This window comes from Quercus robur, chromosome 5 (genome assembly GCF_932294415.1).
Source record: "Quercus robur chromosome 5, dhQueRobu3.1, whole genome shotgun sequence".
NCBI classification, from domain to species: domain Eukaryota; kingdom Viridiplantae; phylum Streptophyta; class Magnoliopsida; order Fagales; family Fagaceae; genus Quercus; species Quercus robur.
In genome coordinates, this window is record NC_065538.1 from 49,064,537 (window position 1) to 49,136,625 (window position 72,089).

The 72,089-nt window shown below is 34.4% G+C and overlaps 6 protein-coding genes across 11 annotated transcripts in view; 1 reads left to right on the forward strand and 5 right to left on the reverse strand.

Annotated features, from left to right (window-relative positions):
- Window positions 1-19,731: 19,731 nt before the first annotated feature.
- Window positions 19,732-21,987, reverse strand: LOC126726206 (uncharacterized). The gene is made up of 4 exons (XM_050431403.1): window positions 21,806-21,987; window positions 20,594-20,695; window positions 19,959-20,502; window positions 19,732-19,869 (listed from the first exon to the last, which is right to left on the reverse strand). Exons 1-4 carry the CDS (start codon window positions 21,806-21,808, stop codon window positions 19,865-19,867), a joined length of 654 nt encoding a protein of 217 aa, XP_050287360.1. The 5' UTR covers window positions 21,809-21,987; the 3' UTR covers window positions 19,732-19,864.
- Window positions 21,802-44,060, reverse strand: LOC126726205 (uncharacterized). Of its 3 annotated transcripts, XM_050431402.1 has the most exons (8): window positions 43,735-44,058; window positions 42,414-42,512; window positions 38,043-38,114; window positions 26,887-27,019; window positions 26,647-26,811; window positions 22,316-22,626; window positions 22,001-22,203; window positions 21,802-21,898 (listed from the first exon to the last, which is right to left on the reverse strand). In XM_050431402.1, the coding sequence occupies exons 4-8, from the start codon at window positions 27,002-27,004 to the stop codon at window positions 21,892-21,894; spliced, it is 804 nt and encodes a 267-aa protein (XP_050287359.1). In that variant the 5' UTR covers window positions 27,005-27,019; window positions 38,043-38,114; window positions 42,414-42,512; window positions 43,735-44,058; the 3' UTR covers window positions 21,802-21,891. The 3 variants fall into 3 exon arrangements, with proteins under 3 accessions (XP_050287359.1, XP_050287357.1, XP_050287358.1); XM_050431400.1 differs by having other exon boundaries at window positions 21,802-22,203; window positions 43,735-44,060; XM_050431401.1 differs by lacking the exons at window positions 38,043-38,114; window positions 42,414-42,512; window positions 43,735-44,058 and adding exons at window positions 36,178-36,248; window positions 36,736-36,829 and having other exon boundaries at window positions 21,802-22,203.
- Window positions 28,698-31,302, reverse strand: LOC126726204 (uncharacterized). Its single transcript, XM_050431399.1, has 4 exons — window positions 30,149-31,302; window positions 29,798-30,055; window positions 29,600-29,714; window positions 28,698-29,500 (listed from the first exon to the last, which is right to left on the reverse strand). The coding sequence occupies exons 1-4, from the start codon at window positions 30,748-30,750 to the stop codon at window positions 28,763-28,765; spliced, it is 1,713 nt and encodes a 570-aa protein (XP_050287356.1). The 5' UTR covers window positions 30,751-31,302; the 3' UTR covers window positions 28,698-28,762.
- LOC126728302 (uncharacterized) lies at window positions 31,624-32,436 on the reverse strand. The gene has a single exon (XM_050434151.1). The coding sequence runs from the start codon at window positions 32,434-32,436 to the stop codon at window positions 31,624-31,626; it is 813 nt and encodes a 270-aa protein (XP_050290108.1).
- Window positions 44,061-47,318: 3,258 nt separating the features above from the next.
- On the forward strand, window positions 47,319-51,317 carry LOC126726207 (uncharacterized). 2 transcript variants are annotated; one of them, XM_050431405.1, is made up of 5 exons: window positions 47,319-47,506; window positions 47,648-47,696; window positions 48,349-49,498; window positions 49,595-50,695; window positions 50,792-51,317. In XM_050431405.1, exons 3-5 carry the CDS (start codon window positions 48,491-48,493, stop codon window positions 50,828-50,830), a joined length of 2,148 nt encoding a protein of 715 aa, XP_050287362.1. In that variant the 5' UTR covers window positions 47,319-47,506; window positions 47,648-47,696; window positions 48,349-48,490; the 3' UTR covers window positions 50,831-51,317. The 2 variants fall into 2 exon arrangements, with proteins under 2 accessions (XP_050287362.1, XP_050287361.1); XM_050431404.1 differs by lacking the exon at window positions 47,648-47,696.
- An 18,821-nt stretch (window positions 51,318-70,138) lies between these two features.
- Window positions 70,139-72,089, reverse strand: part of LOC126726209 (uncharacterized) — a 7,594-nt gene continuing 5,643 nt past the window's right edge. For all 3 annotated transcript variants that reach the window (XM_050431407.1, XM_050431406.1, XM_050431408.1), the window contains 2 exons: window positions 71,289-71,754; window positions 70,139-70,627 (listed from right to left, as the gene is read on the reverse strand). In XM_050431407.1, coding sequence (XP_050287364.1) covers window positions 70,484-70,627; window positions 71,289-71,754 — 610 coding nt within the window. In that variant the 3' untranslated portion in view covers window positions 70,139-70,483. The remainder of the gene's footprint in view (window positions 70,628-71,288; window positions 71,755-72,089) is intronic.

Below are 72,089 nucleotides of genomic sequence, written 5' to 3' on the forward strand. Positions count from 1 at the left end.
ATAGAGTTGTTGATGCTCTGGCTAAGTTAGGATATGAGATGCAAGAGCATTTTGTAATTTTGGAAAATCCCCCATCTGATGTAATTTTAGCTTTTGTATATTCTGATGCTATTGGGGAGAACTTTTGTAGGCTTACTGCCTCTAATTTAGCCATTTTGGCCTAGTTGAATAATATTTCCTCTTAACGCCCCCCCCAAAAAAAAAAAAAAAAAAATTCTCTTTTACAATTTTCACCCTTTGTCCTTTTTTCTTATTTTGTCTACCTTAAACATGTGAAGAGCTTATTTATCTCCACTAACCCATGTGAACAAAAGACGTAAATAGGTGTTTCTTTTCAAAATTTTGTTTTTTATGAGTTAAAAGTCCAATACCCATTAAGCCACTATAGTTAAACTTGCAACTTTTTACAATTTTTTTTTTTTTTTTTCATTATCTGGGTAGAAAGTAGACAAATGTATACATTATTAGTGGCTAGGAATTAATATGCTTCTAATAAAAGATTTTTTAACAATTATTTAAAGGTCCGATTATTGGATGTCCTTAGGGAATTTGTTAATAGATCATTTTAATAAAATTTTGATACCACTTTCATGAGAAATATAAAAAGCCGTCCAAAAAATCAATTTTTTTTTTCTTATAAAAAGTTTCTAAAAATATTTTCTAAATCAATTTCTTCAAGGCATTCATTAACTTTTATCTTATTTAAAAACATATAATATTTTTGTTATAAAAAAAGTTTATAAGTTTTGAAATATATCTCTCACACACACACACAAATATCCCTACTATACCCATGTCTTAATTTTTCAAAAATTATCATGTCGCCGTGTCATATTTGTACTCTTATACACGTATCAATGTCCGTGCTTCCTAGCTTGCGATAGATCTGTATATGTGGTCTAGCCCGATTTCAGTAGAAAGAGGCCGTGACACTGTTCCTTTGGGTCTCACAACAATAATGAACCCTTTAATAGCCAATCTCACGTTTGATTGCTCTTAACTGTTGATAAGCTCTTGAGAAAAGAGCGCATTCAAGCCCGCTACTCCCAATGTATACAAGCCCACTCAAAGATAGCCCATTACCATAAGCCTGCACAATTAAAATTACCTAACTACACGCACCTCCAGCTCCAAGAGGTCCCACGCATCGCTCATGCCATTTTTTCTTTTTCTTTTTTTGAGAAACATACCAAATAAGTTAAAGTCACATAAAAGAACATTTCATCAAGTCGGTTTTACAAGATAAATTATATTGATTATAATTAATATTCTTTACACATTTTAAATCAATATTTTTTTCTGGTTAAATATATTAAAGATTGCATATTAGAGTAGAATAAATATTTAAAAATAATAAAATGTATACAAATCAATTAATTTCATATACACTAAATGATAAATGTCACTTTTATATGCCTTAGCATATACAATGTAATATTAGAGAAATATAATATTAAAAAAAATTAAATATAAAAAACACTTTTGTCTATAAATGACAAAGTAAATATATCCTAACTTTTAATCATAAAAATCCATGTATTTTTGTATTCCTAACTCGCTAAATATCACCTATAAAAAATAATAAAAAACCCTCTTAAGTACTAAATAAAAAGGGTTTTTTTTTTAAATAAATATATTTTATTATAGTAATTTACTTATATATATATATATATATATATATCTTTGGAAACATATGCTTTAAATGTTCTTAAAATTAATGATTTATGGTATATAAAAAAAAAAAAAAAAGATAATAATACTTTAAATTAGTGTGTTTAGTTGGGGTGATTTGTGAGGGGATGGAAAATTTAGAGGAGAAAATAGAGGGAATTTCGAATAGTAGGGTTATTGAGTTGGGACTTAGGAGGAGGTGATTTTGGTGAGATCTAGGTGTTTTCTTTTCAGACAACCATTTTGAGGTGTTTACTTGTCTCCTCGAATTGAGGGGAAAATGGGAGAGATAAGAGGTGCTTAAATGAGAATTTACACATATGCTCCTTGTAGTGGGCCTCTTAGTGGTTAAAGTGGGCTAGGCTGCCTCCTGCAGTATTGGACCCGAGTATTCTGAGTAAGGGAGTTGAGACTGGTCCAACTGCAACTCGATTTGGTCTAGCTTGTGTGCAAACTATGTCTCGTCTGCTAGGAGCACGCTTACGGTGGGCAAAACATGGTGTTTATCCTCTGTTTCTACCGCAGAAGTAACTTTTCTCTAGTTTCTGCCGCAAAAGGAACTTTTCTCCAGTTTCTACCGCAAAAGGAATTTTTCTCCAGTTTTTGCCACAGGACTAACTTTTTTGCTATGTAGCAAAACTTTCTACTGTGTAATAAAGCTTCCTGCTGTGCAACAAAGCTTCCTGTTGTGCATTAAAGTTGTCTGCTGTGCTTTAAAGCTGTCTGTTGTGCTTTAAAGCCTTCTGCCGTGCAGTAAAACCTTTTGCAATGTGAATGACTACTCTTCGTTTTTACTACAAAAATACTTTTCTACTTCCTGCACATAAACAAATCTTAGGTGCAGGAACGGTGTTGGAGGAGGATGATGAAGATGGTGCAAAGATTGAGGAGGATGATGAAAATGGTGAATTGACTGAGGAGGAAGATGCAGTGTCTGCGAGCTCCATATAATGCCAACGCGGGGTGAAGGGAAATTAACCTTGATTTGAGATAAAGCTTGTGGGTTTGACAAAATCCCACAAATCTCAGTGAGGCTGTGCGAGTAAATTTGGTGGTTGGGGAGGTGATCAGGCCGTGCGGTGTGTGAGATTAATGGAGGGTGTGGGAGAGGTGAGGAGGGTGTGTGAGATGAATGGTGATGCGAAACTACCACCAAAAGGTAAAACAATTCCTGAAACTGGGTTGACTTGCTTTGCCTTAATTTCTTTGCAAATTGCATAGAAATGCTGTATCTAATTCCATATATATCTACTTATGAAAGAATTTAAAGAATTTATGAATCTAAAGAATTTATGAAAATTTATGAGAAAGCTGGGATGCATTTGTTAAGAGATCTGAAGTAGGATTTGAATCAGAAAGACTTCATTTATGCGAATAGGCCGTTGGTGGATAGAGGAGTAAATATGAATCTAAAGAATTTATGAAAATTTATGAGGTAGAGTCCAAATGAATCTGTTGTGAAAGAGGGAGAGAGATGAGTTTATTGATGCATGCCCCTATTCCTGCCGTATTTTCTCTCTTTGTTTTACCACTTTCTTTCTTTCTCTCCGTTCTTTCTTTATTCTTAGTTTTTTATTACTCTCATGCCGTGTGTTGTTCCTCATTTGTGGTCTTTTCTTTTCGTGGGTCCCTCTTTCTGGGCGCTTACTACTCTCTTACCATGGGTTTTCCTCCCTTAAGTGCTTCCCTCCATTGGGTCTCTCTCTTTCGGTGTTTTTCTCTCTTCCCCTGTTTTTCCTTTTCTTCCTCTGTTTTTCCTCCTCCATTCCGTCCCTTTTTTCTGCCTGGTTACCTTCCTTTTATAGCAAACTGATTCAATGAGATTTCTCCCTTTTACCCCTAGGGCTTCACCAACTGTTTTTGGTTTGTTGTGGGCATCCTTTCAAGATTACCCACTCACCCATTGGTTGCCCAGACCACTGCCATTGTTCAGTTCATGTTTGCTGCACCACTACCCATTTCACGACAAAATTTTCTTTTGTTTGTTCCTACTATATACCTCTACCTCATTACCTAGCTCTATGGCATGTATCAGATGGTCACAACCATTTATTACATCTTTTGGGTAAGATACCATCCTAGACCACTGCCATTGCTCAGTTCATGTCTGCTGCACCACTACCCATTTCACGACAAAATTTTCTTTTGTTTGTTCCTACTGTATACCTCTACCTCATTACCTAGCTCTATGGCATGCATCAGATGGTCTCAACCATTTATTACATCTTTTGGGTAAGATACCATCCCAGCAAGATATATTCCCCAAAAGAAGTCATGGTAGGAAACCAAATATAGACCCCCTTTTCCCCCCACCACCAAATCACACTCTCTGAATCCCTTTGACTGTGGGCCCACTTCCCTTGTATTGGCTGGGTATAGGTTGGTGGTGCCCTGGTCCTTCTGTGCTTGCTCTACTATCTTCTGTGTTTGCATCCCACACTGTTTCTGCCGTAGCAGATTAGCTTTGTTTTGGTCTGCTGCGTGTTTTGTCTTATTTCTTCACTCGTTTCCTACTACGTTTGTCATTTTCTTTTGGTTTGGCTTTTCTTTCCTTCACGTGATTCCTGTTGCTGACACTTCCTGCCGTTCCTTGTTTCTTTTTATCGTGCTTCTTCATATCAGTTTTCATGACTATCCTTTTATACAAAAGAATTTGGGCCTTTGTGGGCCGAATAATGTTGACTGGATCAAAAGGGTCTTGGGCCAAATTTGTCTTTGTCTGCCGAAACCATTCTGCCAGGGAACTGTATTATGTGGTAGATCTGTATTCTGCGACAGATTTGTATTCTGCGGCAGATTTGTGTTTTGCTGTAGATTGCTTTCACTTGCACTTATTTCTTTGGACCTTTCTTGCTCTTCGGTCTTCTTGGTGGGTCTTTGGGCCTTGCTTTTTCATTGGGTTTTCTTCCTCATGGGCCTTTGGGTATAGTTTTGCAAAAATGGGCATTAACACTCCTCTCTTACCCCTAGTGGAGACTCCAAAAAATTATTTTGGGGCGGGGGGTCAATTTTAACAACTTATTGGTCTTTGTAATTTTTCTAATGATTGGAAGGTCTATAGCATTACACTATTACGGATTCAACTCAACAATTCAATCAAAAATAATATGTTTTCACTCTTTACTGTATTATTCCCCATTGTCATTTGCCTTGTATCAAAAAAAAAAAATTTAACTTTCTCAAAATATAAATATTAATGCTTATATCTTTATTATTAAGCTATTATTTGCAAATTAAACTAATAAAATTAATGTAATTTTTTAAATAAAATTCATAATAATATAAAATGATTAAATTGGTTATACAAAAAAAGAAAAAATCAAATCTGGTATTTTTTGTAAATAAAAAAACATGTAGGGATATTTGTAAGTTATGAAACTTCAAGGAAGCTTCTTTTAAACCTTAAACTCTACTCCTAATTAGAAAAAAGAAAAAGGAAAAAAAGAAAAAACTCCACTCCCACCACCTACCCACCAAATATCACATTTATTACTACTGATTTTTATTTCCAAATCTCATAAGCTATCTCACTTTTCAGTTTCCCTTCTCAAAGTTTTAGGTGTAGGTGATGAAGAATAAAATTTCAAACTTAAGCTTCCTCTACCCCGCTTGTGAATTCTATTGTCTTTTACTTCCTCTTCTTGTTTTTCTCCTCTTATTGTGTAGCTATGCATCTTTTAATTTATTGTTGGATCTTCCCATCCCTTTTTTTTTTAGTTTTTAGTCTTAGGGTGGTAAAATTTTGATTTTAGGGGTTTCAAAAGAAATTTTAAAAAATATATATTATATTTAATTTTTTTTTCATTTTCTTCAGGTCAGGCGGTTCATTTGAACCCCTTACCTTCAACGTGGTGCCACCACTGCTTACCCCCAACGTTAGTTGCTTTTCTTTTCTTTTTTCCCTTTTTTTTTAATTTTTATTTTTAATATGATGCTATGTGCTTTTTTTTTTTTTTTTTTTTTTTCCTTTTTTGCTTATAAACTATTTTTTTATGCAATAGGTGTATAAGTGTAAATTTACATAAACATCATTTTCTATTCTTTCATTTTTCATTTCAACTAAACAAATTATTTTTATCCTTTTACTTTTACACTCTCCAACTAAACATATATGAGCTAAAATGAAAAAAAAAATTTATATTCGTTCACTTTGCTATCACCCCACCAACCATCTTTAGTGATTGTACAAAGTTTTTAAAATATTAAGGGAATATTAAGGAAAATTTATAACGAATTTAATAATTAAAAAATATATATATCAGGGAAGGTGGAAAATTTAAAAACTAGGGGGGCCATGCCTCCTCCCTCTGCCACTAGTTGTACTGTTGTAGTGCAAATTCTATGAACCTAGGGTTAGTTATTTTATTTATATATTATTGTAATATATTACAATAAATAATTGTAATATCTTACCTCTTTGAATTTATTGTAACATACTAGTATTTATATAATAATAAAGATATAATGGTCAAAAACTTTTAGTTTTAGATATGGATTACTAGACAAACCACATTAATTCTTGCCTTGGTTTCCTCTCTTTCTGTGTCTCGTTTTCAATCTCTGTCAAGTGTCAACATCTCTGACTGGATGGGCAATTGATTTCAAAGTGTCTGTCCTGTGTTTGACTAGGAGCTCCTTAGTTCAAATTCGGGTACCAATACTTTGAAAAAATTCTCTGAGACAGCGATTTACCCTGTTATGGGTCCACTCGTCGTGAACAATGATTAGCATCTGGTTGAAAGTTTTGATAAAACACTATGAGAAACCCCCCAAAAAAAAGTTCATTTATCTGTGCTAACCAAAAATATACCCAATTATGCTCACACATTCTATTAAGGCCTTGATAATATAAGTGGTATTATAAAAAAAAAAAACTTTTTTGTAGGTTAATGTTAGAGACATATAAAACTGTACAATTTTGTGTCATAATTAGCCATATGACAAGTTATGAGTGATGAAAATGTGTCTCCCATATGACCTACCATCACACTTCCATCACTCACAACCCATCACATGCTGTGCTATGACACTAACTTATACATTTTTGTGTCAATATCATTATTCTTTCACGTATCAATAAATAACTGCAATGTCGTTAAAGATCCATGCAGTCGGTGGTCACATCAATATATATTGTTCACTCCAAATTTCTAATATCTCAGGACGGTATGCAGATCGATTATAGATATAGAAGAGGTTTACAGTTTTATAGAGTGGACATGATGTGTTCGGTTGTCCACATTAAAAAGTCATGGGTGTGGGCACTGTACTTGCTGATGCATGGGTTATTATTCAAAGCAACCGCTTTTACTCCAATACTAAGGCGGCCAATCTGTTACAGTCAGCTCAAAACTGTCCATACCCGAACAATTGTCATCTGAAATCTGATTGGACATTCTGACCAGTTGAACCTAGCTTCCAATTTATTGAGCTACAAAATTTACTTAGTCCTCTAGGATTTGGACTCCGTGCAATAATTGCAAGGTACAATTACCATATATGTAGTTGTGAGAAATAAAAGTTAAAAAAAGTAAAAAAGTTTGATAAAAAAATAATAAAATAAAAAGTAAAATGTTGAAAAATTAAAAACAAAATTCTAATCTAAAGATCAAGATTACAAATGAATTTTTAACTTTCAATCTCACCTATTAATTTTATATTGCACAAGTTCTAAATCTCTTTACTAGGCTTATTTATACTTAGGCAACCAATATCGGTTTTCTTCTTTTTTAGAATCTTCCTCATCCCGTTTTATTTTGCACATGCACATCCTTGGACTCTTGGTTTAGGTTCATTGTGTGTGCACTTAAATATGGGATTAGAGATTTAAAAAAAAAAAAGAAAAAAAGGGCGTAAAAGGTTATGAGATAAGAAAATTGCAATTTGTGGACAAAAGGTATTTGAATACAACTAAATTCCATATATTTTTTTTCATTGAAGTGGTCAACTAAGAGCAACGGAATAAAAGCATTTACTTAACTTTGGAAGGACATCCATGACACAATGTTTACCCTAACTTGGACTCTAGATCTCCATGTTGCCAAAAAATAAGTCAGAACCACCCGAGCTTAATGCCCTAGTAGAAAGACCACAATGTAGGCAAACTGACAATATCCATCATGGTGGGCTCTACAGGCAATGCATGTGCCATGTTTCTATAGAAAGTGGTAGGGTAGAGTTTGCAAAAGGAAAAGAAAGATCGATGTCCGACTTCGAATTGCTTAAAAGTCTGTATTACCTAATATAATTTTATTGGACGGATCAGCAGCCCTACTTTCTTGACTAGCAGAACGTGCCAATGATGCCTTTGGTATCAAACAGCAAAGATTAGAGGAACACGCATGTCTATACCCACGACAAAAAGACTTATGCAGCAACATCACTCTCACATTTTTTTGTTACTGTCGTATGTTTATGAGATTCACATATTACATTTTTGGTTAGTATCGTATATTTATGAGACTCACGTATTGTAAGAGAGGGTATTGTATAAATTTGTCTCATTAAGATTTTTTTAACAAAACATGGGCGCGCGGAGCTACATCTCATAAGATAATAGAATTTCTTGGTTCTTTCTCCGCTGTTTTGTTTCTCGTTTTTTTCATTTTTGTTATTGAGAAATAAACACACATGTGCACACAGACAATCGAGAAGGAATGAATTCTAACTTCTAACATAAAAGCATATTATAAATTCTCCTCAAAAGTCATAATAATTTATAAGGGAGAGTGTAACAATTAAGTTATACTATATATAATATATTCTCTTGAGAAAAGTTCATTTTTTTTTAGTTAAGTTTCCTAGCCATCACTTTTATATCCTTCATACAATAATGTTAATATATGATGATGATGAAGAAAAAAGTAGAGGATTTTCTAATAGGTTTGGTAGGGGGAAAAGAAAATAAAACATAGACTGAAAGATTTGTGCAGAAAAAACAAGAAGCAATTATTGTCAGAGTAATAAAGATAAAATAGAAAGGAAAAATAATCAACTTAATAATTATTAAATTTATCAAAAGAGAAGGGGAAAAAAAAGAGAGATCTAGAGATTTGTGGAGAGAAAGTAGAGACAAAAAAAAAAAAATAATAATAATAATAATAATAATGTAAGAGTAATCCAAGATAAAAGATTAGGTGGAAAAAAAAAAAAAAAAACTCTATATCAAATTCTATATAATAAAATTATTGAGTCCTTAATGCCATGATTGCTCCAAGTTGCTCAACGATTTTATTAGGTATTGTATAATGGGCTTTGCAATATGGCTAATTAATTATAAATATAGTTTATTTTAGATGACACTGTATTATTAAATATTTGACTTATCAATTTTTTTTTTTTTTTGAGAAACACTTATCAATTTTTAAGATAGTTTACTCTAGAAAAAAAAAAAATTTCTATTATCCCATTTCAAGAAATTTTAAAATACGATTATAACTAAAAAATTATATTATCAAAAGGCTAAGAAATTGAGGTATAATTTATTTATAATTATGTTGAACATTTATCATAATTTTATATTTTAACATAATAAGTCACTTTTCATGATCGTTAAATTAATCAAATTATGCCTGTGGGGGAGGATTTTGTTCCACGCCCCCGCAAGCTGTTTGTCCTCTTTGGGGAGCCAAGCCCATAAGGTTTTGTTTTCAGTACCAAGTGTGGGTTTGGGATTTTTTGGGTGCTTTGACCCTGTGACACCCTAGTCCCATATCGGCAAGAGATGCGCCCCACTCATGGTTTATAAAACCTTACGGGTTTGGCTCCCCAAAGAGGACAAACAGCTTGTGGGTCGTGGAACAAAATCCTCCCCCACAATGCCCCTCAAAATAATAATAATAATCAAATTATGAAAACCCTTTTAGTTATGCAAAAATACAAATATTGTTCAATCAATTAAAGATGCAAGGAAATAATGAAAAACTCACAATATGGTAATCCAAGAAAACAAATGGAACAACTATCTCAAAATAAAAATACACACACACATATATAATAATAATAATTGTGGGGACACAATTTGTAACGACCCTAAAAAAGATATTGGGTTCGCACATTTAAAGACCCGAACAATATAATTTGTAGAGCGTGGGCTTGAAAGGCTAGGCCTGAGTCACCGAACAGCGGTTAGCCATGGTTTCTACGGAAATTTGCATGAAGGTGATCCTGACGTGTTTAATGAGACCTTCTTCTGATAGCGACATGAGTGGTTCCGGTCTTTAGACCTTGTTCGAGGAGCTTAGTGTTATTATTCTCCTTTTCTAAGACTTCATGGTCTCGGAACCCCCTTTCCATTAGTTCTTTTTCCCTTTTATACTAACATTTACCCTCCCTCTAGTGTCCACGTGTAAGTTCCACTTTCTGGGGTTAAGACTTGTCCTATCAGCCCATACCTAGAGTAGTTGGGGGTGGTTGTAAAGGTTGAATAGCATGGTGAAGAGCATAGACCTGTCAGATGCAGAGCTCTTTATTGCAGTATTGGCAGCTTTTTCATTTGGCCTATTCCTGCACTGAGCTCGTCCTTTCCTTTAGGGGCTCTATGGGGTGCCGAGCGTAAGTTTGTCCTCGGCCATATTCTTAGCCCTTTTTTGGACTTTCATTATGCGTCCTCGGCAATAGTTCTCCTCGGCTCAGGCTTTGGACCCTAATGTAAAGTGGGCCAGGGCCTTAGAGCAGCCTCTTCTCCTCCCCAGAGATATGGAGGGCCTCAGGTATACCAAGCAACCAGACCTTTTCATGTCATTGAAAAGGGACCTTGCAATGGTAAGTCAATCAACATCCTTTTTTGTTAAATACTAAGATGTACATTTATTCATATATGTATATATTTTTTATGACCCCTTTGCTACTTTTATGCAAGTTACCCAGTAAATTTATGTAGCTGAGGAGTGGGTCAAGAATGCCCATTGGCGAGGTTAAGGCAAAGGCCCACTCTTGTTTTGAGGTTGAGAAGGCTCTTGGAGCCCTGAAAGAAGAGCACAAAAAGCTAGGTAATAAGCTGACTGTTGTTGAAAGGGAACGTTCGAGTGCCCTGGCTAGTCTGAAAAATGCTGAGGCCCAAGCCGAGGACTAGCGTAAGCTACTCTACATAACGAAACTTGAGTTGGCCACCCAGAAACAGCTAATTCTAGATCTTAAGGCCAAGCTATAGAAGGTCAAGGATGCAGCTAAAGAGGCAGCTCGGGTGGCCAAAAAAGCTACTGAAGCTGTGAAGAGAACATCCTACGAACGTGGGGTGGAGGATACAAAGAACAGATTGGCTGAGGAGGTGGCCAGAGTGTGCAGGGATTACTGCACTGAGACCTGGATAGAGGCGTTTAACAGTGCAAGGGTCCCTGCTGACTCCGAGCTAAGGAAGGCTGAGAGCATATTCTTTCCTAAACATATCTGAGAAGCCCCAGCGGACCTCCCTTCCACTGCTCTGCCCCCCCTCCTTCTGAGCAGATCTCCAGTATCCAAGATCCTACTCTTGATGCTGAAGCCTCCACAAGGGCAAGTAAGGGTAAGGAGGCCCTGCCCTCAGCCAAAGGTACTCAATTCGAGGATGCCCTTACAATTAAGGATGTAGTCTCCCAAGCTAAAGAAGTTGAGTCTAAGTCCAAGGTTGGGGATGCTAAGCTTAAGGTAGTTGATTCCAAAGAGGGCCCTCAACTAACAAAGAAATAGTTGTAGGATTTTTCTTTATTATTTTTTTTTTTGTCATTTTCTTTTCTTGTGGCTTCTGCCACCACTTGTAATGTATCCTCCTTTTGATTAATGAATGGACTTTTCTTTCTACCTCTTGTGTCTTTACTTTATATGCTTTAAAGCTTACTGTTATTGCAAATAAACTTAAACTGTTGCCACTCTAGCTTTAATAAAAACTAACAACAATACCCTGCTACCAGTGTAAGTAATTTGACTAAGTACCAACAATAAAGAGATTTACCCCATATTTGTACTGTGAATTGCTCCTTCTACAATGAAGGCTAAATTTAATAAAGATAAGTAATAAACTTTGTAAAGAATAAAAGGTGGAGATGTTCTTCACTCTGCTTAACACTTAGAAAAATAATTAAGGAGTTTAACTTACTCAGAGCTACCAATCTGAGGAGTTAGTTATAATCTTGGATCTGTCTTGACACTTAGTGAGAAATAAATAGATATTATAGAATGTTAATTTCCCCAAAGTATGTGGTCTGAGGAGCCATGCATAACTAAGGTTCTATTTGACACTTAGAAGGATGCTAGTAAGTATTAATTTAGCTAAAGCATGTGGTTTAGGGAGCCCGACATAACTAAGGTTTTGTTTAATACTTAGAAAAAACGAATAGATGCCATTGAGTGTTAATTTTACCAAAGTATGTGGTCCGAAGGACCAGGCATAGCTAAGGTTCTGTTTAACACTTATAAAGATGTCATAGTGTGTTAATTTTACCAAAGTATGTGATCCGAGGGACCAGGCATAACCAAGGTTCTGTTTAACACTTATAAAGCTGTCATAGTGTGTTAATTTTACCAAAGTATGTGGTTCGAGGGTCCAGGCATGACTAAGGTTTTGTTTAACACTTATAAAAATGCCATAGTATGTTAATTTTACCAAAGTATGTGGTCCGAGGGACCAGGCATGACTAAGGTTCTGTTTAACACTTATAAAGATGCTAGTGAGTTGGAAGTACAATGCCTTTACACAATAAATGAACAGATTGCAAAGGAAACTTTCATTAATAGTAATACATTTTCAGGTTGTTTATATTCTAAGGGCGTGGTATTATATGTTCATCTAAATCTTCAAGAAAGTATGCTCCTATACCAGCCACCAAGGTGATGCGATATGACCCTTCTCAATTAGGTCCTAACTTTCCCCATGCTGGGTTCTTTGTAGTACCTAGAACTTTTCTCAACACCAAGTCACCAAGCACTAATGGCCTTAGTTTTACATTGGCATCATAACCTTACTTGAGTTTGTGTTGGTAGTATGCCAATTGAACTATTGCACTTTCTCTTCTTTCTTCAATAAAGTCTAAGCTCTTTCCTAGCAATTCATTGTTACTGCTCGGATTGAATGACCTAGTCCTTAGCGTTGGGAAGCCAGTTTCTAAAGGAATAACAGTCTCGGCTTCATAAGTCATTGAAAAGGGGGTCTCCCCAGTTGACCTACGAGGCGTGGTTCGATATGTCCAGAGGACGTGTGACAGCTCTTTTACCCACTTTCCCTTTGCATCATCCAACCTCTTCTTGAGTCCATTAACTATGACCTTGTTAACAGCCTCGGCTTGTCCATTCCCTTGGGGATAAGCTGGGGTAGAATATCTATTCATAATTCCCAAATCACAGCAATATCTCCTGAAAAGATTTGCTATCAAATTGAAGGCCATTGTCCGAGATGAGGGTACGAGGGACCCCGAACCGGGTGACAATGTTTTTTCAGACAAACTTCTTAGCGTCCACATCTCTGAGATTCGCCAAGGGCTCAGCTTCAACCCACTATGTGCAACTTTGTTGAATAAAAGACTAGCAATAAATATATGTGATTATTGAACTTTGTAAATGCTCTAATCATGTAAGGTTAACTAGTTTGAGGTACTCAAGCTTCTACTACTCCTAAATTCTGCTTCACTGTTACAAACAAAGTTGTATGTATTACTATAGGCAACTCAAGAATGTTGAGAATATGATCTTGTGCAAGGTTAGGGATGAATTGATTAGGAGAGAGAAAAAAAAGTAGAAAAGAAAATGATATAATATTCTATCAAATTAATTAGGTTAGCTAATATGGAAAGCAATTAATTTTAAAGATGACATTAATTATAGTGATTTCCTAACCATTAGATTTCTTAGAAATCTATGGTTTAAAAAATATGTAACTTGAACCCCTCTCTCTCTCTCTCTCTATATATATATATATATATAGAGAGAGAGAGAGAGAGAGACCTCATGCGGAAGAATATGAATTTCTGCCATGTGGCACTTTGTATAATCAGTAGTTGATCATTTATTCTTTCACCTCACCTCATCTTCTTATCAATGATCAATTTAAGCCATAAATGAGAAAGATTAAAAGATTTTGGTTCCACTCCTTTTTCCAATTTCTTGAACTTTTTCACTTCTAATTTTATAAATTTTGGAAATGAAAGGTTTTCTCTATTCAATGTTAGTTTTTCATGTTATAACACATGTATTTTATATATTCCCATTTCACAACAAGGCTATAATAAAAGTAGGAAAAGACTCCAAATACGTAGAGTGAGAAATCAATGTTGTGAAGAGTATAAGATTGGCTTTGGTTTTGGGTGCATGTGATCTAAACTTCTTAACAATATAACCAGAGCTTGATACAGTGCTTCAACAACATTTGGGGTTTCTAAAAAGTATATTTGGGAAATACATAGAGTCTTTATATATATTTTTGTGTTTATTTAGGGTTTGTTTGGAATCTGCTTATTTTGCTGAAATTGAAAACTTTTTATTAAAAGTACTGTAGATAAAGGTAAAAGTTAGCTAAAATAGTACAGTGAGAACCATGAATAATACCAAAAAGTGTAGTGGGGCCCATGAATAATAGCAAAAATAAGCTAAATAGTAAAATAAGCTGACTTTTTAAGCTTGAGCCAAACGCACACTTAGTATACTTTTAGGAAGTGCTTAATCTTTGTAAGTGATTGGGGTACTCAAATGTATGTAAAATTAAACTTGAGAAATGAAACAGTATAATTTTATATTTCTCTATTCAATTGTTGTTATATTTTTAAGTCTCTTGACATGTATATATAGTTTTACAAATTATAAATTATATACATTAAATCTTTGATTTTCAGCCTTCAAAAGTTCACTTGTTTTTTAATATAAAGAAATACTCCTAAGAAAAAGAGAAATAAATAATAAGATTTTTTATATTGAAAACATCAAATGTAAGAACCAAATATACATGTATGTCTGATAAAAAAGAATCAATAGGAATGTGATGACATTTTAGGGTTAATTAATTATGATTACTTATAGATATATTGGATTACAATTTTTTTTCTTCATTATTTTAGTGACATATAATACATAATCGAAATTAATTTTCCAAACATTATAACACATATAAGTATTATAAAATAACTAATAATGAACATGTGCATCATATGGGAATCAATAGTTCACTATAATAAGAGAAGCTTTACAATCTTAGGAAAAACATTTTTCTTTAATTCTACAACCCATAAAAAATTTACAGAGAAAATTGTTCGTTGCACTAGAACATTTGGACTCTTAAAGTACTATATGGAGTGCCACCACGGATGACACACTCGGGATTATGATTGGAACCTTCGATTAACTTCAAGAACCTCTTGAATTTTTATTCACATCAGAAAGTATGTGGTTGGAGTTATGACTTCAACTTCACTAACTAACCTTCAAATCTACTTGAATTCTCTGGTATGGTGAATTTGTGAGAATTTTTGTTACACAACCCTAGACGCACAAACAAAGCTTTTATCTCTCTTAAAAATCCTCTCTAGGGACAACTTATAATGTCCCTTTTATAACCCAACAAGTAGGACTTGAATTGGGTTTGAAATGGACAAGTTATTGGGTTTTTTGCATTGCTGAATTTTTGTAGTCTCACTGGTATCGATTAGAGTCGAGGAAACATAAAGTTCACTTTTGAGCGCTTGATTGATCAATTGGAATCGATGTTGGAGTTGAGTGAAATCGAGTTAGTGTCAAGGATGGAGTCAAAGTTGCAAAAACTCCACTTTTTTTGAGTTGTTATTGAGCAGTCTTTGTGTTCTCAAATAGATATTCAATTACCACTCTAACACACAACAATACTCCAAACTTGACAGTTGACACACGATTTGACTCGCTCTGAATTTGACACTGTTTGCCACCACTAAACATAAGGACCTAACATTCTTCATATTCTTTCATCAAAGGGAAAAAGAAGTAGGCATTTTTTTTAAGTCAATAATAATATTCAAGTACACTAGAAACAATAAAGAGAGGGACACAATAGAATTTCACAACATTTCCAAATTAGCCTATCACCTCACACATGAGACCACTACACTCTACAATTTTTTTTTTTAAATGCCTAGGTATGAGGTGATAGACCAATTTGAAAATTTTATGAATTTTTTGTTGTGTTTTTAAAAAATAATCCCACCAAAAATAGATAGGTTGAAATGATAATAATAAGATTGATGATAATTTGGTAGGGTCCATTATGAGATGAACAAGTCATTTGACCACTGGACCAACAGCTGCTTGTATTAAGGTCGTTGGAGATTAATTACATGTTTTCGTATTCCTCCTTGGTTCATGAATGAAACTTTAATATAACGAATTAAGAATTGAGTAGGAATATCATCAAACAATGAGTGAATATGTTCCAATCCATGTCCATATATTCAGGGGGGTAAAAAATTCATCCCCATATATATATGAGATGTTCGAATGAAGCCTCCATAACATTAAAATAGTAATACTTATCTCCGATGTCCCTTTTTTTTTTTTTGATACAAGATAGAATTTCTACTCTAACCAAATCTAAGTGTATATGTGTGTGAAGCTCCCTCCGGGAGACTTGAACCCCGGCCCTTACCTCCCACACCCCATAAGCATTTATACTTGTGGAGTGACCATCACACTAAGGGTGTGCGGTGGTATCTCCGATCTCCCTTAAATACTTAAGTAATAGATAAAAACAATATGATATTATTTTTAATAAGAAAAACAATATGATCTTGGTAATGGTATATGATAATTGATAAGAAAGATGCTAGATTTAGATTTAGATCCAAATGCTTTACCACATATATGTAATTAAATAGTAATACAGTTTTTTTAGTTAATTATAAGGCAAATCTTGACTCTTGTATGTGGAAGGGGATGACTTGGTTGTTTTGTTGTCAATATTAACTCTTATGGCATGGACAAGAATGGCAGACCCCTAGAATCACGAGAGGCAATCTCCAAAGGACAAATATAATAATGGCTTTATATAAATCAGACCGACCTCTAAATTAAATATGGTGATTTCCTTAATTTATGGGGAGCATTGAGAAGATTATTGAAAAATTAAAGCAGTTTATAGCTTATTATAGTTTAGTTGAATGGAATTCTGCCGGAAATGTACACATGGGGTCAATGGACTATGAATAATTAAACTATTTGTAAAAGCAACTCGGCCAAAATTTGACTATTGCATTATACACTTTTTCTTTTGTATAAACTATTATTTTTCTTTGGCCATTAGTATGAAAAAAAAAAAAAAAAAAAAACCCTTCTCACAATTTTTTTTTTCAACCTTTTAGATCTAATTGAGATTCAAAGGAACAATAAGAATGAAAGGGAGATTTCTTTCTTCCTTAGCTCTAGGCGTCTAGAGTTTTTCGAGCACTTAAGTAGTTGACTATTCTTTGAGTGTGCAATCAACTTCTATTCTTTTTTTTTTTTTTTTTAAATGTTAAATATGAATTAGTGATGACAAAAATTATTTCTCATGCTTGACTTATCATATCTCCCTTTGCTCCGCATAGGTTTTTTCTATCCGCATAGGTATTTGGGATCCCAAATACCTTATGGGTAAGGATGGATTTTACTTGTTCTGTCTTATCTTGCACTACCCCGAATAAGTGTGTGCGTGTGTGTGTATATATATATGTATATATATGCGCAAGTGTGCACGCGCACACACACACACATATATATATATATAAATTTTTTATTTTATTTATACATATCTTATTTATAATTTTTTTTTATTTTCACATATTTATTTATTATTTATCAAAATACTAGTTTTCTCTCTTTCTTAGCACTAATGCAACCAGTGGCGGAGGCAAAATTTTAGTCTAGAGGGGGCAAAATTAAAAGATGATATTAAAAGTGAAATTAATCTAAAAAATATTAACCAACAATAATAACAAAATAAATAAACAGTTGTAAGCAAATTTGAATATATTTCATATTATTAAAATAAATAAACAAAAATAACCAATTCATAGCTACTAAAAATTTATAAACTGATGAAGTAAGAATGTGATTAGTGTTACTTAAAAAACATAATGAATAAATGTTAGAAATTATTTTTTGTGATTGGTGACATGCCAATTTGTAAGATATAAGTAGTAAAATTTGTAATATCTCTAGCATCATTCAAGAATAAAATGCTGTGAAAAGTATAATAAATATTAAAAATGGTGTAAATAATGATATAAAATAAAAAAAATAAAAAATAGTGAAATAGGTGCAAGTTGCAATAGGACAAGACAAAAGCAATGGTTTGGTGACTTTCAACCAAGTAGAAGTCCTTTTTTTCAATTTTTTTTCCTCCATGTCAGAATGTAACTACTTTAGACTATTATTACTAAAAAATTTTAGGAGAAGTTAGGGGGGGCATGTGCCCCCCCTCGTCCCCCTCTGGCTCCGCCAATGAATGCAACTACCTAAGGTTGTCCAACTTGAATCCAAACCCAACGAATCCGTCTGACTCAAAGCCAATTGATATGAAACCCACTCAATTCGAGCAATGTGGTGGTCGACAACAAGTTTGTGTCAAGAACACTCTATATTGGTTGGTCGAGTGGTGGGTTTCTTTGTATGCAACTCGATTGGACCAATCTAACTGAAAACCCCGCCATTCTCCTCTTCCTCCCCTTGTCGTGAGCTACCTTCTTCACTTTTGCCACCTAATTTGTGCAAATCTGTCGAGATCTCCACTAGATCTGGTGGAGATCTCAACCGATCTTCATGAGTTCCACTATGTCATGACAATAACGACACATGCTATGCTAGAGGCGACTTTGACCAATCTGACTGGTGGAATTACAAAGTTATGGTAGTTAATTTTTACAGAATTGATGATCAATGGTAGGTCTAGAAGTTTAGCACCCGAAGTTGTTAGGTTGAGTGACAAGTGTACCTCAAACTCAATCTAACTTGACCCGTGGATGAGTAATTCTTAGATACTCTCGGAGTATAGAGAATGATATTTCCTTCTCTCATATTCATAATGAGGTTCATCATTAAATTCATGTTGGGATCATTCACCTTGAATGTGATAGGAGGAAGCACCATTTCTTCGTAATTCAGAAGTACTTAAGAATTTTCTCCCATGGACATCTCTACAACTACCCCTCCCATTTATCTTTCCTCTCTAATCATTAATGTCCAAATATCCTCATTATGAGGAAATTATTATATACTTCCGAAGTACCATAAATGCATACTCTCTCCTCTCACATGAATGGTGGGTCCCACACTACAAAAAAAAGGACCTCTGGCCGCGTTTTTAAAACGCGGCTACATGCCAAAAAAACGTGGCTATAGCCTATAGCCACGTTTTTTTAGGCCACGGTTCCTAATGTGGCCTAAAACCCGTGACTATAGGACTGATGGTCCTATGGCCGCACTTTTTAACCGCGGCCCAAGACCGGGTCCTATAGCCCCGTTTAAAACGCGGCCTAAGGGTACGGGCTTAGGCCGCGTTTTAAACGTGGCCTAAGCCTTTACCTTAGGCCGCGTTTTGAACGCAGCCTAAGGTTGAACCTTAGGCCACGTTTAAAATGCAGCCCAAGGTTCAACCTTAGGCCGCGTTTTAAACGCAGCCCAAGGGTGAACCTTAGGCCACGTTTAAAACGCAGCCCAAGGTTCAACCTTAGGCCGCGTTTAAAAAGTGCTGCCATACCTCCCATTGTGACGGCCTGTTACACTCATTTAAGCCGCGTTTTAACCGTGGCCTAAGGTCCAGGCTTAGGCCGCACTTAAAACGCGGCCTAAGGTTCTGCTCTTAGGCCGCGTTTTAAACGCGGCCCAAGATTACAACGTTAGGCCGCGTTTTAAGTGCGGCCTAAGCCCCCCGAATTCTTATTATGAATTTGGTCTATATCCACGTTTTTATCGTTTTAAAAACGTGGCTATAGTATTTTTTTTTTTTTCCTTTTTATTTGCTTTTTCTGGGCAGATTTTTACAAACCTGTCAAACATACAAAATTTCAACAAAATATCTCTAATAACAACCCAGAATTCCAACAAAATATCAAGTAAGAATTTTCTCAAGCATTAATTTTCTCTAAATAAATACATGAAGAGTCCAAACAATATTACAATTATGTTTACAATATTTTCAATATCCACGAAGTTACAATATTCCGAATATCCAAACAATTATACATGAAGAGTCCATGAAGAGTCCACGAAGATATTATACTATGATGTTGCGCTATCCTGAAAATATTATATACGCAAAATTAGTAGCACATAATATTGCAATAAACACGCAAGTTTCATTAACTAAAACGCAAAGTTTGTATTACCTGAATAATCGCTTAAACTGGTTGGCATGTTCTTTTGTAAGAAGGCTACTATTTCATCCATTCTCCGCTTTGTATCGGCCATTTCCCGCTTTGTTTCGTCCAGCTGCTGCTGATGCCGTGTTTCTGATTCGCGCATTGCTTCGGCCAGTTGCTGCTCATGTCGTGCATCTGACTTCCGCTTTGCTTCAGCCAGTGCTTCGGCTAGTTGCTGCTCATGCCGTGCATCTGACTCCCGCTTTGCTTCGGCCAGTGCTTCGGCCAGTTGCTGCTGATGCCTTTGCTCTGAGTCAGCAAGTTGGTCCCTCATCGAATTTTCCAATGCAGTCATTCGTTGGACCGTTTCAGTGGACGACGGCCCAGGCACACATGGAAGGTTGGACCCACTTCTTCCTGATGGGGTTGGTCCAAAACCGACCCCACGGACACGTCCAGAACGTTCTTTGCCCATCACTTGAGCGAACGCATCATCTTTTGCCCAGAGAATTCCATCACGATGGTCTCCTACTAGCTTGCCCCCGTTGTTTAAAATTTCTTTCATTTTATCCTGTTTTCATATAAGAACCAAATAACATATTATTTGCTATAAACATTTCACGCACAAATTAGAAAATAAATAGGTTATGATATAGGCTTACAATCTTGTCTCGCACTTCATTACTAATAGGAGTCCCATCTTTCGTGCAGTATGCTTTTATGAAAACATTTGCACGCTCCACTGCTTGGCCGTTTTCTTTTGCCTACATCATATTCAACAATCTCATTACAATAGTGAAAATTTATGTTGGTATGAAGCGACAACCAAACATAGCAAATGGAATTTGGAACATAACATGCAATATAACCATAAAACAGATTCCGTAAACATGTAGTTTATTACGTTCAAAAAGACGAGTTGTTTTCTTCATGTGAATGCTTTGTATCAAGCGGTTTTTGGTACCAACACTCTTATAATATTAGATTTAATAAAATAGTCATTTTATAAGAGGTAACGTTTGAAAAAGTGTGGCCATAACTATATGCCACAACTATAGCCACGTTTCTTAAATGTGGTTATATCTGTTACCTATAGCCACGTTTAAAACGCGGCTATAACCCCCTAACTATTTTTTGAATTTGTCTATAGCCACGTTTAAAACGCGGCTATAACCCCCTAACTATTTTTTGAATTTGTCTATAGCCACGTTTTAAACGCAGCTACAACCCCCTAAATATTTTTACAATTACTCCATAGCCACGTTTTAAACGCAGCTACAACCCCCTGCCTATATGCATCCCAATTGCTATATACCAAACCAAACTCTTGCTAACAAAGTGGCAAACATAAATATTTTTGAAATCACTAATCAAAAACAGGAAATATCACAAGAAATGTCTATTAACAGTCATAAACATGCAAAAAAGCCAAGTCTTCCTTACCCCAACACTGTGCATATGATCAGTAAACTAGTTTCTTCAAACTCTTCAGATTCATCACACATAATAATTTTAATTCAACCAAACAATATGTACGGAAACTCTTTTGTGATTTTTTAATATTGATTAATTCTAAACCAAGAAGTTTGTATTATTACAATAATGAAATTGTGGATTGCTTAGTTTGGACCCTACGACAACGTTGGCCATTGCCACCATTACTGTCATCTCCATGCAAGCCCTTCCTCAATGCTAAACTCACGCCGACAAAATCTATTTTAATTTCCATGAATTCGAATCGACCATGTTCTTTCAACAACAAAATAAATAAATAAATACAACTAGAATTTATTGATACCACCAATATGTCACAAGTTCAATTAAAATAGTAGAGCATTAAAACTTGGCTAGTTGTTGTATAATGCATTTCTTACCATATTGTCAGCAGTTTGTGCAAAACTTATAGGCCCTGTCCTCGCTATATCCGTCTGAAATGAACGACTTCTCTTGTTCGTATCCACTAATTCCTTTACACATTCCCGCCAACAAATTAAAACAAACAAATCAGTTAAAACACTGTACTCGGTATAGAGCAAGAAAATAGCGCAACCTTCGTTTTAGAATCAAACCAATAGTCAACTAGTGCGCGGTAGTCCTGCTCGTCAGCCCAAGATGGTTTGTTTTTATAAACATCTTCTTTTAACGCATCTTTTGGGTAGCATTTTTTTTTTAACTTACTTCTTCGGTTCCTTCTCAACTCTCCTAATAAGTGCATTGCCCAGTTCATTTGATTAGCTGGGCTAATAATCTCTGGGTCAATGATCCATTTTTTCTGAAATGCAAAAATTGAGTTAGCATAGTGCAATAATTCACCCTACTGAAAATGCCATTTAGCACATACACGACTATACATAACAATTAAAAGTATCTTAATTTGATACAACCTCTATCTCTACCCAAGCGTCTTCTTTGCATTTACGGTCGACATGCGTCCAAGTAGCAGGCATAAGTGGGCAATAGTTGCGGCAAATGCATAAGGTGCCCAACCACCTTTTGAATGTTTGCCCGCTTTCCCCAACCAGTTGCTTGCTCCCATTTAACCCACATACAAGTTTCTTGTTCGGTGGAAGAGCCCATATACGCTGCATTAGCGTTATTCCACGTTTTTTATTTATATTATTGGATATTGGGGATTCCCGAACTGAATCTTCTGCACGCCCATCATTGGATGGTGCGGTTTCTTGGACCAAATCGTCTGCATATAGTAAACCATTATTAGAGAGAATGAAATTTCAAAGTTCACAATTACAGAGAAGTCACTGTATATAGCTCAAGTGCTCAACTAACATGATATATGTGATCTTTGTAAATGTGGAGATTTTGATACTTAAAGAAACTGATAATAACAAATAAGTCGATGTCTCTATCTAAAAGCTGTTTTTATCCCTTTCAAAAATAAAAAAACTGTTTTTATCCAAAAAATATATGTAAGTTGCATATAATTCAACCATAATACCATTACTGCCAGTGTCATGTACATGCACAGCCAAGTTGAATATCATTTCCAAAGCTCGTAAATCACATGAATATCATTATTACAGCTTGGGTAAAATAACCTCAAACAAGAACATAATACCCATCAAAAGAAATTAGAACTTTTACCTCAAATAAAGTGATGAAGATGCTTTGGGGTTCCTAAGTATTTTTCTGGTGATCTTGTCGAAAAAATGATGGTGAGGATTGATTGCTTTGGAGTGGAGGCCGGTGGGTGAGTGTGGAAGTGAGTGTGTGTGTGTGTGTGTGTGTTTAAGTAATGATAAAAGAAAGAAAATGAAACACAGAAAAGAGACAGCCAGCCAAAAGAGAGAAGAGAGGTGGGTGAAAATGAGTGATGGGGAGTGGTGTTAGGTGGGGGGCACGTGCGAACTAAAAATCTGACTTGACCCCCTCTTTTCTTTTTGTTTTTTCTCTGATGACAAGGACGTTACACATCCACAGTGAACAAAATATGAGATAAAAGTAACTGTGCTAAATGGAGTTAGGAATAAAAATATCCTTTAGAGACCGAATTAGTTGTTTTTAAAAGTGTTGAACTTAGTTGATATGAACCCAAACTCCAAAGAAGTTTAGTAAAATTTACTTAAGGACACTCATTACCATTTCCCTTCTTAGTATTAATTGATTTTGCATGAAATGTGTGCCACTATATTTATTGAGTCCAATTTTATTGGAGTTTGTGTTCCTTAGAAATTCATTTACTTTTCCGAGGAACAAGTCCAATTCTATTAAATCGGGTCATCACCGTTTCTCAAAAAAAAAAAATTTCGGGTCATCACCATTTTAGGCTTTGCTTTTTATTAATTGCTTAAAGAAGTGCACATTTGAAATTGATTTGGTCCCTAATTATGTCAAGTGGTGGTACTTAATTGGATCATTTCCCTAAATCTCACTTCTTCTAGAACCCATCTAGGAGAAGATGTAACAAATTTTGTCCTTACCCCCAAGTTTGCACAGCCAATTTGGTTCCATGCACAACCAAATATTTTCCATACCCTCAACAAATTGCAAGCTGGCCAAATGCCAAAGAAAAAGCGATCTCCCATCCCACGCGACCTCACCATCTTTTACTAAAAAATAAGTAAGGCCTCCCATGCAAATCAAGTTTCCTCAATATTTTTCACACACGTCTCTACCCTCTCCACAGAGAAACACCCAAACTCCCAGACACACTACAAAAACTATCAAAACCCAGAAAATACACAAAAAAACCTTCTCACAAACAAAACCTGCAAGAATCCCTCAATCATATAGAAATCCAACCAAAAACCCAGCTCTAAACCCCTACAAACTTTATAGAGAAACACCCAAATTCCCGGCCAAGAACACCACCAAAAATACCCAAAAACAATGCCCTTGCAAACCCAAATAGAACCATAAATATCCCTGTTTTAACCCATAAAATCAACCCCAAAATCGACAATCTCAACCCCCACTGAAAATAACCCAGCAAATCCTCCAAAACTCTCACTACAAATATCCTAGAATAAGCCAAGAAAAATCCCACTGGAACTACAGCCAAAACCCCACTGTCAAACCCTTAACAATTCTCAGGAAGACCCAAAAATAGCCACTGTAAACCCAACACTGAAAACTCCATCAGATACCAAGAAAAATCCCTTCATACAAACCAACCAGAAAACCCATTTGAAAACAGCATCAACAGAGCATAAAAAAAAAAAAAAATGAAAGATAAATGGAGCAGAAGCATAAGCTAAATACCAAGACATGAAAGCAGAATACAAAGAAGGAAATAAGAAATTCAAAAGCAGAGAACCATACAGAAAATTTTCTTGAATTTTAAGGTCAACAAATTTTCTACTTTCTTGTTGGGCTTTTTGCATTTAATGTTTAAAAATGCTAAGATATTGTCTAGATAATCATATTTAAGCTCATTTTATCTGTTGAATTTAAAAAGTTTGGGATCAGGAGTTCAAAATTTTATTTCAAAGGGTCAAAAAAATATTTTAAAAATATTATACATAATTCTTTTTTTTTTTTATTTAGCTCTTATACTTTTTTTCTTTTTTGGCCAGCTCAGATGGTTTATTTAAAGTTTTCAACCCCCTAATCTTCACTTGGTGCCGCCCCTGTGACCACCCCGTGACTTTACCATTACATAAGGTAATGTCCCCCCAACATTAATTGTGTTCTTTTGTTTAGATCTAAATATATCCATCATAAAATTAAAAACTGATTTCTATACTGTGCAAACTGCACATTTTTACAAGGGAAAAGTGTGTTTTTTTTTTTTTTTCTTAGAAACAGAAGGGAAAAGTTAATTAAAATGCAGTAAGAGCAGTAGTTTAAAATATATTTTCAGAAATTTTTAATGATAAAATGAAAAATAAAATTAAGAGTTTTCTCAAGCTTAGTGAGGGAAGAGGGAGATTTGTATTTGTATTTGGAGTTAATGAAACAAGAATTGTGTTAGGAGCTCTAAAATTTGCTACAACACATCAACTCATTTACATATGCTTATAGGTTTTATTAGCTTGTTGAAAAATATTATAATGAACATAATTATGGAATAGTTTTTTAAGCGTATGACTTAGATTTCTGATGTGCACTCTGCACAAATATTGTAGTTTAATTTTTGATAATCAGCACAAGTCTTAATGCCTCCAATGTACAGTTGTTTGTAATAATTAATGAATTTCTATTTTATATATATATATATATATATATATATATATTTATAGTTGACCCTATATCTTCTTCTTGTGGAGATGTACAACTGAGCTAAGCTATCTTAGTTGTCTGCTTCTTTGCTTTGAGTCTCCTCAATTAAAAATGAAAGGTTCAATTGTCTTCATTTTCATGGGAGAGTATTGGCAGGTGTTTAAGGCTATAAGGTAGGTTCTCTTCTCATGCCAATATAAGTTTGTGGTTGCTGCCAGAAACTATGCTTTAGGTTGTTTGGAATACTAATGTTATAATCCAAGAATTGAATAGTTGGGTCATGAAATCCCAACTACATTTGTTAATGTGGAACTTAAAAATAGTAGTTCCAGCATAGATGTCTTTAATCTGTATTTGAACACTTAATGAATTAAATTTGACAGTGATCCTTTGTTAGGCAATAGAACTCATGGTTGTTGATGCTCTGTTAAAAGCAATTGATTTTCTTCAAATTGCATCACCAATTCATCAACCAGCAGAATTTTGGACGGTTTGAACTTTACACATTATCATCAAACTTCTAGGTTTTACTTTACAGCACTGACATAGTTTCTCTGAAAGTGCAATTAGATGACTCAATCTTAAAAATCATTGAAATTTCTAATGCACAAGAGCGCAAGGAAGCATGAGACATCATTTAACGCATTCGAAGAAGGGAGCTATATCATGTATCTTATTACAATTGCAAGATGGGGAAGAGGTAGTAATGTTTGAAATTCTTCATGTCTCAAAACCTTTAACTTCTCCTATTGAATTTTTTTTTATTACAAAAAAAAAAAGGAACTTTAGTGAACCAAAAGAGATAAAAAATTGTTAATCTTATTTATACATTTTAAATTTTTGGATCATTGTGTGAATTTTAATTCATTCAATTAGTAAATTTCATTTTACTTGAATAATTAAAGTATGTATCAAGTCAAAACTACTAAAAAATTGAAACCATATAAACATAAGGTTAAAGATATAGGTGTTTAGTCATTAACAGCAAACATAAAAGTGTTACCCTAAGAATAATTTACACTGTACGAATAACTACCTGCAGAAGGCGGCTGTGTCTCATCATCATCATAATCATCTCCTTCCTCCCATCTTGCGTGCTCAGCATCATAGGCGGCCCTTAACTCCTCCTGCATGATGTCTCGTGAGCGTGATGAACCTTGGCCAACTTGCACAATTGTCAATGGATGGTCCCTCTCCTTTCCTGCAGCAAACGACCGAAAAATTAGTTACAACAGTAATAAATATCAAACGTTACATTTCAAGATATGTAAACTACCTGTGGGTTGTGACCCAGCATCACTAGTATGGGCGGCTTGCAGCTCCTCCCCTCTCTGTCGTGAACTCGAGGGTCCTTCGCCGACTTCTACAACTGGCAATCGGCGTTTCTTACCCATTCCTGCGTCTAACAACTTTACAAAACAAAAAAAGTGTTAACTATAGACAACAATCAATTGCATAAAATGTAAGTTAAACATTTTTGGGTTCTGACACCCTTTACAATAATTCAACCATATACACGTTTCGTGCACCAAGATGGCCAGAAGAAAACTTTATATTAAATGTCGCAATTTTTGTTAGAATTGAGCTGGGTTAGGACCTACGGTAATTAAGATCATGAAGGTAAGATATTAAAGATGATTTTAAAACCCCCATAAATGAACCAATAAAAAGCTAGACTTTGGTATATTTACAATCTGCTACAACTCATGTAAATAAATACAATAAGAAAAAGAAAAAGAAAAATTTTAATTTGCTTTTGACGTCTATGTTTTTAATGACACCTTTTTTGTGTTGGTGGGTTTAGACAGTTAGCTTGTACTACATGTTATAAGCAACTGAGGTACAAAAAATCAAGTGTTTTGACATATGATAAATGGGTTTTCAATTTTAATGATGTTTGGGAAGAAAGAAAGGTTTCTCTCTTCTTCTCTAGTCTCCACCCACTGTGGTTCCATCTTTTTTGTGTAGGGTCTGTCTGTCTTCTGTCTGTATGTATGCAGCTTATGTCTTTGGTTAGAATGTCCCTTTCTATAGGGGTTTCAACGTTCAAAAATATCTAATAATAAGATATTCAGGACTCGTTCAGCTATAGGATGAGTACTATCCACCATCAGACTTGGAGAAAGGGTGGAATGTTTCATGCAACATAATTGGGGTAATGACTTAATGAAGGACACAATAAAATGGGCCCATAAATATCAAAGAACAAGTTAAGGATGGTGATGTAATCAACTTACCTCATGCCATTATTACATTAAAATTATATAAGCTTTTCTTCTCAAAAAAAAATAAAAAAAATTTATATAAGCTTTTGTCATATGGTCCTAGCTAGCAGTGAGTACTGGTGTCCCTAGATACAGCTAATTACTTAATGAACGGGTGAGGTTTTGGTTGTTGATTTTTCTTTATTAAGGTTTTCAATTGGTAAACTGAAAAAAATAAAAAATAAAAAAAAAATCCTCCATTTATAGCAAAACAATGTAGCTCCCCATACTCTAAGCTCAAACAATGTATTGCATTGGTGAACAAAACGAAGGTGATTTGAGTGTGTATATTTGGAGGGGTAGGTATATTCACTTGTACAGGTGTTCCTTTTTGAACTAGGACTAGGCTCGAGTGGATTAGCTCCCCATACTTACTTCTTATCGTGATAGTTGATTCAAATCAATATGGTATGACCTAAGCCTAGTTTTGGAATACTAGTTTCGAACGCAACCATACCTATTTATTAACATGATAGTTGGTTCGAATCTATATGGTATGATATAAACCTAGTTTCGGAATAATGGTTTCAGTCCTAGCCATATCAATATTTGGGTAAAATAACTTATTTTAATATCTAACAATATATAAACTACCCTATCCAAGTTTAAGAGCTTCTCTTTGCCAAACACTACAACCACAACGAAAAGAAACCCTAACACCACACGATCATATATCCAAGTTCATAAGAAATGAATTTCAAATCCAATAGCGAAGAGGGGAAGGAATTGGATACATCATAAGTAAAAATTAAAGGAATTAACAATATGAAGAGGAATTAACAAATTCAACAAATATTACACAAAGGCATTCCAACTAATTCATGAATGAATACGTTTTCATTAACAACTGTAACATCCAAACACATAATACACTACTAAATTATTACACTACTCATCCTCGGTGTACTCATCCTTGTTGTCGTCTTCATTGTCAAACTCATCGTCAATAAACTCATCTTCATTGTTTACTCCATGAAGATCTCTTTCAGCAATGATGGAGGCATCAATTGTCATTCCCTCTAGATCATCCCGAGCCCAACGAAGGTTGTCACTCACAACCTCATTACTACTTATATTGTAGGGAACATTTTCAGAAAAACTATATATGTCATCCTCCTCACGTTGGGAACCAACACCAGCATCAAACACGTCCCTAGCTTTAGTTTTGACAACAGCATACCAATCCTTGTGTCTTTTATCTTCCACATAAAAAACTTGTGTAGCTTGAGATGCCAAGACGTATGGTTCATCTATCATTTTATCCCCACCATGTATGAAGTGTGTAAAGTTTACCATAGGAAACCCAAATTCATCAGTCCTATATCCTCTCCTATGTTGGTCATGAACCCATTTACACTTGAATAACACATGTTTGATATTGTCAGAATAATTCAACTCAATTATATCACTTAAAATACCATAGTAAGTATTGCCCCCATCAGTAGCCACACTAACTCCACTATTCTGCGTTTTCCTATTTGCCTCATCATTTACACTCCTAAATTTTAAGCCATTTATTACATAATGCTTGAACCGCTTTACATAAATATACGACCATTTGGACAATGCAACAAGGGTATCACTAACTCCCTCCATTTCCTTATCAGCACCAGTGAGGGACATCACCTAACATCAGTTGGCCAAAATAAAATAATTCATATCAGTACAGTTAATCATGGTTGAGACAGTGTTACAAGTTTAATAAGTTGAAAATGTCATACGTACGTGACCCCCAAACCAAGTACAAAACTTCTCCATGTGGTGCTTATATATAATGGCATCGGAAACGTTACGATTGTGGCCTTTTCGAAGTTCATCCTCTATCAATCTTTTGTGCATCCTGTGCAGGCAATTGTATTAGGGTTAATAGACTTTACGTACATTGGATTGACGTGCAATTATATTTGTATATGTAATACTTACTCACGAAAGCGGTTGATGTTTTCAGAATTGAATAAAACGTAGCGATGGGCTTGGGTCCACTCTTTATTGTTTAATGTCATGATCGAAACCACCCCCGTTGACTCCTCAATCATCCTGGTGGGTCGATTGAATATAGTTTCCACTCCTTCCATATACCGTGAACAGAATGTTAAGCACTCCTCTACTATGTATCCTTCAGCAATAGACCCTTTCGGAGCAGCTCTATTTCGTACGTAAGACTTAAGACGTGAGAGGTACCTATAAAGGAATGATAAGATTAATGATTGGCAATGGTAATTCGAACACGCACATGAAACTGGAAGTTGATCAATAATATTACACACATCTTACCTCTCAATGGGATACATCCAACGGTAGTGCACTGGACCACCAATCTTAGCTTCAGCAGCTAAGTGCATGACCAAATGTACCATCACTGTAAAGAAGGATGGAGGAAATATCTTTTCCAATTCACACAATGTCACTGCAATCTCTGCCTCACTAGTCACAATATCTGAAACCGTAAGGGTTTTGGAACAAATTTCTCTAAAGAAGCAAGCTAACTTTATCAAAGGCCTACTAACATGAAATGGCAAAGACCCACGTAATGCTATGGGAAAAAGTTGCTGCATCAATATGTGATTATCATGACTCTTCAAACCAGAAATCTTGCGTTCTTTCATATTCACACGCCGTGAGATATTGGAAGCGTACCCATCGGGCACTGTTACATCCTTCAAAACTTGCAAGAAACCATCTATCTCCGATGAAGTCATATGAAAACATGCAGCCGGTATGGTATACTGGTCATCACTTTTTCGTTGTAGGTGGAGTTCACTCCTTATCCCCATGTCCGCCAAGTCAAGGCGTGCCTTGTAATTATCCTTCGTTTTATCCTTCAAGTTCAACAGTGTGCTTAGTATATTGTCCATCACATTCTTCTCTATATGCATCACATCAAGATTGTGTCGCAACTTGTGATCCTCCCAATAAGGCAAGGTAAAAAATATACTCCTTTTCTTCCAACCACTCTGGTCTGCCTCCCTTCTCTTCCTTTTTTTGTAAGCAAGCTGACATTTCGTACCCAGACAACGTCCAAGTAAATGTTCAGTTTCCACAATAATGTCAGATGTGACTGGTGGTTCAGGAGCCAATCAAGTATCAATAGATCCATCAAATGACATACCATCTTTGCGGAAATCGTGGTCAACATCCAACCATCGCCGATGTCCCATGTAACAGAATTTGCGACCATTTCTCAAATATCGAGACTCGGTCTTCACGGCATAAGAAGGACACGCCAACTCACCTTTGGTACTCCAACCCGACAAATCTGCGTATGCAGGAAAATCATTTATGGTCCACATCAATGCTGCACGCAATTGGAATACTTCTTTTGAAGATGCATCGTATGCTTGTACTCCAACATCCCATAACTCCCTTAGTTCTTCTACTAACGGTTCCAAGTACACATCTATAGCAATCCCTGGCGAGGTAGGACCAGGAATAACTAATGATATAATCAAAGATGACCGTTTCATGCACAGCCAAGGTGGGAGATTGTACGGGACCAACATGACAGGCCACGTACTGTGACTAGTACTCATAATTTCGAAGGGGTTGAACCCATCCGCAGCTAATCCAAGTCTGACATTACGAGGGTCAGATGAGAAGTGTAAATGCTTACTGTCAAACATTTTCCATGCATCTGAGTCAGCAGGATGCCGCATTACCCCATCATCAGTACGACCATTAACATGCCATTTCATAGAACTAGCCAGATCGAGTGACAGAAATAGTCGCTGCAATCTTGGCTTTAAGGGGAATCACCGTAGGATCTTCGCAGCTTTCTTCTTCCCCTTACTGGATGAAGCATGCTTACTAGCAACAGATGCCTCATTTGTTTTCCACCTTGAAGCTTTACAACAAGGACACGCCTCGAGGTTAACATTTTGCTTCCAAAACAGCATACAATCATTGGGACAAGCATGGATCTTCTCATAACCCAAACCCAAATCTCGAACTATCTTCTTAGCCTCATAATGGTCCTTTGGCAACTTAGCGTCTAAAGGAAGCATATCCATCAGGACTTGAAGCAACAGAGTAAATGACTTATTTGTCCAACCACACAGAGTCTTCAACTGGAACAACACGACAATGGCTGAGAAAATGCTAAATTTTGTACAACCTTCATATAAAGGTTTGTCTACATCATCTACCATCTTGTAAAACTTCTTGGCATCATCATTCGGACCTTCACCCGGACATTGCGCAGTTGGACCTTCTTCCATTGGTTCGGGTGGGATTTCATGCGGGGGGCACAAATCGTGCAACATCCCATGGAAATCACCATATGGATTTTGGGTTTCTTGCACATGAGAGCTCCCACATTCGGTAGCTGGCGTAGCAGCCGCCGATTCACCATGAAATTTCCAAACTTTGTAATTTTTAAGCATCCCCGAAGCCCAACAGTGCTCACGTACCACATTTAACGGTTGTATAAGCAAATTCACACATTTCACACAAGGACATAAGATGTTCCCATTGCACGCGGATGGAGCAGCAAATTCCACGAATTGGTTTACACCTTCAAAATATTCCCTTGTACCCCTCCGCTTCTCCATCCAACTTTTGTCCATTGCGATACAATATTTACGGAATTTTACCTACACCAAGATTTGTTACTACAAAGATACTAATTATTATAATTACATTCATTTGTCATTTGTTAAGAACAGACATACCCAAGTATGCGGCTATTTTCTTAGAACATATAACACTTGTCCTAGACTAACTCAATGTGATAAGTTGTAAAAGTAGTTAAGCATAAGTGTTTACAAAATATGAAAACAAATACCAAATTCATGTAATTGTAATAATTATTAAAAACTTAATAATTATTAAGTCTATAATACCATGATGCTCAATTACTTGGGTCATTGGTCAAAAGTGAGTTCAAAACATTTGTCAGATAGGTTTAAGATTTGGTGTGATTCAAGTTTATAGTTGTTTTGTTGAGGTTTTTATTTTTATTTTTTTTGTTTTTAGAAAAAAAATTACATTAGTTTTTCCATGTGTAGCAATTTAGCATATGGGACCCTCTATGATAGTGGGTTTTGTTTGCATTAATAATGATTGCAAACTTGCAACTGTTAAGACTTAATTTTACATGAATTAAATTTTTACTGTTGGGCGATTCCTTGAGTATGAAAGTCGATACATCATGATCATTTTGTGTTCATTATGTTTGGAAACATCATTATCATATATTTGTTTTAATTCATCATACAATCCTGGATTTGTTTGCAATTAGCCAATATAAGGAGTACCTATGCATTTCATTTTTATTCATCTATTGTGAAATTCTGTTTAGGTTATTCGAATGTTGTGGCCTATAGTTTTCTAATACTTACAATTCAGACCAGAAAAAGGGGGGTCCCATCTGTCGTGAAATTACCATTAGTTTATTAGAATGTTGTGGACTTTAGTTTACTAATGCTTTCTGTCATAGAAAAGCAAATGGGGGCTTAAGGGGTAATAACTTGGGCTTAATCACAAACATTAAGATCTTCTTGATTTCAACTTTAATATGTTCCTTCATACCCTCGCACGCAATTATGATACCTCAAATTAATGGTTTGCATTTAGGTATAATATCTGGAATGTAAATGGATATTGAACAATTTAGACAAAACTCACGAATTCTTTATCTTGTTTTTCTTTGTTTGTTGCTCTGCATTTTACTTTGGTGTAGAATTTTGTGAGACTATTTACTATTGTAGCTTGATGCATTTAATGGATTAATACTACAAGATTTGAATATCATAATATTATAATTATTAATTATTTTTTTGTCGAAGTCGCCTATATTTGCTTCTACGAAAAACAAAGACGCCTATAATCTCTCTTGGTCTGCCATAATTTTATTCTTTTGAAATTTCTATGAAGGACTCCATGAATGTAGGTTTTTTTTTTCTTGCAAGTCATTATTATTATTATTATTATTATTATAATTGATTTTGTATTGTCTTAGTATAAAATGTTTAAATTTTAAGTTTCCATGTGTCTTTTGTAACAACAAAAGAAGGTATATTCTTGATGATGATGAGTTGTTCTATTTAATGATCTTTTGTTGTATATTTGCTTCTCATAGTGCTTATTACAAGTGGCTGTCTTGGATATTGCATGATAGTGCTAATGCTTTTAGATTGATTTCATCCTTTTCAATTTTGGGCTTTTCTAGGTTTTGTATGTAATTATATTCTTAAAATCTTAGTTAATCTACTTGGGTGATGAGGGGGGAAAATCAAACGTCTTGACTTGAATTATTTGGAGTAGCAAGTATGGTCAAACTATATTTCCAGTGGTGTGCTCAAATAGAATTTTAATTTAAAACTATCTCGAAATGGAATTGATAGGTGAATTGATACCACCAAATTTTCACAGCGTTATCTGTTATAATGTTATGAAGATTAAATGATTAAAGATAGTCTCATATATGTGTATATATATATATATATATATATATATATATTGATTGTAGAGGTTGTAATTTAGTACTTAAGTTTTTTAATCATATTTATGATAAGTATTTTTGCGATATTGTGAACATCTAATTTCTTATCCATTTCTATTTCTATTTGCTCTCGTTCTCTCAAATTTTTCTCAGTGTACCTACAATGCAGAAGATGTATATATAAAAGAAAAAGGAGAGGCTGAAGCAGCTAAAAGGGGCAAGATCCCTTCAATTAGCTGCCTCTATTAGATGTGATGGATGCTCGTGAAAATAAATAGTACATAACAATTACAGACTTATGTTAAAACAGAAACGATACACCAATACTCAAGGTACTGCATAATTTAGAGCAAACTCAGGGGAATAATTTCAAACTCATGCTAAAGTAGAAAGTGGATTTTCATATTGTTTTTGTATTCATTTGTGGGCATTAAACAATGTTTATATTATTATGTAATTGCATTATGTTTAATAATAAAATGGCATTCCTGGATTTGCCTTCGTCAAATTTGTACAAAACTTTGTAAGACTTTGTAATGTTGCAGCTTTGAGTGCTACTAGTTAGTTCGTTTATATATGATCCCTAATACCCCAAAAAAAAAAAAAAAAATTGAACTATCATAGTCTTTTGTTTTCATGCTTGATAGTCCCATGAAAAAGCTAGAAGTTTTCATTGGAAAGTAATTGCAAATTGGGATGATCTAGTAGATTTGTGCGGTAAAGATAGGGCAACTAGTCTGTGAGGGTGCTGAAACAGGTGTAGAAGTTGTTGATTTGGATAGTGGAACTCGGGTCCAAAAGAATTGTTGGCTGATGATGATAATTTATCGCCAGACTTGGTTAATATTGAAAAGATAAGAGCTCAAGTACCAATTGTTCCTATTAGGGCATTCACATCTTGAATTCCTATTTTATTCTATTTTACCATCTCAAAAAGGTACTTTATTAATTACATCATACTATTTTACAACACCCTCAACATCTCAATTTTTATTTTCCTATTCCACTCATTAAATTAATATATACTATCTAATAAAATAATATAATTCAATCTCTCTCTCTCCCTTCTCCCCCATGCCAACATAAAAAAATATTATTATTTTTTTAGGATACTAGACGAATACAAGGCCAAATGCTGGGGCCTTTTTAGTACTTTAATGGTAAAATTTGCTTACATATGCCATTTGCATGGCCAATTGTGAATGCTCTAGAAAAGAATGGCAAATGCCAAATGCCAAATTTTTGGTATTTGGAAAACAAACACCAAAATCATTGTTCCATGGGTGTTTCAAATCTCAAATATTTTTCCAACACGCAACAATGTGGTTCTATAAATAAAACTACATTGTGGTGTGTTGGAAAAAATTTTATTATTTTTTTATTCACCTAGGTGGACCCTCTATTTTTCTATATATTGATTTATATGCCCTCACACTCTCTCTCTCTCTTCCCTCTGCTTCATGTCTCTACTCTCTACTCTCTTCCCTCTCCAATCTCCTCTCTTTGATGACCTCGCTCTCCCTTGCGTCAAAAAGTTGAAAAGGGTCCTATAGGTTGTCTGGGCGGGGCTGGCTAACAGGGGCCAAGGTTGTGGAAGGGAGGGGCCCAACTATTAATAACATAAAATATACGTACGAAAACAAAAAAAAATTTGGGCCGGGGGAGGGTCCGATCCCCCTACTAGGTCCATCCCTGACATAAAATCATGTACTTTAACAACAAAAGACAACTAAATATCCAGAGAAAATTCAGACCTCCCAAACAAAATAAAAATCATTCCATCAGCATACTATTTAGTGACATGAAGTTGCAAAATATTTCTCTTTGTACGGGAAATAAGCATAAATTATGGTTCAGCTTCAACCTGGTAGCGAATGTCAGTTTTTGATGCCCAGTCTGGATGAAATTTTCACACGGCTTGTTTACTGTTTGCACCTGAAATTAAGAAATAATTCATATTAAAGAACATGAAAAGTTTTATATAAGAAGTTGTAACTGTGGCATATATAATGACTTATATAACTGTAACTTGGTTTGCCTATGTTAGAAACTTATATGCGTATGCCACTATGAATCATGTCAAAGCATTTTCAGCAGCATCAACATCTGCTGAGATAGACTATTTGCATGACTCCATGATTGTGTGCTGCATAGAAACCTCTAAATTTATAAAATCATTTATTCAGACGCTTCCTTGCATATTTCAGAATTTCAATGATTAAGTCCTGCCACGATTATTATTATGTATATATTTGTACTCAAAAGAGTCAGAAAAAGTCAAAGAATGAACGTCTTTGATTTTAGATACATCACTACCAAAGATCAACTCCATCTACGTAGGTATTACCCAAATTACATGTCCAAAAGCTATCAGAATTCAACGAAGAATTACAAATAAAATAAAATATGGGCAGAAGCATACCTTTAGTATATCATAACAGCACCAGAAATGTGCTGAAAATTTATCTTCGCAGATGTCTACACTGAAGCAGCCAGCCGGAAATGATTATTAACCATAGCACCTATAGTTATGATGCAAATGAGTTTAGAAAATTGAAAATGAGAAAAGACAATAGGAGAAGAAAACCAAAAAATAAAATAAAAATAAAAGTAATATTTGTATTGGTAAGTCACATATGCAGCCAATGACTTTTGACTTAAGGCTCAATGCCAAGAGAGCACAATAATTACACTTTGAAAGCAGTGACTGTGTGAGCTTCATCTTCATCTATTAAAAACTAGGTGGAAATTAAATTATTGGAAAAACATATCCAAATCAAATTAATTTATGTTGATAAAAACGGATAAATCAGAACTTACTTGTGAATATCTTTTTGTTTTTGTCATACACAAATTTTTTTCTTTCCAATTGTGGTAGTTAGATAATTTATTTCAAATATTCATTTCAGTATAGTTAGGTTGGGATATTTTCATAAATGCATGAAATGTTTATAAATAGGAGAAAACATTAATGATACCATTCAAATATGAGTATATATAGCATTTATGCAAGATACCATTCAAATATGAATGTTAAAAAAATTTGTGATCAAGGGAAACACAAAATATGCCTAGAGAAGTTCCATTCACCACAACTGAATCTAAGGACAGTAGTATCAAATTAGCAAGTGCTCAAACTCCATATTTGTACTCACTGATTCTCCAAATTTGACATAACAAGAGGGTAACATCCAGAGCCTATAACTAATGACATGGCCTATCTATATACAATTCTAGTATATTTGAGACATTTACAAGACTCACAGAGTGAAAAACTTACAAACTCTCTTCAAGAACATGCATTGAATATGTGAATAGAGAGTTTACTAAATCACTCTGACAGAAGCACTCACACCTATTGTGGTTAAAACATAATGTAATTGTAAAAGGGAGGCCAAAAAACAAAATGTAAATAATAGCCTCCAACTCTGGCATTCCTTTTTCTTCAATTCTTATGTAATTAATGTTATTTCTACAAAACTTCAAGCTGTGTGAATGAAGATCATATTAATTTTATCACTGTGAGCATGACACAAATTATGAGTAGCCAAAGGGAAAAAAATCAATTATTCTACAAAGTCCATCAGTAAAATTCTATCAAACAGAACACAAAAATTCTACCCTCAATATACCTGTTAAAAACAAGTAATTGACAATAGAATACCCAACTCAATGATCAAGCTTAGGAATTGACGACTTTCGTAGATCTGAGTGGTAAAGAGTACTCACAATTCTTTCAAGAAAGGGTGTTTCTAGAAGTCTACGTCAATTCTCCCTGTCAACTGGTTGTGATCCAAGTACCTGAGATTGAATCAAAGAATCCTTTAGAGTATATACCAAGACAATTTCCTGCCCATGGACATGAACAATAATAACATAATCCAACGACGCATGTATCCAAAGATTTTTAAATGAAGAAAGAAAATGCATTCCATTAATTGCCAACTCAAAGATGCATGCCAGGACAGTAATGCAAGTTCTGCGTAGGTAAAACAAGCCATGGAAAGTCTTGAAAATGCATCTCTATTTTTGTCTATTACAAAGGCAAAAGATTAAAATCTTAAGTCATACTCTAAGAACTTCAAGAATTGGGCATGAAAGACAAAGCAATGGATTAATGAATCATCTAAACAATGCATGTAATGGTACTGAGGTGAAGGTTGCATATCCTAATGAAGGCAGCAACCAAGACACAAAGTTAGGAAGATTAGTGTGGATCAGTTTGAACAAACTGAAGTGTGGCAAAGCATCATTAAATTTAATTATTATCATTCTTGTCTGATAATACACTGCCTTGGTTGCCAATAGCAAGCAAGCAAAAACAACAACGAACTTAATATTACAAAACGTAAAACAGCATTTATATATATCATAAGAACATTATGTCAAAAGGTTAATTAGATCACGGCCTTAGTCCACATATATTGACATGGTTGGAGATAACTAACGCTATTAGATCACTTATTTGTAGAAGGTTGATGACATGGCCATTAGATTTGCATCACATCAATGACTTATAAAAGTTGTAACTCTTTCAAAGTTACACCAGATATAACTTGAACGCACTCATATATATATATATATATATATATATATATAAGTTAAGTAAAATGAAAATAAGATTAATATGTCTATGAAGTCAATTATGCATAAAAATTACATGACCTTCTCAAATCAAACAAAGTCTGTTGATGAACAGTATCTCTATAAGTGTATTGCGGTATTATTCATAAATTATTTTGGTCCATAGTTTGTTGAGTATAAAGTATTTCTGTCTTTGGGTCAGTTTAGCTATATTTAGTAAAAGCGGGGTTTATTGAGCCTAATGGGAATGCTCTTATGCCAAAAGAACTTATATAGAAATATGTAAAATAAGTTTGTGTTTTCCCTTATACATATTATCACGATCTATTTCAAGACTGTTTTTGTATTTTTTTTATTTTTTTAATTTTATTTTTTTGCCAATTTCAGATTGGTAAGAAAAAGAAAAATGAAATAAGAGAAATACAACAAATTTAGCTAGTTACAAAGGTTAGCAAATTGACTAATATCCCACTTCAATCAATTTAAGATCACCTATCGAAACTAATATATGTAAGGAGAGGATTACTTGTTAAAATAAAATATTTGAGGAAGTGGCCAAGATGAGATGAGGATATGTCTAACATGAAAATGACGGCAACAGAAATGAAATAAAGATATGTTATATGCAATTTGCTAACCTATTTTCTTTTGGCAAAACCAAACTGCCCAATGAGAAAGACATATGGGACTTTTCAAACCCATAATTAATATCGTATATGGAAGCAACATGCTTTTATTGACTTATACATATATATGAATAGTTCACATGCATATCGTATTTGAAACAACATAATAATTTCTTACTACTGTGAGTTTAAACTTGAAACCACCAATTATTTCCTTTCTCACACTTGAGAATTTAGGGTATGATAGCAACTTATCACTGAACCAATGAATCTCAGGCAGAGTAAACATAAACCTGAGTACGTAATTAAAACTGTGTTTTCAAAAGCAACTTCAAGAAGTAATGACTAATGACAGCTATAATGACCCCATCATCAGTACGATTGTCCTCTTCATTTTAATATGAAAGCTGTAAAGTAACGTTTAGACTTAGAAGGATTGCTATGGAATTTCAAGGATTACATATTATGATTGGGCTTGGAACTTAGAAACCACTTCTTGTTCCAAAATCCAAATAAAGGGGGTCAACTGTTCATAGCTTTGATGAGTTATAACAATGTAACATATTCGATAAACTGAGGACCTCTGTTATAGGTAAAACTATTTCACACGTAATACACTAGCAATACATTGTAGTTCAAAATTAGTAAACGACAGAACTAGCAATAGAATAAGTTCAGCTTAAGAATAAGTCCACTAGGCATGCAACCTGACTTATAACTCCTAATCTGTGAGACTTGAGCCTATATGTTTATTTGTGGTCAATTTACATTTCTTTTTTATATTTAAGTATCATGCATTTAGTAGATTTTTTAATAGTATTTGTCTCACATTCTAGGTGAAAAGTTGCTTTCACGCATAACCATATGTGTAGACATGTGAAGACTGACATAATTCCCTATCTCCTTTCTTATTGTTCCTTAGGTATGTCAGCCATTATACGACTGTGTTGTTCTTTTTTTACACGTTTTAAATGGTGACTATATAGCAATAAGCAAAAAAAGTCTTGAATCTAGCTATTACAGAAAAGATGTTTCAGATCACATAATGATGTGGAGTGGTCATATTTGTTCCTTTGGAGAAGTATTAATCATCTTCAACAGTTTTGGTAGAGAAATGAGGACAATTGAGTAGATAGTCATGTCAATCGGAATACTGAAATCACAATTCTCAACTTGTTGAATACTGTTGCCAACTAGACCATCAAGTATTCGTAATTCATGTCTTCCAATTTTATGATTTGGGAGGCCAACTTTGTGTGTGCTTTTAGTGGATCAACTTATTGGGTTCCTCTTGCAGTAACTAAGGTGCTCTTTGTACTTGTATACAATTTATGTTTGGAGGTTCTTTTTTATATTAATTTTCTTTTTCTTAAGGAGATGGAAAATTTGAAAAGGAATTTTACATATACTGAAACTTATTTGAATCTATGATGTTCCCTCAATGATAATGATAATAATAGAGTTTAAACTATTGAGCTAATTAAAACCCATAGATTACTCAAAAATTGTAAACTTTTATTTTTGGAAGATCTCTCATATTTAAAATTATATAATATTTTAAAAAGATCCTTGTAGTGTTTGTTTCTTACGAAAAAAATCCTACAATTTTAAAGTTGCAAACATAAAGTGACAGAAAGAAAGAATAACAGCTGCTTACTTAAACAACAGTGAAGTTCACAAGCACAACCAATCAGTGCAATTGGTCTCCTCAAATCACCACTCTTTCTTTCCAAGCCCACACAAAACAACATATAGATATAGTAGCCACCATTGCCCAAGAGTGGCCTATGCCTGTTTTCCAATTACTGAGACTATTATTAGGTTCATCAACTTTTTTTTTTTTTTTGGGAGAAAGATTAGGTTCATCAACTTAAAGCACAATCACTCACTCACTCACTCTCTCTCTCTCCCCCACCCCCCCCCCCCTCTCGGTAATTGTGAAAATTTTGACCATTCTGAGGTGGATGATGGACCAATTGTGAATCAAATGCACACATTAACTCAACTAACTCTCTTCGTCCAATATGTTGTTTTGAGTGTTAATACTAGAAGGACAATCTGTTATTATTATCATTTTATTCTATTAAGTATTTCAAATAGACAATTATAATAGATTTACAAAAAAAGGGAAAGAAGGACCAACATAACGGGACAGGAGGAGTAACAAATGAGGAAACACTCTCCAATCCAAATGGAAATACAAGAACCCAGTGCACCTATGGGAGTCTTGCTGAACCAAGTGTCTAATGTTTGCACCTCAAACTTGAAGTTTTGAGTGTAACTAACAAAATTCTACAACAGTGTATGACCACTAGAAATTCCTTTATGCAACTGAGTAAATTATAATTGTTGCACATATATTCACTCCATAAAAAGATGCCTACTTAAGTTATACATACACTTTCAACATATCACTATCTTTTCATAACCTTTATGTAACTTATGGTTCATAGTACTCATTAACATCATAGGTTTTGACCATATTGGGAATGCATCCCCCATTTTCTTAGCCACAAAAAAGCTCATGATAGTCCTCCAAAGATTTAAAAGTTGTCTTGTAAGAGAATAGACTCAGACCAACATAAGAACAAGAGTCCGCCGCCACAGGAGGGGAAGGGAAGGGGGGGAGGGGGAGGGACACTGACAACTACTCTATTTGGAAATTAGTTCCATTGACCAGAGTTTTCAACCTTGTACTGCATACCAAGCCTAACAACAAATACTTATGCCGAACTCTCAATTTTTTACTAAGAAAAAGAGAAATCTCAATAAAAAATGTCAAAACGCCAAATTATGCTAAAAGACTGTAATGGATGCAAAAGAACTAAATATAAATAAGATACAAAGGCCTGGCTTATGGATAATCCAGATGTTGAAATTATGCACTCACAGAATATGATGCAGTTAAGAAGCAATTAATAAGCTGCCATGTGTAGCCAACAGCATGAAAAGATAGATCAGTAATCCCTCCAGAAATTGCCGAAATGATCTGCACAAGCCACAGGTAAAGCCAATTTACTGCATAAAAATTTAGTCATTTGTATTTTCATGAAAATGTATGAAAGCAAATTTACTGCATAAAAATCTTCATAAAAGTGCAAATCCAGTAATAAAGGCCTTGAATTCCCAATAAGTTAAAAGTGAACAAGCTTAGTTGGTACCAATTTACATCAGCCAACACAGAATTAATCAGAGTTCATCTTGACAACCATTACGCGCATATATACATTCACACATTGGCACAAGCAATGCACCCTTTCAAACATGTGTCGCCCATGTAAAGCTATTAACATTTTAACCTCAGACGAATTCATGACTCATGAAGTATTGACTACTGACTTAGACAAAAAATAAAATGCAGCAACGTACTGAAGTTGCTCAATATATAAGTCAATATATATTTTAAAGTATAGCTTATGGGTGCATATCACCATTAATTGGGTGATATAGAATCCCAATAATGTGACCCAATTTGGCGAATAACAAAATGCCAAATCATTTAAGAAAAAAAAAATTATTGATATCATTATACAGTGGCCGCCAAAAGGTTTCTATAGTATACGAAAAAAAAAAAAAAAAGCCACTACAGGTCACATTCTTCTTAATACCCAGACACTCCTAAACTTTCATTGCCTTTCTTTACAACCAAATACCCTAAACATTCATGGCTGGCCAGATGTAATATTTGTGTCAAAGCTGACCAACGAAATTGATATGAGCTAATAAAGTGAGTCAATCCATCTATGGAGTATGGACTATACCGATTGATACAAATAATTTTTTATACTTTTTGGGTCTTGAAATATAAGGAAGTGACTATTTTTCTTGAAATAATGACGTACTTCAGCTTTTTTTCTTTTTCTTTTTCTCTAATGAATAATAAAGCTTTAGCTCTTATATCCTTAAAATATAGAATCAACAGATCAAAGAAAAAACCTCGAAAATAAGATTCTGACATATAGCAGACAATAAAGAAAAAACTTACCTCGAAAATAAACTACAACAGATCAAAGAATCAACAAAAGAACTTAAATAAAAAAATCAGAACAATTTCAAAACCCTAGAATTCAAATATAATAACCTCGAAACAAATAAGAAACGGAAAATAATCAGAACCTAAAGAACTTTGCCCTAAATTTCTATTCAAATCAAACACAGAACGTAAAACCCTAAATTCAAAAATTGAAAACAAAAAATAAAAACATAATTACCTCTCTTAGCTTCCCTCTCTTTCTCTTCGTTACCAAACCAATCGCTCTCTCTCTCCTTCTCTGCGAATGAACTGAAGATTTGAACGGTTAAGAGGTCCGAGATGAAAGGTTTGGAAGTGGAGGGTGAGGGCTAGCTTGAGATCAGAGAGATGGAGGGTGAGGGTTGAGATCGATTGGAGATGGAGGGTGAGGGTTGTGATCGATTGGAGATGGAGGGAGAGGGTTAAGATCGGGTTGAGAGATGGAGGCTGATATGAGATGGGTGGAAAAGTATTTTTAGGCTGATATCAGATCGGGTTGAAAGGTTTAGGCTGATACAAACCCTAAAGCCGCGGTATAGACCCGCAGCTATAGGAAAAACCTGGGGCTGCGTTCAAAAAATGCGGCCCCAAGGTTCTGTCTTAGGCCCCGTTTTTTAAAACGGGGCTTTAGGCTAACCTTGGGCCGCGTTTTTTTCTGTAAAAAACGCGGCCTCAGAACGGGCCTATGGCCCCGCGAGCAAAACGCGACCTTAAGGTTCTGTCTTGGGCCGCGTTTTTCAAAACAGGGCTTTAGGCTAACCTTGGGCCGCATTATAAAAATGCGGCCACAGTAAAAGAAAAAAAAAAAAAAAAGAGTTTGAGGAAAAGTAAAATGCGGAAGTCCTTAGGCCGCGTTTTTTTTCTCTAAAAAACGCGGCCTCAGAACCTGCCTATGGCCTCGCGAGCAAAACGCGACCTTAAGGTTCGGTCTTGGGCCGCATTTTTCAAAACGGGGCTTTAGGCTAACCTTGGGCCGCATTTTAAAAATGCGGCCACAGTAAAAGAAATCCAAAAAAAAAAAAAAAAAAAGAGTTTGAGGAAAAGTACAGTGAGGAAGTCCTTAGGCCGCGTTTTTTTCTCTAAAAAACGCGGCCTCAGAACCTGCCTATGGCCCCACGAGCAAAACGCGACCTTAAGGTTCTGCCTTGGGCCGCGTTTTTAAAAACGGGGCTTTAGGCTTACCTTGGGCCGCGTTTTTTATGGCCGCGGCTTAAAAAACGCGGCCCAAGGCCCCCGCGTTTTGTAGTGTCACTAATTAAATTCACAGTGAGACCCACTATTTATGTGAGAGGAGAGTACGCATTTATGGTATTTCGAGAATACCTAATAATTTTCCCTCGTTATGGATGACCGTACCTATAACTTGCTCCATTTGCATCCTGAGCGAATTTTTTCCAACCTGAAGAAAGGATGGGACGGGAAGTAACACCCTTGATCTGCCTCGCTTTGCTCTGGTGCCATCTATAAAAGATTTCTTGTTCAAACTACAATAATAGTATGAATGGCACGTAATATTCTCTTACCATAAAATCATTTCAGCTTCACAAATTAAAATTTTCGGCATATTTCATAGAAAAGGAAAATAAAACAAATCTCATACTTAGTAATATTTAAAAAAAAAAAAAAAATTAATCTCATACTTGTGTGTATAAAGTGTAATATTCTGTACCCCTATTAATTATTAATTATTTACTCCGTTTACTTATGTACGTTTTTTTTTTTTTTTTGGGTAAAAATTACTTACTTATTTACGTTGCTTTACGTAAAACCTGCCTCGAAAGGATAATCTGTGTCTGGTACCAACATAATTGGCAATGATTGATTAATGGTGCGTGGGACAAAGCCATTCCCATTCACAGAGCAGAATAATGTATGTCAATTAAAAAATGTCGGTTCAACTAATCCGCCAAAATTGTTGAAACTGCGATCGTTGGCTTTAGCAACCGACTCTGTTTCCCAACTGTATGTCCGTGACCACCCAACCCAAACCTCACTATCATTAAATTTGAGATATATCAGAAATGGGATTTGGAGGTGTTATGTTGTGTTATCTTTATTCCCACGGATGTGTCATGCATTTTATTTTTGACAACCACCTCAATCGTGTGGGTGTGCTCATCTATTAATATATAAATAAATGATAAACATCAATGCACAATTCAAACCTACTAAGATGAAAGTACATATGCTACTCAAATTTAGATATTATCAATCTTTTTAATTGTGCTTGAATCGAAAATTTATAATATAAATGGATCTGAATTTTGTTTGAAATAATTTTAACCAACCAAATTATCTAATATCTATCAAATAAGTTGGTATGTCATGGCTTCACATGTTTAAAACTCTAATTTTAGAAAAATAGATCACAGCAACCCCATGAGAGCACTCTCCTAATGACTTTTTTTTTTTTTTTTTAAATGATAATATTCTCTTGACAATATGTAATTAAATAAGCAGCATAATATTCTTTATGTATTTACTATGTCTCATGTATAGATTCAGTCCATCACAATAATTATATTTATTTACTGTTTCATTGTCAAGGAGTATGGAAATTGGGGTAAATTATTATTATTATTATTTTTTTTTTGAAAGAGGGTAAATGACATTTTTTTTATCATAATTAAATTACATTTTAATACCCTATATTTTAATGGTGGTTTCAAATTAAACTTTATAATTTTAATAAGCTTGTTACAAATTAAACTTTTACTTTCGCTAGTATCAAATCGAACTTTAATTTTTGGGTTTGAGGGGTAGGGGGTGTTATATTTTATTTGAAACTAATGAAATTATATGTGTTTATTTACATCAATCTTAAACCTCTTTCTCCTTTCCTTTTTTGTTTTCAATAAAAGGTTAGAAAAAAATTATAAAATTTAGGGTTTAATTTGAATCATTTTAACTAAAGGGTTCAATTTGAAACTTTTAAAATTAAGGAAAATTATACAAACTCCTGTGAAATCTCGTCCTTAAAATTTTGAGTGTAACACTTAACTTCTATATAAAATTTTTATTTTAATATATAAATTGAAAAACATTCATGAAAATAAATAATGAACTGCTAATATAATGACATGTGTTCATATTTTTATTATTTATTTTCACATAAATAATGCTGTCAAGGATTTTATGATACACATAAAATTCAGTTAACAATTTACATATAAAATGTACCGCACGAAATTAAATATTATACTTAAAACTTTAGGAGTTTTCTTACTTTACGAGAAAACTATAAGGTTTTTTATATTTCTAGTTGAGATTATATGGATCAATATGATACCATGCCTTACTTAGCAAATATAAGGGAAGGTGGGGGGAGCAGAGACTATGCCTAAAATATAATGTATAAACTTTGCAAAAAAAAAAAAAGAGAGTAAAATATAGTTAACACTCCTGAAGTTTGGGTTAATGTTAATTAAGTGTAAAATTTTTCAAAACTGATTAACTTAGTTCCTAATCATTATAAGAAAGTGAAGAAAATTTAGTAACAGCCTAGAGACAAAGTTAAATTTAGGGACCAAAATGATCTTGGACCTAAAACTAGAATAACTGTATTTTACCCCAAAAAAAAAAAAAAAATGGTATATAGAGTATAAACTATAGAGTATAAAAGGTAATTTGTCAAAAATTATACTACTAGCTAAAAGAAAAGGAAAAAAAAAAAAAACAAAACAAAACGCGCGTGAGCACAAACGCGACAGAAGCAGAGATAAGAGAATATCGAAGCGCGAAGGAAGGAAGTCTATCTATCTCTCCTCGAGTCACTTTATAAACTACTCAGTTACTGTACTGTCTCTGTCCGAGCGCATAGATCCACCCATATACGAAGAAAGTAAAAAGCAAGCACGCTCATATTTCTCTCTCTCTCTCTCTCTCTCTCTCTGCAGTCTCTTTCTTTGTTATCACACATTCCCCCAAAGCAACACGCCATCATTACAAAGATCAGCCATCTTTCACTCACTGTATGTTTACTATTTTCTTTGGTAATCTCTTTTTTTGATTGTGTCTGAGTAATTCTCTGTTCATTTTCTCTTTAGATGGTAAATTCTGAATTTTTTTTGGAACTTTCTTGTATTGTAATTGTTCCCCATTTTTCTTTTTAGTATGAAACTGTTGTTAAGTTTCACTCAGTTCCAGTGAATCTTCCATCAGGTAAATAAATCTCATTTTAAGGTTTTGTGCTGGCAAGATTATATCCAGAAATTCAAGTGTTTATAGTTGTTTTTGAGTAGTATTTTTTCTTCTTCTTTTTTGGGTGGTTTTACAATAAGAAATGGTAGTTCTTGTTAGTTATCTAATCAATGCTTCTTCTGTTTGGTTGTTAAGAATTAACTGTCAACATCTACTATCTTAAAAATTAGAAATTGAGCTTATCTGACAAGACTTTGTTGTCTGATTTATTGTTTCGTTTGCAGAATTAGTTTTTTAATTGCTGAGATCAACTTAATAAATAAATAAATAAAATGATATATTAAAATCTTTATTTCCATTAGTTTGCTTTAGTTTCCGATTGGCTTAGTAGTTAAATTAGGATTTTTTCTTTCTTTCTTTCTTTCTATTTCTTCACTGAGATATCAAATGATGAGAAAATTAGTATTCAAAACTTAATCTTTCACTTTGGCTACCATTAAACCGAGATAATTTTATGTATCGTTTGTTTTTTAATTATTTTTTCTGCTTTAATTTCTTAGTCACATACTCACAGCTGAGAATGATAAGTGCCTTTGGTGCTCCATTTTTGTTATCATTAGTGATTTGCTATATGGGTTAATTTTTTTTTTTTTCCTTTTTTGCTTATTTTTAGGATTTATGGAAAATTGGCATTTGGAGGGATTTATGATGATTTTGGCCGCATTATCTTGCCACTGTCTATGAATTGTTTACAATTGGTGACCTGTAAGTAAGAGGGACTGTACAGCACAGAATTCACTTGGTTGTTATTTAGGATGGGGGAAAGAAAATTGAATTTTAATGCACCACTTATGTCTGTGAGGCGATTTTCTTCACCATTAGCCTCTGAAGATAGAAGGAATAGGAAAGTAATTGAGAGTCCTATGCGCAGCAGGCGATTTACTCTTCCTATTTGTGGATCAGAAACGGATCAAGTGACAGAACCCGTTGCGGTTCCTTTTAATTGGGAGCAGATCCCAGGAAGAGCCAAGGATGGCAATAGACCTGAGCCTCACCCTCAGCCTCTTGAGGAGAAATCTGTTACTCCAAAACTTCCTCCTGTAAGGTTTTTTGATAGTATGAAAAAGCCTTTGGAAAAGGAATATGAAGATACAAATAGGCTTAGTTATCAAATTAAAGCACATTCTTCAAAGGACAAAGCGACCAAATCAGAGTTCTGCAATGAGGGAATAAATGAGAAAGGGAGCTCCGATTTGGAGGACGAAAATGATGATGTTTATTCTGATGCATTTGACAAGCTGTCTCCTACGGATTCATTCTCCATGAACTGTAGTTCAAATGGTCTGAGCGGGTCTGGTGGTCTGGAAATGAAACGTTCTGGAAACTTTTCGACAGATCCACAAACTCTAGACTTTATGATGAGACGCTTCCTACCTGCAGCCAGGGCAATGGCTTTAGAGCCACCTCAATATGCTTCAAGGAAGCCAAGTGTTACACATGAGCAACCTAGACAAGTTAATAGAGTGGTTAGTGGGGATAGGAAGCCTTTATGTAATCAAAACAAGTCTAACATGATAACAGTATATGGCCAAAATAAAGAGGAAGAGGAAAGCGAAGATGAAGACAGTGAATATGACAATTCTGGCAATATTTCAGCTAAAGGTTGTGGGTTATTCACACGATTACGCCTTAAGAATTCTTTGTGCCTCTTAAATCCACTGCCGGGGATGAAAGTTACCCAGGGTCCTGTGTCTTCCACCGGTGACATTGTAAGACAAGGAAAAACTGCTTATATTCGATCTCACAATGAAACTGCTCAAAAGGTGAGCATTTCCATTTCCATTTTCTCTTAACATTCAGTGTTCTTGCTATAACTAACACAATTCATATTCATTGATTGTGGTCTTGTCTCTTTTCAGCATGCTTGGGATAATGTTAGTAAGTCCAAATTAGCCAATGGATTTCGATCAGGTGAACTGCAGAAGGTTGAGAATAAGCTTGCCATTCATTCCCGTTGGGTTACTCGTTCTGGAGAACTGCAAAATACCGTTGAGAATAAGCAGACCAGTCAATCCCGACGGTTTACTCGTTCGGGGGAACTGCAAAAAACAGTTGGGAATAAGCAGACGGGTGAATCCCGTCGGTTTACTCGTTCGGGGGAACTGCATACAACAGCAGGTGGGTTATCTCCCTACAGGCGTTCATGGGGTGCTGGAGTATCTCCCTACCGGAATGAAGCATCTCAGTCTCCCTTTCGTGGAGTCAGGTTTCCTATCATTCCCAAAGGAATTCAAAATAGTAAAGCGAACAGATTCAATCTGAATATTGAAGGCAGTGACAAAGATAAACAAGCTTCAGGTTCAATGAGCCCTGAAGTTGAGAAGACATTGTATGTAGATACTGTAAATATTGCAAAAAAATCATTTTTAAACTCAAGTTCCTCAGATATCAAGGGATGTATGGACTCTGCTGGTGAGTATACGTCTTTAGTGAGCAGGCAGCCGGAAGAAACTACTACTGGAGAATTTGTTTTCCAACATTCAAAATGCCTAGATGTTTTGATGGAAGGAAGCATATTAGAACCCGATGGGTCTGGTGATGCTGATTTATCTTCCGAGTCTGAAATATCAAATTTGAAAGGCCAAGAGGTCAGGATGGAAGGCTCTGGACAGGATCAAGGACTTATTGAAAGATCTAGGTCTTTGGAATGCTCAAAAGTGACTACTGAAGGAAATCTAAATATTGAAAGTCATCAGATTCTTAAAGGAGATGATCAAGGAAATGCGGATGCTAGTTCTGTACAGTCCACTGTTCCCCCTCCTTTACCAAAATCACCTTCTGAGTCTTGGCTTTGGCGTACGCTGCCTTCCATTTCCTCTAGTAATCTGTTCTCACTTTCAAATCTTGGCAGTCAAGTGAATCCTAAAAAGCAGGATCCTAAGACATCCTCCACTAAAACCAAGTGGGAAACCATTGTAAAAACTTCTCATTTGCATCATGATCATGTTAGATTTTCTGAGGTAATGGTGTCACTCTTCATTGTCATGGTTTCTCCATAAAAGAAGGCATACTACTGGGATAAAAAGAAGTGCTAATTTTTTTCCCTTTCTTGACAGGAATTAATTGCTCACGTTTCTCAGCAACCGAAAACTTAGATTCAGAGGTCCTTAGGCTCATTGGCTTGTTTGTGAAGTTCTCTTTTGAAATGGTCAAAGAAAGTATATGTCTTCATATCAATTCACCTGGAGGTTTTCCAACACCATTGTTTCTCCCATGATATTTTAGGTAAGTGGAGATTTGTTTGCTCAATTCTTGTTTAAGTTCACTGGTTACTGTCATTTTTCCCTGTACTGCTATAAGGGCTGAGGCAAATAGTCACCAGGCAATATTTATTACTTGTAATGGCCACTAATCTTTTCACTGTCTACAGTTTTCTGTGAATTTTTTTATATAGAAATTAGTGGTCTTTTGTTTTTTTTTTTTTTTTTGGAGGTGCAGTATTACAGCTTTCTTGATAACTTAGATACTCTGTCATAGCAGCATTTCACAGCATCTCTTGGTCTGTAGACTTTCAAGCAGATTTAAATGCCTAAATGGCTATTTGAGTGGTTCAACTGTAATTCATTAGCCTTGTTTTCTTTATATGATTTTCTTGTTACTATGATTATTCAAGAGTTGCTGGCTTGCTGCAAAAACCTTCTCTCAGTCTTATAGTCTCAACCTTCAACGATGAATTAAGGTGATCTGATCATCCTTTTTCCTTTATTTATTTTTAATGAGAAGGTTTATTTGGTCATGTCACCACTTGGGAGAAAATTGAACTATATTTGTTATCAACTTATCATCAATTGGTACGGACTATAATTTCTGTTTTTCTGATACATGTATAGACTCACGTTAAATAAGCATTTTTAATGAGCATCAGCAGATCTGTCTTTTTTATTTTATTTTATTTTTTTAAACGTTTAATCTTTGTAATTTATTGCTAGTTGCATCTTATAATGATTATGCGCTGGTAGATAATGAATGATGGACAAGACTACAGAGTTTTGTGGTGCATGTAGTCATACTTCTTATGGATTGGGAACACACTATTTACCCATCACTAAGATAAATCCTGGGTCAGATCTTGTAGTGATGGCTGAGACACTGTATGAAACCTGGTTATTTAAGACAATCAGCAGCTGGTGAAACGGGATTCTAAGACATTGGCCTTTTTGGTTTTTGTTGTTTTATTAAGAATATGGGTAAGACCAATTCTAAGTTACTGCCAAGGTTTTCCACTTTTGGTGTGCCTACAATATATATATATATATATTTTTTTTTTAATTTCAACTTATGACATCTGTTCCTGATGGCGTTTGCGCAATTATTTTTTTTCCTCTATATAATTATTTATTTCTATTTATGCTAGTAACTTAGAGCGGTTGATGTTTCAACTGTTGAGTAAAAGTCTCACATGTAGTAAAAATAAAAAATAAAAACTTGAGGAATTAATATAACGTAATTTTTTCCATACCCTTAAGTTTAAATTTTTAGATTAAGTGGTGTTCATGCATGTTGTATTGAGGCTTCAATTATAACACGTACCCTGAAAATTCTATTTCCCTAACAAGTAATATCAAAGCAGTTGATAGTGTGCAAGAAGGTGACAACCTTATTAAGGTTCGTTCACAGTTAGAGTGGGATGGCGCAATTTCACCAATGAATATATCACTAGGTGCAATTTTTCTGATAAAATTAGCAATGCAGGTTTAGTCTGATTTAAACAATATAACTCAATTATTCTAATTTTCAAAGTTAGCAGCTTTTTGTTAAAAATTAAAATATGGTTTAACAGGAATTTTTCCTTGGTAAAAGAATGATATTGTTAAAAATGCGAAGTGGCCTTAGGACGACACATCTCCCTCATCTGCCAATTTAACAAACAGGTGGTGTAGAGGGGAGAGGGCAGTTATGGCTAGCAACTTACGTTAATGAGCAGAGCGGTCTCAAATCTCATTAGCCTTAGAATTGCAGCCCAAATTTTATATGGAACAAATTGTGGGCTGTAAGTGGGCCTTATAACCTGGTTATAGAAAGCCCATATGAAACTCAATCTCTAAAACTACGGAAGGAGTCATTAGACAAAACTTTTGATAGACGAATGATCTTTTATTTATAATACGCTTTTCGTTCATGTTTTTCTGGTTCATATTGTAAACTTATGAGAACTACCAAATTTAACTATGGTTATGGTTTAGACCCCAAACTTTACGGCTTTGTCAATTTTAGGCTAATCTATAAAATTAGATCTCACTGTTAGTGTGATTAACGGGTTTATATTAGCATTGAAAACAACATAATAGAAACAATCCCACACAATCAAAACATAGCCACAACATATTGAGGTGTTTACAAAGAAAAAAAAAAAACCCGATAACTGGGTGGGAAAACCTCTTTGGGGCATCACTACACCAAATTAACCACTAGAGAAAATAATTACAGTATATCTTATATACAAAGCCTTCAAAGCAATGAAGTAACAACAAACTCAAGCCCTCCAGCCTCCTACTATCAACTAGTTACTCAAATTCTTTCTATTCTCTAGTTACCAAATCTGCAAGTTGACCTGCCAATCGCATGGTCAAGTCTTCTTGATCACTCTAAGGCCTCTTGAAGATTTGGGATTGCTCTCCAATGATTCCCAAAACCCACAAACATTCAAGAACTTTAAAAGTTACTTTGTGTGTATAGGGGTTTAATCTCCCCTTCAATAATATTGTTATATTGCAATGTAGCACATACCTCATCAAATACCTTAAGGTGCAAATACATGCTTTGATAATCAAGCCCATGAAACTTAGGGAGTAATTTAATCACAGCCGATTTCATATCAAAGTTTCCCACAACATCAGGGAACATCATACACGAAGGTATATTGGTTCTGGTAGGTTGCAAATAATCCCTAAGGGATTTGATAGGCTGATCATTCTGCCATTTTGGTACTTATTGTTCCCTTGGTTACTCTAATCATCAGCCATGGAAGACAAATTATCGAAAATTTCTTTATAAGCTTAGGTAACTCAACAATTAATTGCTCCAATTCTATTCTATAAAGTCGTTTTGTATGGTCACGTTGCCAAATGCTCATACACAATTAAATGAGTAACTTTACACAAATTGGAACAAAAACTTAAGTTTATAATAGGTGTTCTGCAAATTGATCAATTCCCCCAATCTTTGCTCCTTGAGAAGAATAATTAAGTACCTAAAATAAAAAAATAAAAAATAAAATATTAAATAAAAACAACTAATCTAAACCAAAATCTAGCAAACTATTGAAAATAATATAAATTAAAACACAGTGTTCACTATTTAGAATGCACATTTACAGGCAACGGCACCAAAAACTTGTTGCAATGAAAATAATGCAAATCCAAGTGTAGATTTTTTGCAAGTAATAATATATCGATAAGTTCAAAGTTGATCTATTGGGAATGATTGATACTAATAAAAAAAACTCTATTATTAAGCAGAAAATAAAAATAGTTGTATGTTTTTTTTTCCCACCCAAAGATAAAACAAGATAATATTGAAACTACGATTAAAAATAGCAAAATCAATTTAAGAGAAATTAAAAGAAAAAAACACTAGGGATTCAAGGATCCACCTAATATTTTATCATATGAAGTTTACTTATTTTTAACTCAATTAGAGTAGAGAGCCAACTTGCCTAATTGAAAGATAAAATAATAAAGTACTCAAACAATGTGTAAAGTAGATTGAAAAACAATAAAGTACTCAAACAATGTGTAAAGTAGATTGAATATGAGTGATTGAACAAGTAATTCAACTAGCATGCTAGGGGAGATTAAGAATTCAACATATTCACAAATCATAACCTAGGTAGTAAGGACGCTTCGTATCTGTTTGGATACAGCGTTTCCAACGTTTGGCATTTTCAGTCCGTGGGACCCACGGCTATAACCGATTATGATATGCATATGAACTGTTTGTCGAAATGCCTCAATGAGTATAGAATTCCGTTGTAGCAAAAATGGGTAAGGGGAAATCGAAGGACGTTGATAATGATGTGAGAACTGGGTGGAAAGATCCAACGGAACTAAAAGTTTTTTGTGATTTGTGTGCTGCTCAAGTCCTAGATGGCAAGAGGAATGGAGGATATTTGAGAAGGGAACGGGTTGATGCAGTGATTAAGCAGTTGGATGAAATGAAAAAAGTAGTGACTCACACATAGTTTAAAAACAAATGAGATTATCTAAGAAAACAGTGGAAGACTTGGAAGGAGGTTTTTAAGCGTGAGACTAAGTTGGGTTATGATCTTGTAACTGGGAAAACCGAGGCCAGTGATGAGGGGTGGACCCGAAAGCTTGAGGTTAGTTCAATTTACATAATTGTAAAAAACTCAACTGTCTACAACTATATTGTGTACTAACTACTGGTTGTACACATGTAGGCATGTCCCAAGGTATCAACCTTTAAAAACAAAGGTTTGCCGAAATGAATAAGGAGAAAGGCTTGGCAAGCGGTGTTCACATTTTCAGGGAAATTTGCAAGAAACTAAGAAAAAAGCATTTAATTGTGCAAGAAATGTCCGACTCTTTAAAGAACATCTCAGATGTTATTGTTGAAAGTAGAAGTGTATGTACTCGTACACCATTTGCTTCCACAGCAATTGTTGAGGTTCAAGCAGTTATGGACATGGTGTTGACTCTTCTTGGGATGTAATCGGGTGATCGCCTTCATATGTTCAGCACTTGCTTCTTCATAGGAAACCAAGAGGCTAGGAACATGTTTGCAGCACAACATCATCAAAAGGAGGTCCAGTTGAAGTGGCTAGAGATACAGTACCAAATGAACCCTTAATTTCATTTCTGAAGGAAAGGGGATTGTCTCGATAGGGTTGCTTAGGCTTGGTGTTGTAGTAATCGGATTTTCTTTATGTACCTGTTGCACTTTTTTTTTTTTTTGTTATTTTTATTGGTAGAAACTATGCTTACTATGGGTGTGTATGTAACTGTTCAATACTTTTTCTATTGTAGTAGTAATTAACAATGGGCATTCATCCTCTTTTGTTTTGCTTTTTGGTTATTAACCTATTCACATAAGCACATATTCAGTTTCTCTATGGCATGCTGCATATTCAGATGTTAAATATCATCATATATTTTGGCTTTTCTGGATGTTTCACCAGTTTTACCTTTCAGTATTAGAATATAGATGTCAATCAAACATAGGAAACATTAGGCATTTGATGATTTCAGGTTTTGATTAATATTAGGTATTTGAAATCCTCAAATACAGCTGAATATTGGATTTGACCCATGTTGAGGTCTAAAAGGATTATAGTGAGAGACGCCCAAAAGAGTGAGCCAAGCCCAAAAGAAAATAAGCCAAGTCCAAAGAAGCAGGTGCAAGGGGACCACGAAAGAAAAAGCAGGCCCAGGAGGCTTGAAGCCCAAAAGAAGAAACATCAGGAAGGAAAAGAAACCCACGGCAAGAGATTAAATAGCCAAGATCCTCAGCAACAATCAAGAGGCGCGGATCCTTCCAGGCTCATGGTCAAAGGAAGATTAAGACAGCTCGAAAGAAAAGGACAAGAAAAGAAAACAAGAAACAGAGTAGAAGCCACAAGCGCCAAAAGACCCAGCAAAAAAAGAAGAAATAACCAGCGACCTCTCATGGCACAAGTGGGAAGCGTCTCGGGGAACTAGAACAGAGAAATACGAAAGGAGGAATGGCAACACGCGACTTTCAAGTCGGCAGAATGAAATTCCGCCCAGATGAGAAAAAGGGCAAAAGGGGAACTGCCAAACGGTGAGACCGAGAAGGGCATACCTCAGCACATCCCGAAGTAGGTAACCAGCCATGGACTTTCAAAGGAATTAAAGCTGAAAGAGGGAAAGAATGAGAAAAACAGGAAATAGAACCTGCCGAGTGATGGGCACGGAACAGGCTCTGTTAACCATAATACGAAACAGGGGAACCAATGGTTCCCCTGGGATGCCAGAATTTCATTATAAAAGGAGGGGTAGGTTACGAAGAAAAGGCAGGGATTTTTAGAGAGAAAGAACTATCAATGAAGTTTTATAAAAGAAAGGAAAACTGAGGGAAAAGTTAATATTGCTTCTCGGTATCCTGTAAAAGCCACTATTGCACATACTCGGATTCAAAGAGAATCAAACTTTGTAAGTTTTGAAGGCTGAAATAACCATTCAAGACTGTAATTTTTGAGCTTGATTAAACTTTATATCACGTCTTAGTGAGCATTCTGTAACTATAACAAAGAACATATTAATGAAATATGTCTCAGTGATTCAAAGATCCTTATAACATTATTTTGTGCTCCTTTGTTGATCCTGTTCTCTGAATTTATCTTGTTGTTTTGATATGTCTTTCAATACGAATATCATTGCTTGTCATTTTACTTGTATTGTAGGAAGCATCCCCTGTGTATAACTTGATTCTTAAACAGCCTGTTAGCTGCGGTGAGTCAAGGCCCGGTCCACCAAACCACTTATTAAGCCCGAGATCCTTGGGCCTGAGTGTCATAAAAAAGGCACTCTCACAACCCATAATTTGGTTTATCATTATTCTTTGAATTTGATGTGGCGGTTATATTAATTTGCTGAACCAAATTGTGTATTGACTCATTAATTTTTTTTTTTCAACTCAAAGTTGTTTCATATGAATATACGATTTTTGATGAATAAACTTTGTTCCATATGGTGGTACTAGATTTGAGTACTGGTAATACTCCTTGTTCGTACATAACATAACAATGGAAGAGAATAACTATAGTTATACATAAAAGTTTTTCCACAAAAGGTTTCTAGATTGTTCTGAGACCACTAGGTTATTGTTTTAAGCCAATTAAATGTTGGCAATGTCTTAGAAAGTATTAAAAATTCTAAATTTTCTGACCTCATTTTCTGGGCCTTATCTTTCTGGTTGAAGATTACATGATTATTAGATTTTTCCTCATTGAAGTTCACAGAAAAAGAGTACTGCTGTTTAAAAATGTTCTAATTTTATTGTCTTTAATGTTTTATTTTGTATTTTATATATATATATATATATATAGATATATTTTGGTTTACAAATTTGAAATTTCTTTTTTTTTATCTCATAGTGTTGGTCTGATATTTTCATTGTATATTTACTAGATGATCCATTTGAACATGTTGCCTCCATACTTGTAAACATATCAAAGCAGGAAGTAGCAAGGAAACTTTTACTGGACCCTAATCGAGGGTTTCTGAAACAGATTATTAGATAGTTTGATTCAAGTAGTCCATTGAGAAAGAAAGGGGTATGTTCCATAGAAATGACTAAATTTTTCCTAGACAACTTTTGAAATGGAATGTGTGTGTGTGTGTGTGTGTGTGTGTTTTTTTTTTTTTTTAATGCATATTAGGAAGTATATATTCTCCTTTTGATTAGTTACAGTTAACAATGGAAGAAGTAGGAACTAGAAAATGAATATCCTTACTTTTTGCAAAGTGCCAAGTAGAATTGTTAGACATTTACATGGGAAGAAAGTTCTAAAAAATTGAGCCATTTCTGTGCATTGTTTATAAAATAATAATAGTAAAGAAATTTTGTTATGTTGCAAGCAATAATCTATAAAACAAGATAGAACTGGAAAGTGATTTTGTCAGCTACTAGTGCTGCCTAGTAAATAATAATATTTCCAAATTCTAATTCAAAACTTAGTTAATGTAATAGCAAAATTAAGAAAAATAATAACTAAATTGAAACATTAAAGTATGCTGACAAAACATTGAAGTATGCGTATGGTGTTGATGATGGGTGCGTGTGGTGCTGATCAGGTGTGCGTGTGTTGTTGATGGGGCATGTGTGTGTATCTGATGAGGTGGGTTGTGTCAGTGCTGCTAGAGTGTACAATGTAACTGTACTATAGATGGTGTTATAATTGCCTAACTAGCATTGTGTACTTATACTTTAGTGTATATATACTTATATTGAAGGTGTGCCTACATTAGCATAGTATTGTATTAGAATTAGTACAATGGAGTTAGTTAGTTAGGATGAGTTGGATGGCTTAGCTGGCGAGGTGGTTACATAGTTGGCTTGGGAAGACAGTTATGAAGATGGGTATTAGACTAATGTGCTATCAGGGTATTAAATTGGGAAGGGTATTGTAGAATGAATGAACTTGATTGATATTTCTTCTTATGCTCTGTCAATGGTTGTTTCCCTTTCATTGCTGCTTCTTTTTGTTTCTTTTTATGCTCAGCCAGAATTGTTGCATTATGCTGAATTGACTCAGACTTCATTTGTGCAGGTAAAAGTTGGATGCACTAGTTCCTAGCCAACAAAATTTCAAAGCAACTAACAAAAGGATGGATTTGCTAAATGACTCATCTAATTCCCAGCACCAGTGAGTTTCTATGCTTTCTCTTCTAGATTTGAATATACAATTTTTAATAACTTGGATGAAGTTATAAAAGCATATGCTTAGCTCTATATGGTCATATTAAAATTAACCAATCCAAACCAAATTTAAGTGGGGTATCTATTTTGGGTGTTTGGCAGCTAGTTGATTAGCATAGCCATCAGATCATGGAAGCACATGACAATAAATTCAATTCAAACATTCTGCTTGCATGAGTTAGTAAGAGTACTTTATAGACATTAGACTGTTACCCAAGCTTTAGGACTATTAATTTATTTGTACCACATTTTTTAGCCTAGTACTAATAAACGTTTAATAAAGTTTAACAACTTGTTTTTAGCGTACATATTATAGTATAACTCCAGATTTTGTACATACAATTAAAGTCGGTAACATATGCAGGGATGCAGACTTTGAGATGAGCGACGACATTGTACTTGCAGCATATTTAGCTAGGTGTGCAAGTGTCATAGCTTACATGGAGATCTATATGAACAAAGTACCAATGCATACAAATATACAAACAGGGTATGAATGGGTACAGTATATTTTAAATGGAAATGAGTAGAAATGTTGCAATGTCTTTAGACTATTAAGCCATGTGTTTCAAGAATTATGTAATACATTGCGCACTCAGTATGGATATGATAGTACCAAAAGAGCTTGCTTGGAAGAGTCTGTAGCAATGACATTGGTGGTACTTGGTAATAGCATGGGTAATAGAATGGTGCAGGATAGATTTCAACATTTAGGTGAAACAGTGCATTGACACGTGGCCACGGTAGTTACATTGTTAGCCATTGTTATGGTAGCAGACATTATATAGCCTACTGATCCTACATTTCCTAACGTGTCACCACATATTCGCAATTTAGAACAATATTGGCCACATTTCAAGGTACTTTGTGAATTTGGTATCTTGATTTGATTTTATTCAATTTATTTTTATGGTCATACCATGTATCAAATTTCACATGGTGTTTTTGTGGCAATGGTTAGGATTGCATTGGTGCGATTAATGGGGTTCACATCCCCGTGGTCTTACCAGTTGATATTAGTTGATGAGCAACACCCATACAGAGGAAGGAAAGGGATCACAACAACGAATTGCATGTGCGCATGTGATTTTGACATGAAATTCACATTTGCATGTGTTGGATGAGAAGGGTCAGCGCATGACATAAGAATCTTTTTAAGTTGCCTCAATAATGAGAAAGACAACTTCCCAAAACCTCCAGTTGGTTTGTAAATATGCAGTTTAATTACTATATTAAAGTATGTATTATGTAGTGAAAATGTTAATGTAATAAATATTCTCATTTGCAGGAAAGTATTATCTTGTTGATTCAGGGTATCATATGAAGAGAGGGTTCCTTGCACCATATAAGGGAGAGAGGTACCACCTCCCCGATTTTCATCAAGGTGAAGACCCACAGCATCTAGAGGAGAAATTTAATTATCTCCATTCATCACTTCGTTCGATCATAAAACGAACTTTTGGAGTTTGGAAGAATAGATGGAAAATTTTGAGAAGTATGCCATCCTTTCATATACGCACTCAAAATCACATCATTGTTGCTACAATAGTTCTTCACAATTTTATTAGAACACATGAAAACAGTGACCTTAAACGTAGGCATTTTGCACGGGGCACATATGGAAGCAACGAGGGAGGTCATTACAATGGAATGACACATGTGATCTCTTCCTTGGACGAACCTGAGATGAAAGAGGTTCAGAACAATATTACAACAGTGATATGTTAGATGCGTCCATCGTAGGACTTAAGTTGTTACAGAAGTTATATTTCCCTTAATTGATTATGTTGACTATTATTTTTGTCATAATAGAAATTAGTGTGGTTGAAAATACCGTTAATATTATGGTAATTTTTTTGTGGGGACCATATGATGGTTCACAAACTTCAATGTAATATTATTTTGTTTTATGATGATTTTTTGTTGGTAAGCAGAACTGATGGCTCACAAAACTTGATTATTACACCTTTGATTTATGAATTTGTATATATCATTACATGTGAAACTCATTAGTATTGCAACAGTAGATTTCAAGCTTATAGAGGACTTCTGAATAGACTCCAATCTTATCTAAACAAAAGACAAACTCAATAGATTTTAAGATTGCAACAGTAATCTGCCAGGAATTTAAAAAAAAATAAAGAAAACAAAATCTACCCTCAATTTGTTTTAAAGACACCAAGAACCCTAACTATCAATTGCTAGCAAAGTGTACATAGATAAATAAATATAATATAATATATATGTATATATAGACACACATATACAACAACAGAACTTACAATCTCCATTAACTTGGCCATTAACATTATCATAATCAAACGTCTCCACATTGTTTTAAGAAGTACAACTACATACATATCATAAATTGTTACTTGCAATACATGATAAGTTGTATGATTAACATACAAAAAAAATATAATAATACAAGTCTGTATTATTACATACATACACATCCCATTATGGCAAACACCTCTACCTGATTTTGAGTTCCCCGAACCTAGTAGACAAGATAAGCAATGTTACAAACATGACCTAGGAGACTACTAGAGCTATCTTAAACTTCTTTGCTTTCTCTTCAGAAATCATGCGTGCAGCCTTGGCTCTTTCAACCTTTCGTTTTGCAACTCGCTCCTTTTTTAATGCTGCGTCTGTCAAGGCATGTACTTGCTTTAACTCTTCATTAGTAATTTCCATCGCATGCTCCAATCACTTGAATTTGGCTATAACTATAGGTGTTGTTGCTACGCCACGCATATAACAAATGTTGGTGTCTAACTACTTGAAGAACTTGCATGCACGATTCACATCCTGCACAATAAAATACAGCACATAAACAGGAATACAACGAATTGGTTCTTTAATGCACAACACAAATATTTTGCCAATACTTGGATATGGTACTTACTGGCGACCAATAGCGACAACTATAAAACCTCCTACCAAATGTATGAAGTTTCAGGGAAGTCCTAATGATGCAGTTGTCAACGTCACAAAAATGGCCATCAAAACTGGAGAGATAGTTACTCGTTTTCAACATTGGCATATTTTTTTCTTGAAAAAGAAAAATAGAGGATAAGGTGTATATGTAAGTAATCGATATAACTGAAGAAATAAAAAAGCTAAATAACATCAACCTAATAGGCAATCTCATTGGTAACAAGTTGAACTGCTAGTTCGCTGCTTAATTTGAAGATAGCAATATCCGCTTCAAAAAAAAAAAAAAAAAAGGTAGCACAATCAGCTAGGGACCAAAGAGAATATTTATTAAAATGGGATTAAGGCTTTAAACTGCTATACACAATTTGATAGGATAAAATCATTTTGTAACTGTTTCAGATTACACTAGGTTCATTTCTTGACAAAAAAAAAAAAAATATGAACATTGCATGTTGCAATTGCCACAACTACAAAAGGAACAATCAAGCAAACTAGATCAAGCCCAAGAGTAAGTACCAATCCAAAACACAAACTAGTTTAATTTACCCAGATTTTCAGTCATTTCTCAAATTCATTGAAAGTGAAAGTGCTACCTCTAAACTATTAAAGTACTAGAAAATATTCCTCAACCCACCAACTTTTGCCCTAGTAACTAGACCTTCCTTATCCAATGTGTTATTCTTTTTTTTTTTTTTTTTTTGTTGAATCAATGTGTTATCCTCCCAAGTGCTTAGAACTCCATCTTATGTATCTTCCTTTTACCAACAACAGTCATCTAGATTTAACCAACCCATTAGATCTCATTATTATCATTGCCCATTTTTCATGATAGAACCAGAATTGAATCTAAATTTGAGCATTAGAAAATTATCCAGAAATATCTCTCAAATAATTGGCATTTCTTTCCCAGCGAATTCAAGAAAAAAAAAAATTATGAGCTCAACTTAGTTGACAGAGACTCTGAAATCATTACCCACAACCTAGAGACTAGTGACCAAACTCAAATATACCACATAAGTGTACAATCAAAACAGAACTCAATCCATCCCTCTAGGGAGACACCAAAAAGAAAAAGATTTTGAAGAAAATTTGATCCTCAATTTTACGATTACCAGAAGTACATGGATGCATGGTTTAAAGTGTTTTATATTCAAAATAAAGAAATGACTAATGAGCCATTCTTGGTACTACCATTTCGATACAAGAATGCCTAAAATATGCCTCTTCCTAAGTAGTTTCTTGAATGGTGGACTATTTTTGCCCCTATCCAAAAAATTCTTGACCATGTCCATGGATCTTATATTAATGAGGCCTTTCAGAAATGGGCCTCTGGTTCATTTAATCTATCATCAATTTACAAAAATCTCCCATCTCTTTTGAAATTTTATTTGAACTTTACTCTCCCACGAATTCCCCCATTGGAATTATGTAATCATTCCAAATTCACCATTAATAAATCTTAGTCTCAAGAGAAATTCATGGTAAAATGGTGGGATACATTCAAAATTGCTAGAGTAGACAGTTTTATTCAACAGCCACCAACTTCCCAATCGAACAATCTCAATTTTTGATTGAAAGATCAAATATTCAATCAGAATTTTACCAAACATTCTCCAAGAAAGTGGTAAAGTAAAAACCGAACAGTGCCCTCTCTTAGCTCAGTGGAGAAAATGACAAAAACAGTAACCAAGAAAGTTCAAGTGCAACACCTAGAAACTAAACCCCCGGCTAGGCTATAGATTCACATTCACAACATCCAATTTACTATTGTTGACTGACTGACTATTAGCAATTCAATCAATCAAAACGTGGCCTAAAGATCAAAATTTTGTTAAAAAGCAAAGTAACTAATAAATAGAGAGGACTAAACTTGCACTCTCAAATCAAATGAACTAAATTCTAGCAAATGAAAAGAAACCCATTAACAAGAACTGAAATAAGAACAAAATAGTATAGAAAATAGTGAAATTTTTTTTTGAGAAAACTCACCTAAGGGAAGTGGGTTTCGCTTTTTTTTTTTGCTTCTGGTTTTTGAGCTCATGCTAATTCAGCTTCTCTTTCACGTGTGTCCCAGTTCCCAACTACCATTCATTTCAAGTTTCAAGGAGTATTGTCATGGGTGGGAGAGGAGTGAAATTGGGGAAGAGAGTGAAATGGGTTTATGGAAGGAAGTGTACACCAGAGGGAACTTGATCTTCGTCAGGTGTCGGATTGGGTTGTCTTCCTCGTGAATTTCTCTTTTGAGCTCTTTGCCAGCGTCGAACCAAATTGTCTTCCTCGTGGATTTCTCTGGTGGGTGTGGACTTCTCTTCTCGAAGACACAGGTGTTAGGGTGGGAGATGAGTAAAAAAAAAAAAAAACGTGACCCTTAAATACTTTTAGCTGAGCTACAGTAATCGGCCCCAAAAATAATCAGCTGGCGTTTTAAAATTATTTGCTACAGTGTTTTTAGTTTTCAACAAAATCAGCAGTATACAAATGGACCCTTCAATTAGGGTGTTGTACCCATGTAATATCTATGTCGTGCCCATGTCATATGAGTGTCATACGGGCCATTTTATGTTATAATTTTTTAGAATTTGATTAGTGTGCCTATAATATAAAACTAGGTACTGCATGTCCACTTTTTTCGTCTATTTAATTATTAATTTTTATTTATGCTATTAACTTAGTGTGGTTGATGTTTCACCTAATGAGTATACACGTATGAGCAAAAGTCTCACATGTACTAAAAAAAATAAAAATAAAAATAAAAAAAAATAAAAACTTAGAGAAAATAATATGACATAATTTTGCCGAAATCCTTATGTTTAAATTTTTAGATTAAGTGGTATTCATGCATGTTATATTAAGGCTTTAATTAGAATACCTTAAAAGTGCTATCTCCCTAACAAATAATATCAAAGCCATTGGAAGTGTACAACAAGGTGACAACCTTATTAAGGTTCATTCACAGTTAGGGTCTGTTTGGGAACTGTTTATTTTGCTGAAACTGAAAATTTTTTACTGAAAGTATTGTAAATAAAGGTAAAAGTTAGCTGAAATAGTACAGTGAAACCCATGAATAGTACCAAAAAGTGTAGTGGGATCTGTGAATACTAGCAAAAATAAGCTGAATAGTAAAATAATTTAGTTTTTTCATTTGCATCCAAACGCACACTTAGAGCGGGATGACATCATTTCACCTGATGAATATATTACTAGGTGCAATTTTTCTAATAAAATTAGCAATGCAAGTTTAGTCTATTTTTTTTTTTTTTTTTTTTTTTTGAGAAGAAGGTTTAGTCTAATTTAAACAATATAACTCAATTATTCTAATTTTCAAAGTTAGCAGCTTTTTGTTAAAAATTAAAATATGGTTTAACATGATTTTTTTTTCCTTGGTAATTCCCTTTGCTAAAAGAATGATTTTGTTAAAAATGCGAAGTGGCGTTAGGCCGGCACATCTCCCTCGTCTGCCAATTTAACAAATAGGTGGGTAGAGAGGCGAGGCAGTTATGGCTAGCATCTTACATTAATGAGCGGAGTGGTCTCAAATCTCAATAACCTTAGGGTGTATTTGTTTGAAGGTGAAACAGGGTGGATGGAAAACTTTAGAGAGAAAATATAAGGAAAAACTTTTTTGGAGTGTGTTTGGTAGGGTGGGGATGAAGGAAAATAAATAGTAGGACTCAAGTATTTTCTTCCCGAGCCCACCAAAAGTTTTCTCCCCAAAATAGAGAAAAAACTAAATGAGGATGAATTTTTTCTTGATTGACAAAAATGCCCATATGCATGTGCACATGGGCTTCTTCAAGTTACCTTTATTTTTTTTTTCTTCTCCCTGGCAGTAACATTGCATTGTTTTTTTTTTTTTTTTTTTATAAATAACTAGACGTGTTTTTGTTTTTGGACATGATTTTTATTTATTTTTAATAAATTTGGGTGATTGCTCTTTTTTGTGGTTATTTGTCACTTTTTTTTTTTTTTTAATTGGGTATCATTTTTTAACAAGAGTATATGAGTAAATTTATTCAAACTCATTTTTTTCCATCCCTCTACTTTTTTACTTCCAACCAAACAAATAGGAGAGAAAATAAAATCTTTTCTATCCTCTCACTTTTCTATCATCTCACCATTTTCTATCCTTCCGCTTTTCCACTCTTCCAACCAAACGGACCCTTAGATTAAACTTTAAAGCTTAAAATTTTCTATGGAACAAATTGTGGACTGGAAGTGGCCTTATAACCTGATTATGGAAAGCCCGTATGAAACTCTAAGGTCTCGTTTGGGAGGAGGGAATGGAATGGAATAGAAAGGAATGAAAAGAATAATTTTAGAATATTCTTCACTTCCCTTGTTTGGGAGTTTTAATAGAGGGAATTGAAAGTCTATTCCCTTGTTTGAGAGTTTAAGTGAGAGGGAATGAAATGGGTGGGAGGGAACACTCATTCCTCTCTATTCCCTTAAAATCTCAAATTTTCATTTCCCCCGAAATTGGGAGGAATGAGAGAGAATAAAATTAGATTTAATGAATTTTTTACTAAAACTCCCAAAATACCCCTATATATTCAACTCTTTATTTTAAAATAAGGGTCTAATAGTAATATTGTTATAAAATGATTCCATTCCATTCCCTCCATGTTACTTCCAAACAAGATTACTTACATTCCATTCATTTTCATTCTTTTCCATTCCTTTATTTTAAAACATTCAATTAAGTTTACTTAATTCCATTCCATTCTATTCTTTTTCATTCCTTTCCCTTACTTAAATACATTCCATTTCATTCCTTTCTTTTCCATTTCCTTATAATCATTTCATTCCATTCCATTCTCTTATAAACTCCTAAACGAAGCCTAAAACTATGGAAGGAATCATTAGACAAAATTTTTTATAGGTTAGAATGATCTTTTATTTATAATGGGCTTTTCATTCATGGTTTTCTTGTTCATATTGTAAAACTTACGAGTTATGAGATCTATCAAATTTGACTATGACACGGGTGTGATACGGATACAACACGGTTAATAGTGTAATTTTAAACAATCAACCCGCCACATCAACACATTCTAAAGACCAAATTAAATGTTTGGTAAAAATGGGGGGATGGGGCATATCGTATGGGCTAAGTGCCTTTGTTGGGTACATATCTGCTGATCTGCATCAAGGTGTGGTGGACTTCATCTGGCGTGAAGATAGCTATTAGAGTCGCGTTCATCACATCAGTCACACTCAACCGATTGAACCAATCACTTCTAGCACTACCTCAATACTGGTTGGATGGGATGTTGAATAGATATGCTCGAAGAATTATGTGGCTGTTCTTGTGATATTGTCAAGATCCTCAAGCCACTATTCATTGTTATCCTTCAATTTTAACCCAATGATTAAATTTCTTTGTCTTTGCTGGGATACCTTAACGTAAAAGAGCTTTGTATTCTGATCACCCTAGATCTCACACAGCCACTGCATCCACGACCTTTGATGCCACATAATCTCTTCCTGTTCAAGTAGGGCATTTGGCCTTTTTTGCAGGTCACAGCTTCTACTTTCATCCCCCACCAATCCCACCAAAACATTGCTCCCGTTGCAGCTCTTTTTGCTTACGTTGAAAAGTTTTTTGGAGTTACCTACATCAATTGCTTGAATTCCATGTTGATAAATCTCCACACATTGACGCAATTTTGAAATGTTTTGTTATAATATATATCATGGATATGCTACCTGTGAGTGAAAATTGCATAAGAAAAATCATCAAGAACTTGATAAATTAATATAATGAAATTTAGATCAAACGCAAAGGTATAGAGGTAACTTATAATAAGTCCTCTCTGAGAGTCTCCCAAACTCACCATTAAAGTCTCTCTTGGAGTCTCCACAAGCTGTTTCCTCCCCAATGTTCATCGCAAAAAAAAAAAAAAAAAAAAAAACTACTTTTTTTTTTTCCCTTTCAATTTCTATCTCAAGAAGGCATAGTAGTCCAATCTCATACTCATGCATGTACACTTGCATTATACATTTGTTATATGTTTTTTATAAAAATTTAACAGACAAAGTTTTCCTCTAGCTAACTCATTACATGACAATTCAATGACTTATAAAACCATTCACATGTATAATTTAAAAACAAGTAACATACCTAACTTATTAAATAGTTTAAAGTACACGTGGATGGTTTTATGAATCGCCATATATTGAGTTTGAGGAATATTTTTCTCTAATTAAACTGGTTTGAAATTCCAAAATTTTAGTATCATTATCCATTTATAAATTGTTATTATCTATGGCTCTCTTAATCGCATATAACTAGTAACCCTCCGTCTATAATCCAGCTACAATCCGTATACTTAAATTGTTATTATTTATGGCTCTCTTAATCGCATATAACTAGTAACCCTCCGTTTATAATCCAGCTACTTAACAGGAGACGTCATCATGGGATCATAATTCAAGTGTTCAACTATAACTCGTACACTTCACAGTAGGCTTTTATGGCTTGATATCCTTGCCATTAAGTTACCATTAATTCTTTCTCAAAAAAAAAATAAAGTTACCATTAATTCTTACCTAGCTAGAGCTATACATCTATAATTCTCCAGCGCAAGAAGTTATGTCTGTCGGATTTTGTAGCATACACTTGCATCTATTGGTTAATATCCATTTGTATTTCAAAAATGAACACAAAAGTCAGGGATAAGCTAAGAAAGGCTTGCTTAATAGTGTACACTTGGCACTGGCAAATCCAATTTCCATTTTAGAATCTTTGTGAAGGTGACCTCACACATTCATTATATGCACCTTGTAGGTGTTATCAAAAAAGGAAAAAGCACCTAGTAGGCCAGAGAGAGAGAGAGAGAGAGCAAAAATAAATCATATAATTTGATCAATTTATCCCTATCTATTTGAAGGTGACCTCACACATTCATTATATGCACCTTGTGGGCGTTACCAAAAAAAGAAAAAGCACCTAGTAGGAGAGAGAGACAGAGAGATAGAGAGAGAGAATAAATCATATAATTTGATCAATTTATCCTTAATAATCTTTAATTGTCAACCGTCTTATAGTTTAGTTGGCATAATTGAAACTTCTACATAGTTCAAATCTTTCTTCCTCCAACTATCAAATTAATTTTTTTTAATTCTTTAATTAATATTTAGATGTATAATGATAATGCAATACAAAATAAAGGATGGAAATTAAAAAAAAAGAAGAAATAGTTCCTACCTTTTATCCTTTCATTTTTCTGACCTTCTTACCTAACACCTAGAATGGAAATTTAGTATTATTTGCACCTCCTCATTTTTTCTATCTCTCTTCATTGTTCATCCTTCCCCCACCAAATGGTGTCTAGAATGCATTAGACCTTTGAAACCTTCAGATGCTCGGTTATAGGTCAAAAACAGAACTATTTCTGCTTTGTGCTTGCTTGTGTCCTAATTTAGGAGCTCATATCTCTTTATCAGGACTTCAAAATCATTAGATGAGATAAAATTTTCTTCATAAACGAATGATACTAATTGAAGTAAACAAAGTCCAAATTTTTTATTCTATATTATAGAATATAGATATAGATATGCATATAAATATCACAAACTGACATGGGAAGATAAACCTTATACACAAGATTTATGCAAGTAAGTTTTCTTGTAATTTATTTAAGTCATTCATTTTTTATTTATTTTTTAATTTGAAAGTTATAATAGAAGGGGAAAGATTTGAACCATACAGGATATCTCAATTTGAAATACATACCATGAGGTATTAGTTGAGTTACATGACTCTTAACAGTTATTTAATTTTGATTAAAGATGATTTCTCACTAAAAAATTAAATAGATTCTCAGAAGTCTTATTGCTTTAATAAAAAGACTTTTATTGCTTTGAAAAGGCCATGCAATCTTTGCTAATTATATTGATCTCCCAAATATGAATACTACTATACTAAATTGAGTCCTTAGATCTTTGCCTGACACAGTTGGGGTCATTCAAGATGCAATCTGTTGCCTTTTCCTGTTATCCTGTGAACATTTTCTAAATATTCTTTTTCCTTCTTCCTTTTTTCTTTGAAGAGGAGGGAAAAATAAAAACAAAACAAACAATCTCGTAGCTCACAAGTCACAGCACTTTTTGCACCAAACTTAGTCATCAAAAAACATGACTAGACAAAGACTCATTGTCCTCTACAATTTGATGTTGAGTTTACCTTTATGCAAAACTGATATAGACCAAGGAATCAACAAAAGCATTAGTATGCTTGTAATGGCTTTAAGACAAGCACCTAGAACGATCTAACTCTATGGTGGTTTTCCTTTTTCTTTTTACATAGTCAGATCGTAAGTACTCGCCCTCAAGTTTGGCCTTGTTATGTGTCTGGAATCTGTATGAATTTGTGACTAGATTGTGCAAGTTTCCTCGATGAATATGAGCTAAGAAAGGGAAAGCTTGGTGCTAATTTCATGTGTGCTTTTGCCTTTGTCATGAGCGCCTTCATCCTCCTTCCCGACTCTATGGCTAAGTCTAAGTTGCAAATCAGGCAACCGTCCTTTGTCCAACATTTTCTCTTGATTCAACTGCATTTTAAAGATAAATAAGTTATATAGAAGCAATGCCTACAGTAAAAATATAATATACACAAATAGGATTAGGATTAAGTTAAACTTAGTGTAATTACATAAGTTCATAAAGTTTTTATATGATTAATATTTTGAAACTATTGAATTATATATATTTTCATTGCTCTTAATATTTACACCAAATGTCTTATTAATCAAATATTATTTATTCTCTAGTCCACAAACTTATTAATTATATTTTGTGTATAAGTTTGGGGATTAAAATTTAATTACCAAATGTCTTATTACAATGATTTGGTAATTATTTTAACATTTTACAAGTAGGTAAGGTATGCAATCTAATGGTTAATTCTCGTCAATATATTCTTTCAACGAAAAGCAATAGAATGATGTAATATTGCTAAGTTGTTTTAGGACAACAAAATTAGTCACACTCTTTTCTACTACTATCCTATATGGCAAAATGTAACTAATTGCTTATCAGTTTTATATGGACTCGTATTTTTTTCTCTACTACTCACAATCAGTCACATGAGATAGTTGTGGCTAAGTTTACTATCCTAAACTTTTTGAATATCACATAGAGTTACTATAGACATATAACTTGATCCTGTCAGTCAACATATGTCAAACAATATTTCTTAAATTAAGAAGTTACCTCAAGCCGAAATGGGGGTGCAAACTCTGGTTTAAAGCTATTAGAATTGCTGACAAGATCATCTGAAGTTGATAGGAATTGCCTAACTATCGTGTTATTTCCAAGGTTCCATTCAGTAGGCCTTGTAGCACTGTAGGTTTCCCCAATAAACTTGCCGCCAGTAGTACGATGCCCTAGTGACTGGGTGCTAGTACTGTCCCACGTGTTGGAAGTTCTGTTTACTTTCCATTGACTATTATTAATCATATCGATTGGAGGCCATCTCTTTTCCTCAAGAAATCGGCTTGGTCTCATGGGTCCAATTCGCATGTTAATATCCATTGCATGAATTTGGTTTGAAGCTATTGACTTGGCTTGAGTTTGGAAGGTTGTGGAACTCATCAAACCCTTTTCTCGTCCAAGATCATTGTTTGTTAGATAACATGGCCTTGTTATGACATGCTGATTAGTAGGCCACTGCTGCTGCCTGGAGAGAGAGAGCGATAAAGAGAGAGAGAACCATAAATATAATTAAAATTAACAATAAAATTAGAGACAATAATTTTTTACGATGCATAATAAAAATAATGTTAGTGTGAAATGATATTGCTTTAATCACAATTTACCACCATAAGAGTACTTGCATCAGTACTTGTATAATAGAAAAAGTAACACATTTTAGCTAATTAAGACAAAAAATCACTCATACCAGACCATGCAAAGTTATGTAATAATATATGATTGTTATAGTAACTATGTAAAATTAAACTGACATTATTTATTTTGTATTTAGTTTTTTATTCTTTCTTTACGTATATCAGG

What these genes read in the sequence shown, in the direction of transcription:
- LOC126726206 (XM_050431403.1), bottom strand. An exon ending in ATGAAGTGCGAGACAAGATT is followed by an intron (nt 20,503 to 20,593) that starts GTAAGCCTATAT and finishes ATATGAAAACAG; the next exon opens with GATAAAATGAAAGAAATTTT.
- LOC126726205 (XM_050431400.1), bottom strand. Translation starts at nt 27,004, where the DNA reads ATGGGTAAGAAACGCCGATTGCCAGTTGTAGAAGTCGGCGAAGGACCC. An exon ending in TGCTGGGTCACAACCCACAG is followed by an intron (nt 26,812 to 26,886) that starts GTAGTTTACATA and finishes CGTTTGCTGCAG; the next exon opens with GAAAGGAGAGGGACCATCCA. An exon ending in ACGCTTGGGTAGAGATAGAG is followed by an intron (nt 22,204 to 22,315) that starts GTTGTATCAAAT and finishes TTTGCATTTCAG; the next exon opens with AAAAAATGGATCATTGACCC.
- LOC126726204 (XM_050431399.1), bottom strand. Translation starts at nt 30,750, where the DNA reads ATGCATATAGAGAAGAATGTGATGGACAATATACTAAGCACACTGTTG. An exon ending in AACATCAACCGCTTTCGTGA is followed by an intron (nt 29,715 to 29,797) that starts GTAAGTATTACA and finishes TTGCCTGCACAG; the next exon opens with GATGCACAAAAGATTGATAG. An exon ending in GTACTTGGTTTGGGGGTCAC is followed by an intron (nt 29,501 to 29,599) that starts GTACGTATGACA and finishes AACTGATGTTAG; the next exon opens with GTGATGTCCCTCACTGGTGC.
- LOC126728302 (XM_050434151.1), bottom strand. Translation starts at nt 32,436, where the DNA reads ATGGACAAAAGTTGGATGGAGAAGCGGAGGGGTACAAGGGAATATTTT.
- LOC126726207 (XM_050431405.1), top strand. Translation starts at nt 48,491, where the DNA reads ATGGGGGAAAGAAAATTGAATTTTAATGCACCACTTATGTCTGTGAGG. An exon ending in ACAATGAAACTGCTCAAAAG is followed by an intron (nt 49,499 to 49,594) that starts GTGAGCATTTCC and finishes GTCTCTTTTCAG; the next exon opens with CATGCTTGGGATAATGTTAG. An exon ending in ATCATGTTAGATTTTCTGAG is followed by an intron (nt 50,696 to 50,791) that starts GTAATGGTGTCA and finishes CTTTCTTGACAG; the next exon opens with GAATTAATTGCTCACGTTTC.